Source organism: Cydia strobilella, chromosome 4 (assembly GCF_947568885.1).
Source record: "Cydia strobilella chromosome 4, ilCydStro3.1, whole genome shotgun sequence".
Lineage (NCBI taxonomy): Eukaryota > Metazoa > Arthropoda > Insecta > Lepidoptera > Tortricidae > Cydia > Cydia strobilella.
Genome location: NC_086044.1, coordinates 4,423,777 through 4,495,865, shown reverse-complemented (window position 1 = coordinate 4,495,865; position 72,089 = coordinate 4,423,777). Strand labels below are relative to the sequence as shown.

The window sequence follows — 72,089 nt, the reverse complement described above, 5'->3', positions numbered from 1 at the left end:
CGCGAACCACGTTCGACGTGTTGCCTCCCTGTCACACTTACGTATGAAATTACAAGTGCGACAGAGAGGCAAAACATCGAACTTAGTTCGCGGTAGGCCATCTGACACTTCTATAATTTTAAAAGTAACTATAGGTATAAATATAACCTAGGGACGTGCATGCCAAGTTTCACGCTTTCTTGCAAATGCTTTTTGCTACTCTTTGAGCAAAAAGTTGGACTATTATCTTAATAACAACACAACAACAAAAGAGTACCTAAGTTACACACACGCTAGCGAATATGTCAGTGTCAAACTGCTTTCTGCAAGAAAGCATGAAACTTGTCATGCACGTACCTAGGTTATACTTAAACTATGGATGGTATAGAAAGGATGCCAATCTCTTATGGCAGAATTGTTGCAAAAGTGACCGCTTTCAGCTTTAAATAATAGTTTCTAATCTCTCCGGTGGCGCTAGTTAGGCTCTGGGACATGAGTATAACATGAACCATATTAGGCAACAAATAACCCGACCAAATTACGTAGGTTGTTTTTGGTAGTATTTCGGTGTATGGTGGCGCCGCCTAATTACTGTTTTTTGATGGACACTTTTCGTACATAGAGATTTGGCTCCTTTATATAGTCTCCATGATTCGCAAAAATCGCCAGACTTTTTTGTACACACACGTGACGTTACAGACGTGGCAGCTCCGTTTGGTTATAATCCTTTTAGAGCACTAAAGGTATTTATGCCAAGTTTCACGCTTTCTTGCAGATGCATTTGCTATACTTTTTGAGCAAAAAAGTTGGACTATTATCATAATAATAATAAAAAAACACAACGAAGAATGGACCGCAAGAACAGCTCCTTAGTTATAGTTTTAATTAACTTCCCTGTAGTGCTAAACTTTTCCATCAAAGCGTAATTAAACTGTATTGGAACTTTGCTCATTCAAAACTAATTATTAAAGTGCCTGATAGGCGCTGTGATGATAAATCCTTTATACCAGAGAATACAGTCGCGAAGTATTAGCAAAGATAGATATAACTCCGTAATAGATGGATACAGTCTAACGAAAAAACGTGCCTCGAAAATCAAGAAAATTTGATTCTCGTTCAGAGGGCGCTACTAGCTTTGGCCTACTGTCGTATAGATGGCGTTGACGGTTTCGTTTGTTATTTAACAATTTTAACGCATATCAGTAAAAGAACATAGGTCAAAATCATATAAAATAATTAATGCAAATAAAAAAATACATTTATCCATATATAAATACATTTTATCGTATTTTTATAAATGTTCATTTTTAGTTTTAAAGTGTGTCGATAGATGGCAGTGAATTTACAGTGGTTACAAAATTTTATCCTCTTTGGTATTAACTGAAAGAAAAGTAATTTTAGCTGTGGAAATAGGGTGTATCACTGCAGACACTGCAATGTTCTGCCACCAGAGTGTAGTAATAGCCCCTTTAGTAAACCATAGAGCAACTTATACATACTGTGCCTTTAACAGTTTTTTGACAAGTTTTCAGAGACAATAAAATATGACATGATGCATCAAGGCGGTTTGTTTGCAGGGGACATACCGGGAAACGCGAATCCGAAATTTCGCAATCTGCTTCTTTATCGCTCGAATATGCAAGAGTGACAAAGATGTTAGATAACGAAATGAACACTAACACTAAATTAAATGAACACTAAATTCAATTTCTTGTTTCGCGATAGGCCTCAGATTGTGATAGCAACAGGCGGGTCGATGTACGAAAATCTATATGAAACAACAACAACAAAATAGTTATTTACGATACAAGTGCGGAAAAGAGGAAATTCGAAACGAGTGGCGATAAATTAAAACACGACCGCAGGGTGTTTTAAATCGACACGAGTTGCGAATTACCTATTCGCACGTGTATCGTACAACGTTTTACAGTAGATATGGCCCTTTAAACTTTCGACATATGCACGAAAAGTGCTCTTTACGCACTAGTGCGAGAAAGTATCACCATATGTACTGTAAAGTAAGTTATTCACGCTAGCGTTTATGTCATTGTCAGTGCCAAACTGGTGGTAGCCATGCAGAACGGGCACATATAAAGCGAGTACTCATTTGGAACTAAAGTAATTACTAATTAACCTCTCGCTGCTGACTGATTTAAATTATCTGCACATTAGCAAAATTCATCAAATTAAACGCATTAGTGAATTTCCATTTCCGTAGGTTCCGCATCCGTGATTTTTGTTGGATTGCTGAACCGATAACTACAAGGGCAAAAGGTTCAAAAACAGCTGCAACAGCCGGAACACTAGAGGATGATTTCGTAGACCGCGCGCAGAACCAAGCACCTCGCAAAAACTCAAACTAGAATAGAAATAAAGGGACCCACTCTGTTGTTCGGAACTGTCAAATTTTTGTTCTAACTGACAGGCCGATATCGTCCGGCGGACTAATAGTCAGTGGGCCCCTTAAGACTAAAATATTAAATAAAAAAACCGGCCAAGTGCGAGTCAGACTGGGGCACGAAGGGTTCCGTAATCACGTTTGTTGTATGGGAGCCCCACTTAAATATTTATTTTATCCTGTTTTTAGCATTTCTTGTTATAGCGGCAACCGAAATACATCATCTGTGAAAATATCAATTGTCTAGCTATCACGGTTCATGAGATACAGCCTGGTGACAGACGGAGAGAGACAGCGGATTAGTAATAGGGTCCCGTTTTTACCCTTTGGATACAGAACCCTAAAAACACAAACATACAAAAATCTAATATACATTTCATAAACTAAACACTATTTTGGCGACAAAACGGCGTGGCTCCGTTAAATAGTCTGGCCTTGTGTTGTGTCGGATTCAGCAGCTTGCCCCAGAACCTCCAAAACACGATACCTTTCGGCCAGAAGTTGGCGCACTCGATGATGGTCCCCTGCAGTCATAATATCTGCCGGTAATGCCGTCGACGGTAGAATGACTGAATATAACATTTAAAACCTTCGCGCTTTGAACACATATTAAATCACATTTATAATCGGGTCTATCGCGAATTTATTTTGTTACCTTTATTTACCGACGTTTCGACACAGGTTTCACTGGTCGTGATCGCGGCTAACTGTCGTCCCAACAAACGTCGGTAAATAAAGGTAACAAAATAAATTCGCGATAGACCCGATATTAAATGTGATTTAATAGAATGACAGAATGATCAAAATCGGTAGGGAACCGTTGCTAAGAATTTGCACAACATTCCAGCAGAATCTTTGTGTGATAAATTGCCTAGCCTACTCGTGTTTCCTCGAAAAAGTTAATGAGCACGCAGAAACATTCTCATATGAATTTAACCATACGTGTTCGCTTCAAAAGAACTTAATTTCAGGTCATTACGTGAAGATTATCTTTATCCGCGACGATTTAAGGGGAAGCAGTTCTATTTTAGTTGCTGTTTCGTACTAAATATTTAAACTAAGTAGACCCGTCATTGTATACAAGTAAATTATTCGTATACAATTATATGAAACTCCTGTTAGTCTGCGTTTGTTAATGTTTTTACGCCTGTAGGTGCCGCGTATTCTTACAATGAAAACCGATCAGAAATATAGATCGGTTCACTCTTCTCTAAATTTTGTTAATATGTGACGTTTTAACCAAAAGGTACCACATTGTCGCTTGTCGATAAGGTTGATTTCTACTTGAAGCTATATGGAAATAGCGCCTTACTGACAAGCGACAAAAAGTACCCTTTTGGTTGAAAATGGCACATATAAAAATGTGAAGGTTCAATTTTGAAGAACAAGTAAACAGTCAAGGACGGAACCTCAAAACCTTGTTATTATTACTATAGAAACGACATACCAAACAATAAAATTGTCTCAATCACAACCTGTACCACGCGACCAATACGTCGTAAGCGCCGTAAAATTCATGGCACTTACGCGTTTAGGTCGCGAGATTCACGCTCCGCTTCTATAGTTTGATGCCAAAACGACAGCAACTCATGGCGCAAAATACTGGTTCTCTGTGCCGGTTCTATACGTTAGTAATAATAGTTAAATGCCTAAGACTTGTTGTATTCCTCTTAAATAAAGTAAAGAGTAAAGCGCGAGTTGAAATAATAAATCTCTGGGGCTATTTTTCAGTTGGTTCATTCATAATTTAAATGCGCCACTTCTTTTATGTATGAGCTTTAAAGCAAACTTTTTTTGGCTTTTAACATAGCCCTTCCACAGAATAAATAATAGTACTAGGTACAGAAGATTCACTCTCTAACAAAACGCGTCTATTAAGACAGATATGACCGCTAGGTGGCGCAAGCGCGAACAGGCGTCCGTTCCGTAGCGGTGCGCGGTAACTCTATGGCTAGACACCAAAATTGGTGTGGACCGCCTGTACTTGCAGCGACGCTACGAAATAGCGGCGTGAGCCACGCCTGGCCGCGTAGCCAACATGCCAATAGCTTACGCTCCGTAGCGATCGAAACGCAACTGTCACTGTCGCACTAATATGGAAGCGTGATAGAGAGACACAAAGCGTTTCGTTGTCGAAGCGATAGCGATTGTCACCTTGGCTAGGCCGGCTGGCCCTTCTTAGATGTTTCAAGAACAAAACTAGGTAGGAAGTTTAGAGTGAAAAGTGAAGTCCCCAATCTGTAAGTCGATAAAACGATAATCTTGACTACAGCCCCTCTGAACTCATCTGGCGGGATCATACCCAAAGCCGTGATGAGTGGCAGAAGACAGGGACAGCCTTAAAAATGTAACGCGAGTCATCTTAAACAGGGTTTGTAATGTGTGGCTACGGAACCCTGTAAATGGAGAAAGTAATAACCCCGTGGGACATGTGGCGGGGCGGGCGTTATGAAAAAACTTACGCCGCCTCGTGTCCTTGTATAGTCGGACTCATTAATATCACTGAATGTCTCTTTGCTACTTTCAGCTTACAAAGAAAATTAAAGTTTTCTTAGCTGATTTAAACTTTTACGATTTTTACTCATTGTTATTTAGCAAAACGGGAATTGATCGCGTGTAATTAAATTTTTGAATTTACCTCCGACGTTTCGGGGACGGCGTTGTCGGAGAAGACTAGCTAAAGTTGACATCAACATCTAGCCGCGCGAATTTTTCGAACTACCCGCACGTGGTCTTGTGCGCTATTTTAACTGAAATACTAATACTAAGCCGTTGTTTTAAATACATTAAAATACAGTTGAGTAGGAAATATAGAATTTCTACTAATTAATTTGTGCCGGCTGATTGTTTTGCTGTTTACTACACAACAAATTATGGTCCATTTAAAAATTACAAATTGTACTTAGGAAATTTCAAAGACATCAAAGTAAATTGCTGCTAGACTAGTTATCCCGAATTAATGCCGATTTCTAGCGCTATAATCGCTTTACTATATCCGCACCATGTAGCGATTTTCAGTTCACTCAATTTAGCCAAAAAACGCTCTAAATTACATACATACATACATACATATAATCACGCCTATTTCCCGGAGGGGTAAGCAGAGACCACGCTAATAGGGTTCCTTTATTTCACACACGGGAAACTCTACTGCTGACTTCTTCCCCCGTTCGCCAAACACCTTACAAAAGTAAAGTAGGTAGGTATCCAATTTTGTCTGTATACAATACAAACAATTTACACAATAATTTATTACACTAACAAGCAGTCACCGAAAGGCAAGGTATCGCATTTATCCCACACATCGATCTTTTAAATAACTTGGGCAATAAATATAACGAGCGAGGGAAAGTTTGTTTGTCCCCTGATTTATGTGCGTGAATTCATAACTGATATATTTACGCGTTGTGTGCACGGACTATGTGAACATGCTGTCACTTGTACCGGGTAGTGATGTGCCTATTATTCCCTTACCGTAAAATTCCCGTAAATTTCTAAATTTTGTCACTCGATACAAATCTCGCAACCCCTCACTTAAAGGGGCCACCTGACTGTCAGTCCGCCGGACGATATCGGCCTGTCAGTTGTTCGGAACTGTACAATTTTTGTTCTAAAGGGGCCCACTGACTATCAGTCCGCCGGACGATTTTGGCCTGTCCGTTAGAACAAAAATTTGACAGTTCCGAACAATTGACAGGCCTCTTCGTCCGGCGGACTGATAGTCAGTGGGCGCCTTAACTGACAGACTGATATCTTCCGGCGGACTGATAGTCAGTGGGCCCCTTAAAATATTTCGTCTAAAGATCTACAAAAACAATACATCAATTTATAATAACAAGAATGTGTCGTATAACTTAACCGTTACCGAGAATCCGTCCGTAGATATACTTATTTGGATGCAGCTTACCCACATTCAAAAATAAAATCCGCAAAATTTTGCGTCCATAAGCTGCGTTGATGCGTTCACAATTATCTACTCACAAGATTTGCTTGACCAACTATACTACATACAACTAGTAAGTAGTCTCAATTTAGTTTTGGGCTAATACGTAACCGTGGGAATCGAATCAACTTGATTTGAATATCATAAAATTGAATGTGAATACAAAATATATTCCGTATATTTGCCGATGTGAATGATGTGATTGGTCCGTTCTGATTGGGGAATTTCCGACCGTGGGCCAAATTGGCGTAAAGTTGATTTACGTCATTGTTGGCAACCTCCTCGCCTAAATTAAGGCCGATTGCGAAAGGAATATAACTTATATTTTCTCGAAAATGCTCATGGAAGTATATTGCGGAAGAAATGAGCAGTGAATAATTTTATTTATGAATTCATTGAATTGTTAGTAAGCAAATAACGGTTCTTTTCTTCCTTTATTCAAAATGTAATATGGACAATATGGTTCCATGACAGCATTAATGGACTACCAAGCATGCTGCCAATGATGACTTATGGTCTTAGGGAACGTTTCACTGGACGTGGTCGCTCACAATGGGTCTCATAAAAAAGCTCAGTCACTCAAAGAGGATGCGAGCTATGTTCGGGGCGGAGTGAGACACGCCTGGACGCCTGGTACGGTACGAGTACGAGTACAAAGAATCGAAAGTTTTGTAAAGTCCGCTGCAGTCTCGTAAAAGCGAGTCGGGTTCCTCGACTCGAGTTTTTACCACAAATTTGACATCCACACAATGTCATAGATTGGTCACGTCCTTCATTGCAGCCACACCTGGTTTACCAAATCAGTAAAATCTGAAAAAATCCAGGGTGAGGGGGCACCCTGGCCAAGAAAATAAATGCTTAGGGCACCAAAATGTATTAATCCGGCACTGTATATAGATAGATACTGATAGATAGATGGCACGCTATACTAGAACGGTCCGAGTACGGGCCGAGGTGTTTGACACTTCGGTTTCTATAGAATAAATCACGTGATTACCGAGGCAGTCCATAGAAAATGTAATGCCGGACTAGGGATGAAAATTCCGGAAAAAAACAAATTTTTTTTCGGGAATTTTACAAAATTTTGTTTTTTTCGGTTTTTTTCCAGTTCTATTCAGACAAATTAAATACGTCACACACAATGCCAATGATGAGTGATGACAGTGTCAAATTGTCAATGCCATAAACAAACACTTAAACATGCAACCTTAACCTACTTGTTTAAATTCCTAATTAAGTATATTGAGAAATACATTGTTTTTTCGAAAGAAACTTGAAAAAAACGAGCCGTTTTGATATTTTCCCGCAATTTTCCCGGTTTTTTCAACGCTATGCCGGACGCCTCGGTCCGGACCCGGACCATTCTAACGCAAGTCACCCTTTAATCAGATACCAATAAGTGGTCGATAACTGGTTTGCAAATTATGAAGAAAAAATAAAAGCTTGTAAAGTTTACTGTCCCGTAATTTATGCGCTACTTCCACGTGCTGATTTATGCCACGTCTCGCTCTCGCTTGACATTCCCGCCGTGCGTGACAGAGACAAATTGCTTTATCTAAGCGTAAAGATCTATATGGATATACGGGAAATATTGTATTGTAGTTTATTTTTGCGACGGGGCTATCCTAAACTAAACTATTATTAGTTTTCTATAACGAACATGAAGATTATTAATTGTTTCCTTTCTCGTCTTGTTGAATGGCATTTAAAAGTAAATGCCATTCTGAAAAGGCAAAGATAGATGTAACTCCGTAATAGATGGATACAGTCTAAGGAAAAACGTGCCTCGAAAATCACGAAAATTTGATTCTCTATCAGATGACGACACTAGCTTTGGCCTACTCTCGTATAGAGGGCGTCAGTTTCGTTTGTTATTTATAATTTTAACGCATACCAGTGAAAGAACATGGATCAAAATCATATAAAAATAATTAATGCAAATAAAAAAATCATTTATCCATATTTAAATATATTTTAACGTATTTTTATAAATCTTCATTTTTAGTTTTAAAGTATGTCGATAGATGGCAGTAAATTTACAGTGGTTAGAAAATTTACTATGACAGTACCGCTCTATCTTATTATATCCTCTTTGGAAAAGTAAATGCCATTTTATCGAAAAGCAAGATCTGCCTGTAAAATGCGTTGCACGTAGTAACTTACTAACTATGTTATACCTCTCTGAGCTTGGTTTCTGTATTCAAGTTTGCCATGAATTTATACAAGGACAGGGTGTATGTGAGTGCGACGATAGTATAAGGTCAACGTATGTTTGGCATCTTGTTTGTCACAAATTCCTATAAATTAGAGATTAAATAGCCAAGAAATAAAGATGCTGAGCCCTGGGACATTTACCTCATTCTGTATAATCCGTATTTTTTAGGGTTCCGTACCCAAAGGGTAAAAACGGGACCCTATTACTAAGAGTCCGCTGTCCGTCTGTCCGTCTGTCTGTCACCAGGCTATATCTCATGAACCGTGATAGCTTAGACAGTTGAAATTTTCACAGATGATGTATTTCTGTTGCCGCTATAACAACAAATACTAAAAAGTACGTAACCCTCGGTGCGCGAGTCCGACTCGCACTTGGCCTGTTTTTTTTATCTACCCATGTACTAGATCACATTGTCTTGATAAAAGCGTTTTATTGAATATAAAAGTTTCTTGAATGTTCAAATTTATTTCAGTATACAATATAAAAGGTAAATTGGTAAGAGCACATTTTATTCCATTTGCCAAATATTTCAAAGGAAAATGTCGATAAAACAGTCCCACCTGAATTTACTTGGAGAACTATAATCCCCGAAGTCATTACAATAACACATTTATTTCTAAAGTGGTTTGTGAGAAAACATCTATGAATTTATAGTTCTATTGAATATTTTATTTACTACTAGGTACATACTTTAAATACTTTGTTTTTGCAGCGTCAAACTAAAGGTAGAGTAATTTTATCGTTTGGAAATAGTACATTTCGATGCTAGTGCGGAAAGTATGTCATTACTTCACAAGTACCGAAATATCTTGCCAAGGGCGAAGGATGACGAGTGAAGAATGACATTTCCGCACGTGTATCGAACGACGTTTTTTTTAATACAGTTGCGAAAAAACAAGAAAAGCAACAAGTAAGGAACGGAATTCGAAACTTTTATACTATTAATTCTGTGACATCATTGACATTGACATTATGAGAGGTGTTTTTCTAGCTTTTATTCGACTAGAATAGATTTTGTTATTATTATTTAACCCACGAATTAATAAACTAGTGGATGTGAAATGACTCCTATTTAGTATGAAAACCAGTGTCGCTAAACTCACACATTCATAGCCACGTTAAAATACGTCACACACTTACAAAATTGCTCTGATTCGTAGCAACTTTCCATACCAAAAAGTTATTACCGGTGGACATTTCTCGAACGAATATCAACTGTAGGCTACATGAGTGACGGTTTAAATTATAATGTCAAAGCTATATGACATACGACTCTTTCATTATCTCATTCATCTCACAAAAGCTCGCTCAACGTTCACCTAATACAACTACTCAACACCAGATGGCGTTATTTTATATAATTTTAAAATCACTTACTTATTACAGGCGAAAAGGGCTAAAAAACCAGTATAAGTAAGGTCTAATTACGCATGGTTTGTTACGGATCTCACGATCACGTTACACTGGTGTTTTCGAGACCTCTACACGCCTGCGAGTAGCTAACCGTTGGAACTTCTTTCCATTCGACGATATAGGGAGGGGACAGTGTAATCGGAGTGTTTTATCGATATTTGTGTGTTCAGTTAGGTATTGATATTTCATTACCGTATGTTTTAACACATTTAGATGATACTTTATTTATGATTATAATATAGGTAGTGATAATCGTGATTGTATGAAAAATAATATGTAGTACAGTACAACAAATATCTAACTAGAAATTTGTTTCTTATTAATTGACCAACTAGGTTGTTAATGTGAACATTAAATATATCTTAAAGTCAAACAGATAAAATCATAGTTCTTTAAAGGTCTATTAACTCGGTATTGCTGTTATTTTGTGATCACAAATCTGCAATTACTTACATAGGTAAGTATTCGTCTTTAACAATATATTTACTTGTAGCAGCATTTAAGGCCAATCTAGACGGGACAACCTGATTAAATTGTCAAATTAATTGTATGGTGTGAAAGCATACATGAAACTGGCTCATCGATCCCACTTGATTTGATTGTAAGATTGTGACCTATCAAATCAGGAAGGGGGGCGGCAAAATTCCAATATTTCACGCTAGTTTGCGTGGTACGGAAAACTTTTTATTAATTAAGTGAGCCCGAATGTCACTAATAATTACTAAATTAGTAACTAAGTTTTAGGCGTGTGGACGCTAGATGAGATGTATGGCAATTTTATCCCCAGAAATCTTTCTCTAAGAAATGCTCCTAGCAAATGGTGCTATATTTTTGCGGAAACTAATTTTCTTGCCCAGTAGCATTGACCCATTTATTTTTAATATCGGCATCTTGTGGTAACCTACAATAATTAATAATAAAGAAATAGAAAATAAAAATATAAAACGTTTATTCATGGCACATTGCATGCATTGTACGCATAAGTGCATTAAGTACCTAGTCTAATTATATTAACGATGAAAATATGATGGGTGTAAAAAACAAAAACGTATGTAAAGGAATACGAAGGTTTGAAAGGTTCCCATGAAATGATCCCGACTTAACTTAGTGCTTGATGACCAGAGCTGCCATATTTACTAAGACATTGATTATCCCAAATAATAATTAGAAACGTGTCTAAAATAATAATTTATTACCGAACTATAAACTGAAATAAAATATTTTCATAGAAAATAATTTAATTTGTTCTTAGAGTATTACCGAACTACCAAACATCAAACTTGAAATATCGTAACTTTAACTTTATCGATATAAATATCGACATTGCGCAGTATCTGAGTAGCGAAGTTATTTGACATTTAGGATAGCGAATATTCCAGATAAACGTAAAGAATAGTGACAAAGGATTGTGAACTCTAAGTTCTAACTGATAAAATATAGATTTACTTAACGAACATTCGTAAATAATGCAATAGAAACAGATTTTTCGTATTTATCGGATTATATTTAAATAAATAACCACCGGTGATAGGAAATACCTCCACGTGAAAGATTTTTTAAACCGCTGTGATTTCTGCAGCTTAATACTGCACAATACGGCATTTTAAATTTAATTATTAATTTTTGTTAGACGAGCGTACGTACGACGTGAATGTCATTCGAGCATGAAGTTTACACAACAACTGAGCATAGTCTGTGCATAAAGTGAGTCGGTCGCTACTAACTGTCGGATAGACGGGAACGCCCACTTGCCATCTCCATCCTACTCCGTGATTTAACCCACTTCAATAAAAGTTTTTTTTTTTTTTAAATGCATGTTCTATAAGACAGAAACAAACATTGTACTATTATTACCTAAATATCGTTATTTACGATTATTTGTGTATCGTATATTTATAAAAACAATATCGAATGTTGCCTTTGGAAACTTAAAACATTCTTGCAGTAAGAAAATACGCCTCTTCTTTGACAGGCGTTCCGTTCCATTCAGACAACTTATTAAGAACGGTTTTTCAACATTAAAAAATAAACGTGTTATAATACTTATAATGATGAAGAGGTAAGTAATAAAATATGAAATATGCATATTTTTCGTATTCTTACATTAACAGTAGGTTTTTATGTTGATTACGACGTTTAAAGGAAACTAATATAAACACTCATCATTCATCAATAAGTAGTCATGAATTGGAACAAGTATAAATTTAAAAAAATTGGAAAAGTAAAAAGCACTAGTTCGCGAAAACCAACTTTCCGCACGCTAAACAGCCACAAAAAGTAGCACTTTTTGAGCAACTGTATTAAAAATATATTTAAAGACAACCCTATTAAAAAAAATACTCAGTCTTTGTTTCAGTCAATTAATCAAAAACATAAGACGGATGAGAGTTTAATAGTAGATTGTGTCACAAGAGAGCAAAATGATGATGATGACGATGAGATGAGTGTTACTTTGATCCCTCCTAGCAGGGAAGAAAAGTGCCACTTTAATCCCTCCTAGCAGGGAAGACAAACCCCTTTTTCGAGTTGGTGATGTGAAAAAGCCTTTTTCCAAATAGGATGTGAAAATAATATCACAGCTAGAAACCAAACACATTTTTATTTACCCAAGAACATTAATCCAATATGTCACCCAACCTGTCATACCTATATAAACTTTCATCAAATCAACGGACCATATCATATACATTGCATTACCATTTATATCACCTACAGATATATTTACGGTATGAAATGATACCGCAAAACAAGACGTCGCTACAAATATTACGTCGTAATGTTTTTCAATAAGCCCTCCTGACATTTCCACTCAAATATGCTCTCTATTACATTACGTTAGAACATATTTTTCAAGCGCCCGTGTCTCTATTCCATCTAGAAAGATGTCTTGAATGTATCAAACTATCTACGATCAAATTGATACCTAAATATAAAGGACATAGAATCCATTTTTGTAGTACAGTTTTATGTGGTTCGGCTGAACGTCTTGATCCTAATATACGAGGTAAACATACAGTAGTTCAGCTTTAATAAAAATAAATAAAAATAAAAATCATTTAATTCGGACGATAGTACAATCCATATTTTGTTAGTTACAATTATACTTAAATTACTATGTTAGTACCTAAACTAAGATGTTGGGAGGTCCAGTGCCTAATAAGTGCACTGTCCCATTAATGTTATTGAGAAATTCATAGAAATCTTTTATATTTAGACTAAATGAGCAAGAGTATTTTTCCGTTTTACAAAATATCAGCACAAGGTATTTGAAATTTAAAACATAGTTCACATCAAATAAACCTCTCGCAGTGTAGCTGGGGCACAGTTGAACATGACACGTCCTTTTTATAAAACCAATCAACCCTTGACAAATATATTTGATTGATTGATACTTAAGCCTCCCTTTTCCCAAAGTCATGTCCTAATTGATCAGCGAAACAAAAGGACAGGATATTAAGCAAATATCGCGAGCTCAAAGCAAAGCATTGTTTTGTTACATCTCTCCACGCTCATACAATCCACTCAACGGCTATAATGAGTCAACCCTTACTGTTGTAATGTTTTCTCCGTGGATCGGACTATTCTTGGATCCCGGAATTCCCGGAAACAATTTTTTTTTTTTAGCCTGTCCCGTGGGTGGATCGTGCAAACGTGCCTTATTACCAGAGCCCGGAATTTTCGCGGGAAAACAAAAGACTGTCGCAATCTTGTGCTAGAGTTAGAAACAATTTTTTATCGATATCGATAGTTGGGTAATGGAAGATAAAAATGGTCCACTAATTAATAAAAAGTAAATTTATGTATACTAATTGTATCTGTTTCTATATAATTTTATAAAGACCATACGTAAATTTACTTATTTTTATTTTTATTGGTGGACCATTTTTATCTTTTATTACCCAACTATCGATATCGATAAAAAATGGTTTCTAACTCTAGCAAGATTGCGACAGTCTTTTGTTTAGCCGCGAAAATTCCGGGCTCTGCTTATTACATTAGGTACCTACTATACTAAAGCTTGTGTCCGCGACTTCGTCTGCGTGGAATTAGTTCCAGTAGTTAGAGTAAGTACAGCGCATAAGGTTGATTGCTTACATCAATTATCAGGCAATAATTCCACCCACCTGTTCACACTCTTTAGGGATGATTTCCGACATAAAAACTATCCTATGTCCTTTCCCGGGACTCAAACTATCTCTATGCCAAATAAACCGGTTCAGCGGTTTAAGCGTGAAGAGGTAACAGAAAGACAGACACACTTTCGCATTTATACTAATATTATTATGCAATGTAAGGATACATAGTATGTACAGTCGCCATCAGATATATCGGAGCAGCCGAGGTGCTCAAAAACATCTGAACGCACACTCTAACGCCTTGACAATAGAGGCGTGTTCAGATATTTGTGAGCTCCTTGGCCGCTCCTATGTATCTGATGGCGACTGTACTTACCATGCTTGCTAGCGGCAAAGATATAATATAACACCGTATAAGATAAATGAAGTCTAAGAAAAAAACCGGCCAAGTGCGAGTCGGACTCACACACGAAGGGTTCCGTACCATTAACTATAAAAACGGTCACCCATCCAAGTACTGACCCCGCCCGACGTTGCTTAACTTCGGTCAAAAATCACGTTTGTTGTATGGGAGCCCCACTTAAATCTCTATTTTATTCTGTTTTTAGTATTTGTTGTTATAGCGGTAACCGAAATACATCATCTGTGAAAATTTCAGCTATCTAGCTATCACAGATCACGAGATACAGCCTGGTGACAGACAGACAGACGGACAGACGGACAGACGGACGGACAGACGGACAGCGGAGTCTTAGTAATAGGGTCCCGTTTTTACCCCATTGGGTACGGAACCCTAAAAACGTGCCTTCGAAAATCAATAAAAAAATATGCTCGAAAAGATGGCTTTGGCCTACCTACTCGTGTTAACTCATAATGTAACGATCGCATTGTAAATATTGTAATGAATAATGAACATGAATAATAATCTATATGAATAAGTTTGATATATTGGTTTCCTATTGTACCTATTGTGACTATTTTGACTTGTAACTTCGGCGTTATAAATAAAGTTTTGTATTTGTATATGGCGACACCGTTTGATATTTAACAATTTTAACACATCAGTGAAAGAACAAGGATCAGACTCAAATGGCGTTATAATAGTTAAAATACTGTGTCGAAAGATGGCAGTAAAGTTACTGTGACTTACAAAATTTACTTTGACAATACGTCTCTTTCATGGAGACTATATAAAGGAGCCAAAACTCTATGTATGAAAAGTGTCCATCAAAAAACAGTAATTAGGCGGCGCCACCATACACCGAAATACTACCAAAAACAACCTACGTAATTTGGTCGGGTTATTTGTTGCCTTATATGGTTCATGTTATACTCAAGTCCCAGAGCCTAACTAGCGCCACCGGAGAGATTAAGAACTATTATTTAAAGCTGAAAGCGGTCACTTTTGCAACAATTCTGCCATAAGAGATTGGCATCCTTTCTATACCATCCATAGTCTCTTTACTAAATTCTCTTAGCTAGCGGTATCTATTAACGCGGGTCACGGCAATACAAGTGTTTTTTTTTTTAGAAAACCTCTATTACCTGTATGTGTAGCCTACAGAGAATATATTAAATCAAAACCCTTTGATTTGAAATTCACGTGTAAATTCTAGCTTAGGGCAAAAACAATGAAAGTTCAAAAGGCTGTTGACCCCAGGCCGACCAATTAATGAATTGCCAACTTTCGGGATGATTTGCCGACAGGTAGGGATGTGTGTGGGGGTAAACTATAGATTAATGTTTATTCTCCGTATTTCAGAGTGGGAGTTCGGAATAACTGATACTAATAATTGAATAACTTAAAATATGGCTTTATATATAATTATTATACATAGATGTAGATGTAGTGTAGGGACGCCCGGTCGGAGGCAGGCGGGCTGTCGATCACGTGTCGCGTTCATTCAGACCAGTTCCCTGAAGTTGGAGCTGCAGGTTACTGTCCCGGCGGCATTCCCACACTATTCTCCTCAAATCTTCTTGTTTTCCTGCAGAACAGAAGGACATCATTAAGTTCGACATCCTTTAGTTCATTCTCTTTCAGCGTATAATATATTATATCGCGATGCCGCATACATAATACACTCTGCTAGTACGTGAAAGATAGTCTCCTCCTTACCACAATGTGGACAGGAGGCGTCTCTGCTAATTTCCATTATCTTAAGGTGTCTGTTGAGAGTGTTATGACCTGTAATGATACCTGTCAATAGTCTTAGACTGCTCTTACCTAGTTTCAAAAGATACCTGGTTCTCCTGTGATCTATACCTTTAATCATCATCTTCGACTGTCTGCATCCAGCCTCTTCTTCCCATACTCTCTGTGCTTTTATCTCTTTTACCTTATTATTATACATAGAAAACACCCATGACTCAGGAATAAGTATTTGTGTTCAACGCACAAATAAATGCCCTTACCGTGATTCGAACCTAGGACCATGGGCTTCATAGCCAGGGTCACTACCCACAGTACCAACTAGGCCACACCGGTCGTCAAATTGGATGCAAGTTCAGACATATTATGTCGGGTACGTGACACAATTTTTTAAAAGATACTTCTGATAAAGCTAATGCCCGTGGGGTCCGAACGCGTCTTCATTATTTAAGGAATTGGCTAAAAGAATAAGTAATAGACGTCACCGGTGATCGTAGAGCTGGCAGCTTCTTCGCACAAAGAGTAAGCATTGCGATACAGCGAGGAAATGCTGCCAGCATCTACGGCACCATGCCGCAGGGGAATAGTTTTTAGTTATTTATTTTAAGATTAGTTTTATTTATTTTTAGTTTTAGTTTTTAAGTTTTATAAGTTAGTTATTCAATTCAGAGGTAAAAATGTATATTGAATGCTAGTAAAATTATACATGAGGCATAATAACATATATTTTTACAGTTTCTTAAGAAAGGTAACTGCCGGCGACATGAGTTGATCTTTGGTGAACTGTAGGATCCCATTGAAAATTTGAATTAGGAATTAGTTGTGCAATAGGAAAAACAAAAACTCTTTTGAAATTTTATGGCGGAATTCTTCGTCAAGGAAAACTTTGTGCCCTTTTCCTTGATCCTCTGTGCATCCTTTGGTGGTTACCGTGACAAAATGACTATGACGAAGGTTCACGTCTCGACAGAGGATATTTTAGGGTTATGTGACGTAGCGACATAATAACTGAAATTTAAGTTTTTTGATGCAAAGTGTATTGACGTTATTTCGTACACGGGTATTAGCAATATGTAAGTTGCAGAGCATTTTCAAATTTTCCCCAATTTTTGGAAATTTTCATGAGAAAATTCTTATGCAAGTTTCCACTTAGAAAGCTCCCGTTCATATATAAGTTACTCTATGCTCCCGTTCCCGTTCAGATTAGGTATTATTGATTAATGCTCTTAACTGTTGACGACTGTTTCATTTAACATTTACGCACAGACCACGTATTCTAAAGATATAGCATAGTCCCACTACCACCTCTGCCACGCATACGGTAGCTTTACTCGATACATTTTCGAATTTCGAATTACGCCACCAATCCTACTTCATTCGGCCGACCACATGCCTTTGAACGGACCAATCACGGCACGGGACTCGCTCACCTCGTCCCTCGCGCCCCTGTATTTTTGGCAGCATCGGTTTCATGAAATAATTGCTCTATACGGGTTCTTTAGAAATAGGTGTTCTGTGCATTTACGTCACAACTAATTGTCGTCTTTTTCATTGCAATAAAGGTGCAGAAAAATACCGAGATCATTTCATGGGAACATTGAAATTTTAACATTTAAAATTTCGTGGGAGAGTGTAGTTCGGCTATATTTCCTAAAGTTACAAAGATATACGAAAGGCAGTGGTATTAAAAGATGCAGGAGCTTGCGAAGCATCGTAGGATATAAAACTTTAGAAAATCGGTTGTTAACTTTTTCTGGAAAATTGAAAATGGTGGGAAATAAGACAAAATTTCTTGTTTTGTCAAAATATTTAAGTGACCTCTATTATTGTCTTCGGTTACCGCGATAGTTACTCATGAAATAAAACTATGAAAACGGATTATATCGCGTATATTGAATTTATAATACATCCCGACCCGTTGACCACGAACGCTGTAAAGAGTTCGAAACGTCGGGATGTATTATAAATTCAATATACGCGATATAATCCGTTTTCATAGTTTTATTTCATGACCTCTATTACTTAAGTTAAAGGTGATGGTTAAAAACAAATAATACTCTAACCAACTAACTTAATAAACAAACACCTATTTATTGTCCGTTGGTTTCCACGTAAGGAAACTCTAAATTTGGCTTCCTCTGAAAACGTTAAGTGGGTTAATTAAGTTATTGACAAAGCCTATTTAGGCAGCTTTGGCAAAATTTAATATGTATTGTTTACTTACGTACTTTCTGCGTTAGTTTGATAAACAGGTCAATTCGAGTTTTAATTATTCGATCTGTTTTCAACATGATACTGACATTTCTTCAACCAAAAACGTCACTTTAACACTGACTGATCAGTATCATATCGGAAACGGATCAAATAACTAAGAGCCACCACACACTAGCGTCTCCCGAGCGCCAGCGTCTAGTTAACTCTATGGCAGCTGCTCGACGCAACGTTGGCGCACCCTAGAACCTAAATGGTCGCGTACTGTGCGGTTTAAGAGGAATTTCCTCCCGCGGACGCTACGGCTGTGGAATGAGCTCCCTGCAAAGGTTTTCCCGAGGGGCTACAGTATGGAGTTCTTCAAAAAAGGAGTGTATAGGTTTTTAAAGGGTCGACAACGCGCGTGTAATATCTCTGGTGTTGCAGGCGTCCATAGGCTACGGTAACTGCTTACCATGGCGGGCCGTATGCTTGATTGCCACCGACGTGGTATAAAAAAAAAACTGCGCAGCGACGCCATTTTCCATAGCGCTGACTGGACGCCGACGCTCAAAAGACGCTAGTGTGGGGTGGCTCTAAAACTCGAGGACTACCGGTTCGAGCGCCATCTTGATAGTCACACGTGATTATTTCCTTTGTTTTTGTTCATTAATATTGTTTAAAGTGTAATATCGATAGCTTTATTATAATTAGAGTTTTGAATGATTCACGGTTAGTTTCACTAGACTTATATTGACCGGGATATAGACCGTGATTACCTTTTGTATTATTTGTGAGCTCCCGATATTTCGACGCAGTTACATGCATCATGTTCACGGGTGACGGGTATCGGGAGCTCACAAATAATACAAAAGGTAATCACGGTCTATATCCCGGTCAATATAAGTCTAGCTTTATTATACTCGTACAGTAAACAAGGGTAATGTGCAGTAAATGGAGAATTAATCCCGAAACGCGTTTAACCACCATTTTGGAGTCACGTCACACCAGGAGTATTGCCAAATGTGACCACTGACCAGGCCCCGTAGCCAACACGCCAATCGCTAACGCTCCGTAGCGATCGAAACGCAAATGTCACTGTCACACTAATATGGAAGAGTGATAGAGAGACACAAAGCGTTTCGTTGTCGAAGCGATAGCGATTGTCACCTTGGCTAGGCCGGCAGGTGTGACAGGGGGGAGGGGGGGAAGGGTCAAAATATCTTGAAATTCGTGTGTTGTAATTTATGGATGACCCTACCATAAGGGCAGCCTACGAATTTGTACCAATTAAACTAATAATACTAAAGGGGCCCACTGACTATCAGTCCGCCGGACGATATCGGCCTGTCAGTTGTTCGGAACTGTCAAATTTTTGTTCTAACTGACAGGCCGATATCGTCCGGCGGACTGATAGTCAGTGGGCCCCTTTAAGATGTGTTCCATAGGTACTTTTAATACCAACGACGCAATGCTGTATTTTAGAAGGAAACCTACAAGTAAGTATATGTATAACTTTTTTACAAATCAGATAATTTCCCAGACAGAATAGGTATATACCTCTATTGCATACAGAGCTAAACCCCTGTTAACCGGAGTACCCCTATGGTAGTTCAATTGCATGCACCCTGCGGCTTTGTAGCGATGCATTAAGGAGATTGGAGCCTGCCTCCCGGGCCGTACCTGCGTCAAATTTAATTAAAACCCGCCGTAAGCCGAGCGTCCATTGCCGGTGGGATATTTAAAAATATGGAATTTATGGCTTAATTTCGATGCCATAAAGCTTAGAAATACATAAAAACCGGCCAAGTGGGTGGTTCCGGGTTCCGTACCGTTACGCAAAAAACGACAAAAAATCACGTTTGTTGTATGGGAGCACCACTTAAATAATTTATTTTATTGTTTTTAGTATTTGTTGTTATAGCGGCAACAGAAATACATCATCTGTGAAAATTTCAACTGTCTAGCTATCACGCTTCATGAGATACAGCCTGGTGACAGACAGACAGACGGACAGACAGACGGACAGAGGAGTCTTAGTAATAGGGTCCTGTTTTTACCCTTTGTTTCGTATGACTGAATGTATTTAAGAAATTAAATTTTATCAGTTCTATATAGGTTTGTAGAGTTGGACCAAGCTATGCAATGACAAAGTGTGAAAATGTCAAATTTATAATGATACACCCTCACTTAGTTACCTTGAAGTCGGTGCAAAGTTATCTTAGTAGACTGACTAATTTTATTCGGTCTATAATACGAATGTATCCAACTACGCGCGCTGGAAAGTTGGAAACGCAAAGTTCTACTAAAGGGGCCCACTGACTATCAGTCCGCCGGACGATATCGGCCTGTCGGTTAGAACAAAAATTTGACAGTTCCGAACAACTGACAGGCCGATATCGTCCGGCGGACTGATAGTCAGTGGGCCCCTTTATGCAAACATTTGCTCTTCACAGTCCGGTAACTATATTATCTACACGTGAAAAGGCACGTATACTGAACATTCAGCTTTCCACAAAAAAATGTTGTGATTCTTGTGTTGCATTATCTAAGAATGTAAATGCATAGACGTAGGTAAGAAGGAAGAACTCTCTAGGTTATTCAATGAAAATTACGTAGATTTCCGATTGAACTTCAATATGGCGAAGGCGTTAAAAGATTTTATTTTGTTTTTAAATTAAATTAAAATTAAATTAAATTGTCATTTATTTCAGGCCTAATACACCCGTATGTGTTAGTAACTTACATAGCTAATAAAAATAATGTTAGTGCTATTACAAAACAACTTAACATGCAAATTAACTAATGACTAGGAGCTAACTTAGGGCTAGGACACACCGGATGAGCCTTATAAATCTAACATATCACCACAAATTTTAGGGGTCCGTACCCAAAGGGTAAAAACGGGACCCTATTACTAAGACTCCGCTGTCCGTCTGTCCGTCTGTCTGTCTGTCACCAGGCTGTATCTCGTGATCTGTGATAGCTGGAAAGCTGAAATTTTCACAGATGATGTATTTCGGTTGCCGCTATAACAACAAATACTAAAAACAGAATAAAATAGAGATTTAAGTGGGGCTCCCATACAACAGTGATTTTTGACCGAAGTTAAGCAACGTCGGGCGGGGTCAGTACTTGGATGGGTGACCGTTTTTATAGATAATGGTACGGAACCCTTCGTGTGCGAGTCCTTCTCGCACTTGGCCGGTTTTTATTTGCACATTCATGTGGTCGAAAGCGTAATATTGATAGCGTATTATACAGTAAACTAACGTGGAAATATGCAGCTTATGAAGAATCAATCTTGAAACGGGTTTAACTATTCTTTAGCTAAAACCCGGCAATCAATCTTAGCTATTTGTAAAGTCCAGCTATCACTTTACTAAAAGAAAATACCGAACAAGTTCGTATTCTACTCCGAGCACACTTTTGATATTGGCGAAATAATCATATTATAAACTTGATGGAAGCAATTTGTAAAAAAACTGAACTAAACTGAAAATCTCTTAGCATGTAAATTGTTATACTCGTAAAGAAGGCACATAGGTAGCTCTGAAAGTTTTTTGGATTTCACTGTAAGGCAAACTAACAACTATCTAACTACCCTGAAAAAAATATGTGTGACATATCTAGTAAATATGACTCTCGATAAATGACCGATGCTATAAGGATTTTTATTTTTTTCGTTGATTGTAATAGGTAAGTAAATCAATAAATAAATAATAAATATAAATAAATACAATGATGATGATGTACATTAAATACAAGACTTTATAAAAGTTAAAGTCTTATATGTAATATAAATAAATAAATATTATAGGAATTCTTACACAGATTGACTAAGTCCCACGGTAAGCCCAAGGAGACAACGATATATGTAATATATAAATACTTAAATACATAGAAAACACCCATCACTGGAACAAATATCTGTGCTCATCAGCTCATCACACAAATAAATGCCCTTACCGGGATTCGAACCCAGGACCATCGGCTTTACAGGCAGGGTCACTAGTGTCACTATCCACTAGGCCAGACTAGGGACCTGGCGTCGTAGCACGGTACGCTTATCACCATGCCTGTCACGTTCTAACAAGTATGTGAGTGCGAAAGTGACGGGCTTAGTGATAGGGGAAACCATGCTGCGCGGGCTGCCCGCTATCCCTTATCGGGGTTTTATAAGGGTATTGCATAAGGCTCAACTCATCATACCCTTTGCCAGACGAAACCCTTTGTTTTGGTTTTAAAAACCCTTATATAAAGCTACCACATTTGAGCAATCGGTAGCCCAAATACCCTTACAAAACCCTTATCATCCGCTCACCAACACCTTGCATATTGCTTATAAGGGTTAGCCTTATAAAGGGCTTCCCTTTTAGCATATAAGCGTGCTAATTTAAGTCGTCTACCTTGTTCATAAAGCACACATTACTTCGAATCCGAGCGATCGTCGGCGGCGACGGCGGCGTACTTTGACTAGGCACGTATTTTCTTTCCTTTTCATACACTACCGATATATATACTAATCCTGTCTCTTTCACACAAAGGGAAACCTTTATAAAAAGCGCTTAAAGATAAGGGTAACCCTTATTAAGAGCTAGCCTTATTTTTGGTTAGCTTTTCGGTAAGGGTTAGTCAAAGGTAAGGGTATGAATGGGCTTGCAGTACAAAAGGGAAAGTCTTTCAATGTGTTAGCCGTGTTTAAGTGTCGCCCATTGAAAGGGTTTTATCGCGGAAAGGGTTGTCCGGTCCCTGGGCCAGACTGCGGGCTAAGCACGGTAGCATTTTTATCACCTATCACCATGCCTGTCACGTTCTAACAAGTACGTAAGTGCGAAAGTGACAGGCTATAAAAATGCAACCATGCTGACAACGCTGGTCGTCATAGGTATTAATGCGACTATTTTAATTAAATAATCCGTACAATGCCTAGGGTAACACTTGCTACTGCTTTTCGAGTAATTTTATGTCAGAATAAATAATAAATAAACTAGGTATAAATTGTTGATGAACGAATAAACAAACTGGAACAATATCGTAGAGGGCAAGCTAGAATATTTAGTGGATGGCGAGCCTTAGCATACGCATATTGTATATGTTGCAGATTTAATTATTTTTTTGATTAATGTCTCGTCGGCTTACACGTGCATTTAAAGTAAAGCTTCGACTTTTCAATCAAAGCCTTCGTTTACGTTCTGGAGCTTTGGAAAGTTGGGATTCGTGTTTCAGCCGGCGGCGGTAATAGACCGCGGGCCAGGAACAGATTTCCATGACCAATCGCCTCCCGGGTGAAATCTCGTATGGTGGTTAACGGCTATGTATGATAAACCCTCGTGAACGTCAGCTGCCGCTCCGTTGGTGGGTTGGGGAATGGCAGCAAATAGTCTATAAAAAAAAATTGTCATCGCCTTCCGCTTGATACTTTGTCAGATGATAGTTTAGATGCTATTGTGAATAAACAAAATCGTCAGCCGATTGTATCGCTGTGGAAAGACCGTCAGCTGGTCAGATGAACATGTAAAAAAGAATAGTAGATTGTGTCACAAGGGAGCAAAATGACATATTTACGGCGAGGGCGTACAATTGAATCCTAAACGAAGCGAAGGATTCTATAATAGAATCCTGAGCGTAGCGATGGATTCTAACATAGAATCCTGAGCGTAGTAATCAAAATCAGAATCCAAATATTCGGTGTTCACCTTTTTTTATTGTCGGTTCTTCTTTTTACCGTATAAAAATCATGCATTTTCTTACGCAATGGCGCATCACATTATAGGTCAAAATTACCTTACATAGGTTCTGGTACATATAGTCAATGAACAAGATTGATCGTCTCCAAAACCCATAGTAAATATTTTTCAAACTCACTCATTATTTCCTCACTTGTATAACATAACACTACAATAACCAAGTCGTAATAACCAGACTATAATGACATTTTGATTTGTTTACCTGTCAGCTCTGATGTTAATTTGGAAATGTTTCGTAGTGAAATAGTTTAATTTCCCGAACTGTTCTTTTCCAGCAGTTTACTATTTACATTATTTACAATGTTCCGCTCTTGACTATGTATAGTTTAGAACATTTTTTGTCATTTATTATTTAATGTTCAACACTTGAGTATGATTCAAGTAACCCGCCACTATGACACTGACAACAGTGACAACCTATCATTAAAATCATTGCCAGTGTAAGAATTTAGTTCCAATGAAATTCCGCAACATGGCGCATGATCATATATTCCTGGTCAGGCTTTAAACTTGTGCGATTAACCACTGCAGTCACTGGTCACCTTTACAGGTATAACCCGGCCGTTAGGTTTTTAAAGAAAATTTAATAACAATTCAAATAGCTCAATCATCATCATCTTTCTAACGTTTACGACTTTGCAACCGAACCCGAAAATTGGCGCATGCACTAGTTTTTAGTGCATGCGCCAATTTAAAAAAAAACAAGTGCACGAGCCATCTGGGATCTTCTAAAGGGGAGCTCGTCCTTATTGGGTTGTTCAAAATTGAAAAAATAATCGAATGCGATTCTAATCCGACATGCTATATTGAAAAGTCAAGATTCTATAAGAAATACATTAGAAACCGGTTAATAAGATCTGATTAATACGATTTCCCGTGTTTTGCGCCATTTCATAATACGCTTTCCTGATTAATCCCGTTTTTGTTGTGGTCAGATTCTTCTTACGCGGGTAGATAGGTATGAATTTCCTCTAATATTCACGAGACTATATTTACCTACAGATATTTGTTCACTATCCGCAGCTGTCAATTAGATGAAAAAGAAAGTTTCACTGGAAGACAGACGATGGTGCGGCGAGAAATTGAATCAACTGTCCCATAGATCAATCTTCTAGTTATCTGCTTGACACTTCCCAGCTCCGCCATCTTGCGAATGTTTGTAAACAAAGTTAAAGGAACTGCGGCCAACTGCCATTAAACGCATAGATAAGATATTTAATAAAAAATCTGATCTCTTGCGCAATATAGCAAAGTAATGGTAAAAATTAACATACGCGTTAACTTCATCGTAAGAAGTATGTAGGACCTGTAGGGGCTGTAGGTACTTACCTACATCACTTTACCTCATCCTCCGAGTTTTGTCCTGGCATTTTGCCACGGATCACTTGGTATTAGTATGGGCATTATTTTTTTGTGAAACAAACTGTAATCTGACCTATTTATGTTACTACCCTACCCTATTTTGTTTATTGGAACTATATAGTCGGGTTTCCTCACGATGTTTTCTCTTCACCGAAAAGCGATTGGTAAGGTGCATATACGAGTAAATATTATTACAAATAGACTTGGAAAACATTATACCACCTTCTTCAGTAGGATAAAAAGCATATCACTCTTGGTTTAATCATTCCCGCATATCTTACGAATGCTTGTAATCGTAGCTAAACTTTTTGCCCGTCAGATAGGGGAAGTACGGACAAAATTATAGGGTATTTTGTTTTTGAATCATATCTCTTTATTTAAAGTAATTATAATCGGTTTTAGTTATTAATACTCATAATTGGTTCATTGACTAATATTAACACAGTATTTTAATTAAATGGAAACCATATTAAAATATGTATTCTGAAAAAGATACAGGCATGACAAAAACCATTTTCTCCATATAGTACCTATGGGTAAAATGACACACCAAGTAAGGACATAATAGCATACTAAAATTCTAAGAACATACTTCACATAATTTGGTATTTTTTAAAACATTAGCACATGAAGCATGAGCCCAACGAAACCGAGTAACCAACATTCAGCAGACTTAATTAGAACAGAATTAAAAGTCATTGAAATTAATATATGGACATGTGTCATCATCAGTATGAAATAGCCTATGTCGTTTTGTCCAGCGTATATGTACCTATGTCATTTGGGGTCATCCATTAATGACATCACACGTTAAGGGGGGGGGGGGTCAAAAAATGTGACATGTTGTGACATGGGGGAGGGGAGAGTCACAAACTTTGTGACGTCACTTTAACTTATTTAAATTACCTATTTTACGCTGTACAGTTAAATAACATGTTTTGGAATGATAATCGTTTAATCTTCTTTCCTAATCTGTTTTTGACTTTTTGGTTATAAAATTACTTTGTCAAAAATATTTTGATAAAATATTAATAATACTTATTTAATTCGATTTGCCGATATCATTGAAAAAATGTGACGTCACACCAGGCGTCGACGCAAGCTCCTGATGACGCTCCTCGGTACGGAGTGAAACGTCGAGCGTTTTCGACTTAAAATACGTGAGGACCCGTTATTAATATATTTAATATATAAAATAAACTTTTGGGGGCACCAAAAACGTTCACTTCAATGTGACTGGGCTAATGGCGCTGGGTGTCTCATGTCATTTTGTCCGTATTTCCCCTACTTTCAACCCGTCCCGTCTAATTAGGCAGTAATTACCTAAAGTAACACATGTTTAATTTGCGCTAATTTACTTTTTTACGCTTAGCTAGCTTGCCTTTCATTTAATGTAGGAGGCCTACCTTTGATGCTTTCGTGCAAAGAGTAAAGTAAGTATATAGTTTCGTGGTACGGTCGGCAGCAAAAGTTTTAGACAGATGTACATATATTAAATATATTAATAACGGGTCACTCACGTGTTTTAAGTCGAAAACGCTCGACATGTTTCACTCCGTACCGAGGAGCGTCATTAGGAGCTTGCGTCAAATATTAAAACACGTATTACGTATTATATTGTTAAAACACGTGAGTGACCCGTTATTAATATATTTAATATGTCTGTGCCTCACGGAAGTTTTGTTATTAAGATGTACATATGTCGAAATATTCCAATTTGTACAGACGATGTAAGGAGGGACACAGCATATGCTCAGGTCAAATATATAAACCTTAGAGATGTCCTAACTAGTCGGGAAAGCAGACTATCGGCGATTGTTATCGGCGATTAGTCACCGACTAGTCGGCAATAAAGTCCGATTAATCGGCCTTTTTTAAGTTACAGAAAAACAGCTTAAAACTCACTAGCAAGCTCGGCCGAATTGCACCTTCCCATACAAACGTAGTTCCGCTCTCATTTTAAAACTACCTGTTGGATTGTAATGAAAGTCTGCACATACAATGATATAAGGTATATGTAGGTAGGTCTGGAATTAGTTTAAGTATATATAGTTCCAGTTTATAAAACAAACGAAATAGAGCAAAGTTTTGTATGAAAATCTAAAATTCGCAGTATTTATTTAACTAAGGTATCTGAAGCTACATAAACCAATTATACAGACATAGATATAAGTATTATCCTATTGTAAGTACAAAGTTTCAGAGCAATCTAGCTAGTCGTTTTAAAATGAGAGCGTAACTACGTTTGTATGGAAACTTCCGTGAGACTTAAAATACGTGAGTGACCCGTTATTAATATATTTAATATATTTGCCGGAGATCCTTAATTTACCTTTTTTTAGGGTTTTTAACCCTTAATTTACCTACTCTTACAAACAAAAAAAACCAAATCTGTTATCATTCTAGATTAAAGATACAAAACCCGTAAAATCCTTCTCCTTAGGTATTTAAGTGTGTAAAAAATACTTAGTCAGACCATGTTATTTTAAACGTCAAACTTCTATGAAATTATGACGTTTAAAATAACACTTGCACAGTCTATGCTATCAAAATCGCTGCCGAGTTAGCTTGGTCTGATCATAACTTTCAAAGCGTTTTAGGTAGCCTAATATAAATAAAAGGTTTCAGCAAAAAAGCCTTTACGCAGCGTACTACGTAGGCGAACAACACGCGAACGCGATGCGAAGCGATGCAGCGCGGGGTGAATCAATACTTTGATACCTATAGAAGTGTCCTACGTGGGCGATCTCGTTGCGAACGCGAACGACGTGGGCCCGCCGCGCCGCGCCGCTTCGCTTCGCGTTCGCGAGTTGTTCGCTTACGGAAGACTGCGTAATAGTGTTTTGTGGCCACTCAAATGAAAGAATATTTAATAATGAAACAAAAAAACTTACAAGGATGCTCGGAAACTTTACAAATACATTGTTTCCATTTATTTCCTCTCTTATTTCAGCTTTTTAATAAACAAGTATTACATTCCTAGTTACGAGTAGGTATGCTTTCATATAATGTAAGACAATAATGGTAATCATTTCGTTTTGGAAAATACTAACATTTCAAAAGAAACGGTAGTATTTTCCGTACGAATAGATAGAACAAAGCACTTATATATTTATTTTTTACTAGCTTCTGTCCGCGACTTCGTCTGCGTGGAATGATAATGATTGGTAAAAACTATCTGATCTCCGTACCAAATTGCATCTTAAATCGGTTCATCGGATTAATCGTGAAGAGATAACAGACAGGCAGACAGTTACTTTTGCATTTATAATATTTATATTAGTAGGGATCTTCCCTACTTATACCTTGTTTAGTCGTATTAGTGCCTAAACTATTGGTGTTCACATTTTGATTCATTTTGAACTTAGGATATCAATTAAATAAAACCGGCCAAGTGCGAGTCGGACTCGCGCACGAAGGGTTCCGGACCATTACGGAAAAAAACAGCAAAAAAATCACGTTTGTTGTATGGGAGCCCCATTTAAATATTTATATTATTCTGTTTTTAGTATGGCTTATTATTTTCGCGGCGACAGAAAAATTAAAGAGCAGCAAACTATTTGCAACTAAAATAATAACTTGTCAGCGATTAAATATTTTGGCAATCATTTATATTAAATGAGCTTTAAACTAAGGATATTTTAAAATTCAAATAATGGCAGCTACTTTAAGGTAGCAGAAATAATAAACAAGATTACTGAAATCATAGGCGAGGTACTATAAATAATGACTTGGCGACTAATATTAGCAGAAGGATAACAAACTTTATATTAGTGGCAATATATATATATATATATATTATATTCTTTTTGGTCTCCATCTAAAAAAGCATTTTGGGCTTTGATTTGCTGGCAGCTTAAATATTAAAATGGGTGCTATATAAAAGTAATGGGGAGTTATTTTTTTAGTTTTCGAAACCATAATGTAATGAAAACGGCGACAAGCGCGTTCGTTTGAAGTGGAGCCACGGTTGGCAAATGTTTTGTAACTGTCTACAAAATGGGAATCTAAAATTACACTAAATCAGTAGGTAGGTTAGGTTCGTTAGGTAGCTTTAAATGCCCGAAGGGCAAACCGCCCAGAAATAGGAGCCCCGCGAAGCGGGGCTCCGTCTAGTTAGCTGGCCACTAAATAAAACTATAGACCAAAATTATTATTTATACATGCAATTTTCAGCTTTGATTAAAGCTCTTAAAGTGTCGCACAAAGTATTTTTTATGACCTTGATTTATTTTATATGCAATCTCCATTGAACAATTAGAGTAGGCCATTTTCAACTTTTTATCCGCTGTCATGTTTCCGCTTAATTAGTTAATTCAGTCGCCAAAACAATAACTCGATGCTAGTTTATATTGAAACAAATCCGAAAATTGATTACTTAGCTGCTACTTTTTACTTTATACTAGTCTCCGCAATTAGTCGCCAACTTATTATTTTTGCTACCCCCTTTAATTTTTTATAAATCCCTAAATCAGATTAATTTGTCGCCGCGTTAAATACATGCCTATTTATATTAGTAGGGATCTTCCCTACTTATACCTTGTTTAGTCGTATTAGTGCCTAAACTATTGGTGTTCACATTTTGAACTTAGGATATCAATTAAATAAAACCGGCCAAGTGCGAGTCGGACTCGCGCACGAAGGGTTCCGTACCATTACGGAAAAAAACGGCAAAAAAATCACGTTTGTTGTATGGGAGCCCCATTTAAATATATTATTCTGTTTTTAGTATTTGTTGTTATAGCGGCAACAGAAATACATCATCTGTGAAAATTTCAACTGTCTAGCTATCACGGTTCATGAGATACGGCCTGGTGACAGACAGACCGACAGACGGACAGCGGAGTCTTAGTAATAGGGTCCCGTTTTTTTACCCTTTGGGTACGGAACCCTAAAAACAAATTATTATCGCAAACACTGCACCGCTCCCCCGCAGCGCCATGACAGCTGACCAGTGTTGCTAGCGCATCTGCCCATTTATTATTCGGACATCACAGGTACTATACAGGGTGGCTAATAAATAAGTGCATTTCCGTTGCAAGGGAGGTTTTGGGATTATACTGAGCAACTTTTACAATGGGACCAACCACGAAATCGCGAAAAAAATTTACCCTCCCATAGAAAATGGACCAGCCAAAATGTATGAATCAGCCAAATGTTTTTTTCGCGATTTCGGCGTAGGTCCCATAGTAAAAGTTGCTCAGTATAATCCCAAAACCTCCCTGACATTGGGAATGCCCTTATTTTTTAGCCACCATGTATACTAGGGTGGTTTTATCTAGACTAAGAAATTAATGATTGTCTTGAAATACAGTACCTATGAACACATATGCTGCTACACGTGCTACACTAACATCAACGCAAGGAAATAAGTAACAATGAATTATACATTAAAATAAAAAATATAAGGCGAGAAACTCAATGCTGGCGTAGGTAACGAGACGAGACGAAGAAGCATGAAGATCAAAGGCCCACTGATACCATAAATTCATGTAATCAACACACTACATCGCTTCAAGCTTCATTCAACGATGTATAAAAAAAATAACAATATAAAAGATCGTCGCGCGCTTAGGCCCGTGCCTACTCACACACTTACTTGTTAGTAGACGTCATTCGCTAACATTGACAATATTGACATGAAATTGGTATCATATTCTTTATAAAACACGTTTACACCCGATTTACGCCTCCTGTATCAAATAGGCGACTCGTGAGCTTTTGCCAAATAATCAGTTTCATTTCAAATAGTTTCCCGTATCAAAACAAAGCACTCCCACCATCGCGCAAATACGGCTCGATGCTTCCATTCACAACGCTCATCGGCTTGTAGTTCTAGTTACTGGCTAAACCATAATGTTTGACCTGCGAATACAAGCAGCTGTTGGGAATGATAAGATCAAGGTATACTAGGGACGAGCTCACAGACATGTTAAATGTAAGGTGGAACTAGTGATGTGTCGTTACCGGGATTTTTTCCAAGATGAATTAATTCTCAGTAGTGTAAGATTCTCTGTTTAAGGAAGGGGTAGGTAATATTGATTTTGTACACCCAGATCTCAGATGCAACAGTGCATGATGGCCAGTGGCCACTTCATGAAAGAATTCCATTCAAAATGTCTCCAAGCAATTTTGCAGCTCGCTGTACCTACGCTCGTTGTATATATTTCAATTCAAGTTACGTAGATCACTTCGGTAAAAGTATGTTACCGGAAAATTTCCCGATGTTAACGAAGTTGCTACACGGAACGTTAGCTTATTTACTATACAGAATACTGGAAATTCCATATATCTGTTCTTCTTCTTCTTCTTTTAAAATTATGGCTTCAGCCCAGTGGGACTATTTCGCCAGTATCAAGGTATTGAGAGGTTTACAAACGACAAAAATTGTACGGTTGTACAAGACAGTGTACGGTGATTTTTTAGCTCTTGTAAATCGATAGCTAGTCTTTACAAGAAGCACGTGGACTACCGGCCGTTGACTCCAAGATGGTGGTTAAACGCGCTTCAAAATTAATTCTCCATTCACTGCACACTACCACATTAGTTTACTGTATAATAAGCTATCGATATTACACTTTAAACAATATTAATAAGCAAAAAACAAAGTAATTAATCACGATGCTAACTATCAAGATGGCGCTCGAACCGGAAGTCCCATATATCTGTTATCGTGTTTAACGTTTAACGTAGTGTTTGTACAAACCTGTCAACAATTTCATGTCACTTATCTAGCCTGTTTCTGTCCACTACAAAATATTTCCGTGAAGGGGAAATTTCCATTGGCACATCACTAGGTATAACACGGATCACGAGCTCAAGTAGGTATCCAATGAACCTAATACATTTGCCTAAACATTCAATCTGCTTTGTTCGGCGCTCAGAAATCTCAGAATAGGCACCTTACGAACGGTATGGTTGAATACCATAGAGATTAGGGGGTCATGGCGTTTTGGGCTGGATTATGTTAATAGAGCCAAAGATAGATATAACTCCGTAATAGATGGATACAGTCTAAGGAAAAAACGTGCCTCCAAAATCAAGAAAATTTGATTCTCGTTCAGAGGGCGCTACTAGTTTTGGCCTACAGTCGTATAGATGGCGTTGACGGTTTCGTTTGTTATTTAACAATTTTAACGCATATCAGTGAAAGAACATGGGTCAAAATCATAAAAATAATTAATGCAAATAAAAAAATCATTTATCTATATTTAAATACATTCTATTGTATTTTTATAAATCTTCATTTTTAGTTTTAAAGTGTGTCGACAGATGGCAGTGAATTTACTGGGGTTACAAAATTTACTATGACAGTACCGCTCTAGTATAAGTTACTCTATGATAGAGCAAATTATAAAGCTAGTTAATAAATAAGGTTTATTTTTTCAGCGTTTTCTTAGTATTGTCGAAGACAAACCAATTACTTACCTAGGTGGTTTTCTGTGTCTGTATAAAATATCTGTAAAATCTTATAAATTAACGTCTCTTTTTCTTTCTAAGTATTAGTGAAGGCTTGTCTGGTCTCGTTTCTGAAAGTTATATTACTTTAGACAAACATATCAAATCAAAATAACAATTTGATTCCTGAATTAGATGGTTTTTCTTATTACTAGCCATGGAGACTGTATAAAGGAGCCAAATCTCTATGTATGAAAAGTGTCCATCAAAAAACAGTAATTAGGCGGCGCCACCATACACCGAAATACTACCAAAAACAACCTACGTAATTTGGTCGGGTTATTTGTTGCCTTATATGGTTCATGTTATACTCATGTCCCAGAGCCTAACTAGCGCCACCGGAGAGATTAGGAACTATTATTTAAAGCTTAACGCGGTCACTTTGACAACAATTCTGCCATAAGAGATTGCGATCCTTTCTATACCATCCATATTACTAGCTATTCTAAAAGTGTTGCCAGCCCTAGACGCGCTAGCTCGATGTAATCCAGTGTTATATTATACCTACAAAGAATAATGCCTGATATAATTATTTCTGTTGCAACCTTCATGCTGGAAGTCGCCAGCAGCATGCTGAGATGGGGCCATTTCGATACACTTTATTTTCACTATGTTCTTTTAAAGTATGTATATTGTCTGTGCATGTGTTTACAAATAAAAACTATTCTTTTCTATTCTATAGGTAAAATATAGGTAAAATGTTTACTTTGAACATTTTCATCCAATTTTGCAAATCAAATAACGTTAGGTTCTGGCATAAACCACTCGGCAACAAACAAGCCATCTTTTATTCATACCCATACCCCAATATACCGGGATGTTTTCCAAAACAAAGCTAGCACGGAGCTAAAATATAGGAATTTGAGTCCTACATTTTACAACAGTGTGATTGATTAGATACAGGCATAGACATAGTATATACAAGTAGTTATAGACGCGCCACCGAGCGACCGCGGGGGTAAGAGAAAGAATATTCCGTCGGCCTAAATCGCAAACCTCGTAACTCAATTTGACCAAATTTTACAGGAGGCACAAAAAACTTCATTACCAAAAATTTTGCATGAAGACTTAGTTAGTATTTTTTTTAGATAATGTTAAATTAAATTTAGCCATCAGATTGTTAAAACCTATTTTTTTTAAATCACCTGAACCTGGAAAATTTGGAGTTACTAGTTTTTCTTCAAAACTTCTAGAAAGCTAATCGGGAGTTAAGAGTTTTGCTATAAAAATCCGTAAAAATAGAGGATAATCTTTTGATCTCAACAAGGTAATTGTGGATTAAAAAAAAATAACTTGCAAATTAAGAATATTTATTAAACTTAAAAACAGAAAAGCCTCCTCTGGCTTCCCACGTTAAAGTGGGAGTACAGAATTGCAGCGAGTCGGTAGTAGGATCCCATGGTAGCCAGAATCATAGGGGGCAAATGCTTGTCAACTTCCTCGAGAGAGGGGCTTTTCTTGATGAATTCGTTCTTCAACCATTCTAGGGCATTTATTTGTGTGATAAGCACAGAATAGATAGTAAATTTGTTCCTGAGTCATGGGTGTTTTCTATGTATTTAAGTATTTATATATTATATATATCGTTGTCTGAGTACCCATAACACAAGCCTCCTTGGGCTTACCGTGGGACTTTGTCAATCTGTGTAAGATTGTCCTATAATATTTATTTATTTATTCAAGAAATAGCCCCAAAGGAACATGGAAGTGGACGTGATGGAGCCCAGATACTATGACAAAAAATGAGATCACAAAAAGCATATATATTCAGAGACGTCTCAGTGATCAACAGGTTCAACACCGGTAGTGATCACCGACTTGTTAGAGGCTCTCTGAATACAACCATAAGCTCGAACGTGTCCGTTTGATAAGTCCAGGCTCCGACTTCCGACCTAGGCTACTCCAAACCATGGTAGGATCTAAAGCATTTCAGTCGAACCTGGAGAACCGATTCGCTGCCGTGGAAAGCACAAATGCCGTTGACATAAACCAGACCCTCAAAAATGTGGTTGGAATCCTCAGGAAAGAAGGTATGAGATCTTGCGAAGTACAGCGTAAAGCCGGGAGGTCGAAGCTTTCAGAGGAAACCCTCAGGCTCATAATGGAACGATGGGAAAGACCACCTGCCAAGTTGCAGAAGAAGAAGGAAGGGAGGGAAGGTGGAAGAAGTCTTCACAGCGACGGGCTCTAAACAAGAAGATCGGCAACTAGTACGACGTGACTTCCGGTGCTCCAATACACGCTTCATTGAGCAAGCAATCGGGGGTCAAAAGTTTTTGTCCAGTCCCTTGGAAGAAGCCACCTGACGAAGCTGACCACAACTGATGGGGCTGTTGTATCCTCCCGGTCGGGGATTCTCTCTGAAATCAAATCCTTCTATAGCCTACGCTTCGCACGCATCTCAGTCAGATCCCGAAATGAGGATTCTAGAGCCACATTGATCCACACACATTTTATGCGGCAAAGCTTCTGGTTTATGATGAGCGGTTCTCATCACGATGAGCCGATTTCGTGGCTTGAAAAGCGATTTTTTTGTGTCCACAAGGTGCCTCCAGAGGCAAGCTCTTGAAACTAGTTACCAGCAGAAAACCACGTAACTAATCTTCATGAGTAAAGATCCAGGCGAAGCAAACCTCGTATGTCCATGGCACGCAACCAAAGGACATTTTCAATAGTCTAATGTGTTTAAATATGATAAATATCTATCAAGAATAAACAATCCGTAAAATCGTAGAACCTTATACACATACCTGTTATTCAGCACCCGTTTTCTTCTTAAATATTTACGCAAAACTGACGAGCAGTCACAACGCCATCGCAAACTGTACTGATGGGAGTGGCGGCGGGGGGAGATACGAGGTATTTCTTTTACAAAAATGGCGGTCGGGAGTTGCGAGTTTTTCTATTTTGCTTTTTAAACGTAAACGGTTTATTTTTGGTATTTAAGAGTTTTGCCGTTAGATGCGTTCAGAATAGTACTATCTAAAAGTGTCAAAACACGATTTTCAAAAAAAATGGAGTTACGAGGTATGCGATTTAGGCCGACGAATTTCATATAAAATGTATACTACGCAATTTATCTGGTTTGCATGTCCAATGTCTTCACTTATAAATTTCGGTATTTCGCCATAGCCTCCTTTCCAAACTCCTTGCCCACATGATGTCATAACCCGACCATGAAAAAATGCCCGGTCGGTGATAAAGACAAAGCATGGCACTATTTTCTCTTTCCTCTTATAGGAATCGCAATAAGACTATCTTTCTCTATCAAAGAGTGTCAGGCCCTTGAAACCATCATGAAACATACGGCCTGATTCGAACTTTTAAGATGTACGTCAAACAAAAACGTCACTTTTGACACTGTATTGATGACTAAAATTTTGCTAAATAACAGCGTCATCTAGTGCAGAATGGCTGCAGCCCTATGTTGCAGTGAAGTTACACGCGGTGGCTATCTAGCGTTGTTTTATCGCACTGTTAACAGCGTCATCTAACGAGTTTTATGCGCATTACTTGAAATCGCTTTGCACATCGCTGTTAGTACTAGTTTTGTTATTAACAGTTAAAAGAGAACTCGCTAGATGGCGTTTAAATCATGTTTTATTAACAATGTTTTACAAAACCATCTGCTTATCTTATTAATAAGTTTTAAAAACTAAAAGTATTTCTCCAGCGGCTCCCCGAGTATGGTCTCCAGTTTCCGAATGGCATCTTTCGTGGTTGCCTCGATCTTGGGGTCTCCATCTTCTAGAAGTTCGGCGAGGAACGGCACGCTCTCGGCCAGGAGCGGCAACCAACTGCTGCCGAGCTGCGTTGCCATGGCAACCAGGCAGTCAAGGGCCAGCAACCTGGAAGAATAATTTAAAGTTTATTAGTATAAATGCTCTGCCCTTTGCCAAAAGGCAGACTGACAATGAAAACGTCCTGGATGTCAGAAACACAAATTAGAATAAGTGAAATATATATAAGGATGTTTTTTTATTATAAAAAATAAGTCAGTAATAAAGGCTTTATTTATTTATTTAGTATAAATGCTCGTGGATCAATTGAAAAAACCGGACAAGTGCGAATCTGACTCGCCCACCGAGGGTTCCGTACTTTTTGGTATTTGTTGTTGTAGTGACCATTTTTAACTAGGTCACAATAATTATGTTCAGCAATTTTTATTTTTAATTATATAGGAGGCAAACGAGCAGACGGATCACCTGATGGTAAGCGATTACCGCCGCCCATGGACACCCGCAACACCTGTCTACTTCTCCGGGAAATAGGCGTGATTATATGTATGTATTTATTTCAGTTAATAAAAAAAATACCGGCCAAGTGCGAGTCGGACTCGCGGACGAAGGGTTCCGTACCATGTACCATTACGCAAAAAAACGGCATAAAAATCGCGTTTGTTGTATGGGAGCCCCCCTTAAATATTTATTTTATTCTGTTTTTAGTATTTGTTGTTATAGCGGCAACAGAAATACATCATCTGTGAAAATTTCAACAGCTATCATGGTTCATGAGATACAGCCTGGTGACAGACGGACAGACAGTAGACGTAGTACCACTGTATATATCTTGTATGTAAATAAATGAAAAAAATATGTCTCACCTTATCTCACCATCATTATGTCTCGTCTTCAACAACACCTGATAATTCAACAGCTTCCACAGGGAATCGTCCGCGGTGGCCACCGCAAACTGAGCCACACAAGGCACTAGAGACTCACCGGCCCTTTCCTTAAGGCCCACAATCCCACCGAGCTGATTCTCCAACTGATCAACCACCGGCTGCATTAATGTTTCAAATCTTTCCTTATTCAGAAAGTTCTGGCTGTCGTATAAGAATACTATATGTAAAGTTTTAATAATGTAGTTGACGAGTGTAATGCATTTTTCTTCGGAGTCAAAGTATAGGTCTTCGGTTTTGATTTTGTTGCAGTAATCGAGGAGGTCTGCTGCGTTTTTGATGAAGTGGCCCGCGAATAAGACGAAAAGGCCTTTCAGTTTGTCTGCGATTGCGCTGCTTACCCTGAAATTAGTAAAAAAAAAATTAAAAATTGCAAACAAAAGTAAAGAATAAAAAACCCGGCCAAGTGCGACTCGGACTCGCGCACGAATGGTTTCGTACCATTACCCAAAAAACGGCAAAATAAACACGTTTATTGTATGGGATTTACTTAAATATTTCTTTTATTCTGTTTTTAAATTAAAATTAAAATTAAATTAAATTAAATTGTCATTTATTTCAGGCCTAATACACCCATATGTGTTAGTAACTTACATAGCTAATAAAAATAATGTTAGTGCTATTACAAAACAAATTAACATGCAAATTAACTAATGACTAGGAGCTAACTTAGGGCTAGGACACACCGGATGAGCCTTATAAATCTAACATATCACCACAAATAATTAAAACTCAACACAATACAATTCAAATTAAATAATTTAAATTAAAAGTTCAATAAATAAAATTCAATAATAATTAAAATTACAATTATTACAATTAAAATTACAAGTATTCACATTTGTCAAATTTTATAAATTAAAAACACAAAAAATATTCAAAAGATAATAAATGCTAATTAAGACAACGCAATCCGGAGTGTGTTACCAGTTATAATTTACAAAGCTGGAGTGCATATTAATCCAGCTTTGGAGCATCGGTGAATCCCATCTCTCAGCAAACACTCTTAGGATGCTATTTGGACTCTCCTTCAGCCTACCGAGCAATGAGGCACAGCGCTTCCTCATGATCGCATGGAAGCCATCCACGCCTGCCTCCGCAAACATGCCCGACGCACTGCACCTCCGTCCAAGTCCAATTAACACCCTAAAAGCGTTATTGTACTGCACACGCAGAGCGCTGTACGTTCTCTGCGTATATTTGACCCATAGATTGCAGGTATAGAAGCACTGGCAGTACGCCTTAAATAAAGTTATTTTAGCCTCCTTTGTACACCCTGCAAATCTACGTGCCAACATGTTACAACGAACGGACAGCGCCCTGCGCTCCCTCTCGATATCCATGTTATCACAAAGATCTTCGGTGACCCAGTGACCCAGATATTTAAAATGATTGACTCTCTTCAGTTCGGTGCCACACAAAGTAATTGGTGGCAGAGTCTCATAGGTTTTCGCACCAGCCTTGAAGAGTAGGAGTTCGCTCTTTGTGGCATTATATCTGAGTCCGTGGGCCCCCGCATATCCCTCACAGATACCGAGAAGCTTTTGTAAGGCACCAAGAGACGGAGCCAACAGCACCATGTCGTCCGCATAGCTGATATTGTTCATACAAACTCCATCAACCGAGCAACCGACGTTGGCGCTGCTCAGCTCCTGGATCAGCCCGTTTACGTATAAGTTGAAAAGCCGGGGAGACGTAAGTCCCCCTTGTCTCACCCCGCATTCCAACCCATACTCATCAGAGCACACGCCGGCCCATCTCACACAGTTCTTCTGATTAAGGTACCAGTGCTTGAGAAGAGAGGTAACCTCACAGGGAAGACCAGCAACGCTCTGCATCTTACGCCAAAGAACTTTATATGACACTAAATCGAAAGCCTTGGATAAATCTAGAAAACAGGCGAATACCGGCGTTTTCCTAGAGGTATAATACTGAACGGTTTGCTTGAGACAGAGGACAGCGCTTTCAGTTGAGAGGCCCGGCCTAAAGCCAAATTGCGCATCGTGTAGGTGAACGTGCTTATCCAACTGTCGGTCAAGCAAAGCGTCCAGCACCTTGGCTATGATGGGTGCCAATGAGATGGGTCTATAGTTGGCAATATCTGATGCATCTCCCGTCTTATTCTTTATTATTGGGACCACAACAGTAAACATCAGCTCATCCGGTAGGAAACTATGGCTAATACAGAGGCTGTACAACATAGCCAACGCTCTTGGCAAATGGCTGCCCGCGTATTTAAGGTGTTCTATACTGAGGCTGTCATAGCCAGGAGACTTACCTCTCACCATTTTCTTCAGTACAGCGGATACTTCTTCGGCGGAGAAATTGACGGAAACCTCCTCGCTATGACAGTCCGACTCAGGCGATTGTAAAGTAGGGCCAAGAGGCGACTCCACCCTAAAATGCCTTTTAAAAGCATTGGCTATGCGAATGGGGTCGTGCTGACCATCGACGCTCACAGGTTGACTGGTCTTCGGATTTAATTTATTTGTAGTTTTCCAAAATTTACAAAAATCTTTCCTTGAATGATGTTCTGCGATTATATCTAATTTAATTTGATTTTGATTTGCTTGGCAGAATTTTAATTTTGTTTTAAAAATTCTGCGCGACTCACACATTTTATTATAAATGGGACCCGCAGTGGGTTTACCACATGCCATCCAATTTAAAAAATGAACCCTCGCCGTCCTGTGAGCGTCCCCCACATGCTTATTCCAACCCGTCACATATTTATGCTTTCTACGTCTTGGTTCAACATAACTTAACACAGCACCGGCACTGAGTGTATCCACAATCGATTTATACATTTTTGTTAAAGCTAATTTATGACCCTCATCACAACAGCGCCTATGGGCACAACTATCAAATTCAGGCGGAAAAACGATTTTATTTAACTCAGTATTACAAAAATCACGATATGTATCTATTTGAGACTCGTCCCTTTCACCCCACTTCACTCTGTCAGTAATAACAGTAGGCGTTGACAACGTAGGTTTTATAAGGTTGAAATTGCACTCTATTAACAGCGGAAAGTGGTCCGACCAGTAGGTGTTATGTAATATCGATACGTCAACAATAGATTGCCTGGCGGCTTGTGTGACCACGCAATGGTCTAACCAGCGCTTGCAGCCATGTGCATCACTAATGAAAGTAAATGAGTCACTCGGGAGTAAATTCATGTCCACACATGTCCAGTCTTGGTCCAAACAAAAGTCTAATAACTCATTCGCAAACAGCTCGCCTGGGTGAGCGTTGAAGTCGCCCAGCACAAAGACCGATTCCACATTACTATTCTCAACTATAGCCGCCACTTCGCTTAAGCATTCTGTAAATTCAATTACGTTATCTGCTGAGTTCGTAGGCATATATATCGAAAACACCAACATCGAGCGGTCACTGTTTACTATTTTGATCGCGCACAGACGCACACTACTGCATTTTATAACCGACACACACGGGAACACTGCCTTCCGCCACAAAATCGCCACTCCTCCATGTGGTCTGCCCCTTAAAATACCATTCGTTGTGTCAACTGCTGATTGACCCGTGAATGAGAAACCATCATTTATTGATCCAAAGAAGCCCAAGTCGTGCGGCATAATCCACGATTCTTGAATGGCAATAATATCCGCCGAGCGGCAAATGCTTCTCACACATTCAATAGATCTCATTGTTTTTAGGGTTCCGTACCCAAAGGGTAAAAACGGGACTCTAAAAAGAATTACTAAGACTTCGCTGTCCGTCCGTCCGTCTGTCCGTCTGTCACCAGGCTGTATTTTATGAACCGTGATAGCTAGACAGTTGAAATTTTCACAGATGATGTATTTCTGCTGCCGCTATAACAACAAATACTGAAACATACAACGTGATTTTTTTGCCGTTTTTTGCGTAATGGTACGGAACCCTTCGTGGGCGAGTCTGACTCGCACTTGGCCGGTTTTTATTAGTATTTGTTATTATAGCGGTAATAGAAATACATCATAGTTCATATTATGAGATACAGCCTGGTGACAGACAGACGGACAGTGAAGTCTTAGTAAAAGGGTCCATTTTTACCGTCGTACCCTTTGGAACGGAACCCTTAAAAATGACTGTAAGTCACATAAGTGGTTAAAGTAGGAAATGCCAGAGGGACTACCGCGAACCACGTTCGAAGTGTTGCCTTCTTGTCGTTCTTACGTACGAATTTACAAGTGCGACAGAGAGGCAACACGTCAAACGTGGTTCGCGGTAGGCACGAACAATTTCGTACATAGACCCGCCATTTCCTATCTGATATAAGTGTCCCGCTCGCACAGTGATGGCATTGGTCGCCAGCATCATCGACGGGTCAGCAGTGTGCGCGTGCGATAGAGATAGAAACAGGCGGGTCGATGTACGAAATGTTACGTTCTTAGCATTCTTACTTTAGTCAAGTTAAGATTCTTTGTAATAATGTTATCAAATACTAATCTAATTACTCTCAAAAAGTTCATATTAAGATTTAAAAGAAATATATAAATTAGAGATGGGCCGAATATTCGGTAATTATTCGGTATTCGGCATATTTTTCAATGTTCATATTCGGCCGAATAGTTCGGTTCGAACTGCCGTATATTTACGGACGCGGATGCGTTTCTGTTTCTTTTCATAAACATGGTATTCCCAGTTGGTCAGAGAAAGGGTCAAAAACACGTTACGAGTGCAGACCGCGGACCTGTATCATAGAGTAACTTATACTAGAGCGGGACTGTCATAGTAAATTTTGTAACCCCAGTAAATTCACTGCCATCTGTCAACACACTTTAAAACTAAAAATGAAGATTTATAAAAATACGATAAAATGTATTTAAATATGGATGGTTTTTTTTATTTGCATTAATTATTTTTATGATTTTGACCCATGTTCTTTCACTGATATGCGTTAATATTGTTAAATAACAAACGAAACCGTCAACGCCATCTATACGACAGTAGGCCAAAGCTAGTAGCGCCCTCTGAACGAGAATCAAATTTTCTTGATTTTGGAGGCACGTTTTTCCTTAGACTGTATCCATCTATTACGGAGTTATATCTATCTTTGCCTGTATGAACTTGTTTTCGCTGAAAACAAGTTCATTTTAGGCAGTTGTAGCCAAACCGAATATTCGGTTCGGCATGAGCTGAACCGAATATTTATATTCGGCAAAGTCCGTATTCGGCCCATCTCTTATATAAATAAACAAATAACGAATTGTCTTACCTATAGAAAGTAATCGCTCGGTCCCTCTGCCCTTCAACATTAGTCCTTATCGCCCAGTCATAGATCTTGAAATAGAACGGCCTGAAGCTCGTCTCCGACAATTTCAGCACCAGACTCACTAAAGCATTCACCACTTCGTCCTCCGCCGAATCTATAGTCGCATCATCTGCTTTATCCACCGAGTCACTTCTTAACTGCAGAGCGGCCAAGAAGAAACCCGTCAAATCTTGCTGCAATGCTGTGAAATCATTTGAAGTTATATTCGCAAAGCTTTCGGCTAATACTGCCATCACTGGACCAACGGCATTATATTTCTCCTTGTCCAAAAGTAATTGATAAGTAGCGTTAGCGACAGGGATTAACACTCTAGGAGGAATCGAGCTAGCGATTTTCTTTTTAACAGCCATTAATTTTGTAACTATTGCGGTCACTTTCGTGCACTCCTGATCAAAAGATTGCCATTTCGCTAGCAATATTGCGTATTCGTATAAAATCTTATGTAAATACGGACTCAAAAACAGTGGTAGGCTTTCGATAATCTTTGCTAGCGATGTCACAGTACTTAATAAGACTAATTCTGGTGTAGCAGCTTTACGCTGCAATTTTAATACTTTGATTAACGCCGGCATGAATTTATGAAGGTATTGTAAAGCGTATGCTTTCATGTTTCCGCATAACTCTGCCAATGTTAAGACCACTGAAGCCATTACATTGCTGGAAATGTTTGGTTTGCATGTGTATTCTGTGACAATTTCAAGTACTGGTCCAAATTCTTCGGGTTCCTTTTCTGCAAGCATTTTGGCTAATAACTTCAAAGATAGTAGAGCAGTTTGTTGATTCAGCTCCATATCTTGAGCGACCAATTTATTTGATTCTCCGTTAGTAACATCGATAGTTTTGACAATGTCAAGCAAAGCGGGCAGCAAAGAATAGATCAAAGTTTTGTCAACACCGTTGAACATTTCTGGGTTATGTTGTATTTTATTATTTAGCAGTTCCATCGACTTTCTTCTGACTGTCTGTAGGGTATGTTTTAGTAAGCCTCTGACAACAGACAAGAACATCGGTGCGGATAGTAAGTTATTTGTATGGTCCAACAAATCATAGCTGTGGTGCAGCATAACTCTGTAGTACTTAACGGTTTTCTCATCGGTGATTTTGGAAATGCTTTGGATGAATGTCAAGATATTTATGATGTAAGTTTTGTAGTGGCCCTCCATTGTCTCGATGTCAGATGCCTGTCTGCTGTGATGGATGAATCTCGACGAAGCCAGGAAGCTATTCATGAAGGTAATAATGATGTATTTGTAATGTCTGAGCTGATTTGGCCGATGTCCGCTCACGCTGAATATCTCAGTAGGGTCGACATTCGTATCCATGGCATTTTCATCTTTCTGTAAAGGCAGCTTTTTAACGTATGCCATCAATTTAATGAATGTCTCCATGCAGATTTCTGGTGGGAACTCTAAAAGGAGATTTTGTCCAAAATCGAGTCTGTTCATTGGAGATTCTCTGTCAGCCAAAGATTTTGGATGCTTATCTTCTTTCTCCTTTCCTTCATTGAAGTGTGCCACGTGTGTCTCTAGTAAGAGAGCGAGGAATGTCCATAGGAACTGATTAGGTCCAATAGTCTCCATCAGTTTCTTGTAAAGTGGCAACCTCCTGTGTTCCGGTACATGCAGTACGACATCAGCAAATATACGCAGAACGGGCACAACGCGCTTTTGCAATTTCTGCAATTCTTTCTCACTGTACTCTTCTACAGGTCTGTCGAGTTTGACCAAAATTGGTATCAGGGTTTCAATAATTCTGATGATAATTTGGAAGCTGTAAGCATCATCATGTCTTAAGACAGAAGAGCCCATGAATGTGAATATTTCCATAGTGTGGTGCAGGACTTGCTCTGGGAGCATGTATGCAGCGTGAGACAAAAGTATCAAGGCATGATGATGAGTTTGAGGGTTCTGAGTGCCTCGAATACATTGGACAACTAATTCAATATCAAACATGGATTTAAGGTTTTTCAATTGGTCTTTGTCTTGGTCATCAACAAACTTCTTGCAGTAATAAAACAGAGATGACAACACCAGTTGCTTTGGGTACTCGACATAAGACTGTTCTTCGAATCTCAAGCATTTGTTTAGGACTTGGAACAAGGTTGAGACAAAAGAGTTGTCCACGGTCATTTTTTTCTTGCTCTGTACGTATTCAAGCATAGTGACGCCTAAACGCCATTCGTCTGTCTCTGTCAGTTGATAAGAAATCATGGAGACGGAAACAGTTTTCTTCTTCTGACTGAGAGCACCAGGATCAGCCGCATTTAGCATTTTCTCGAGTATTGGTTGGAAATCGGTAAAATTCAAGTGGATCTTTCGCATTACTTTAGAAGCGGCGCTTGAAATGAGCGGATTATTACTAAAAGCACCAGCAGCCGCGATCAGATGGACCAAATCCTTGGTTTTCTCTTCTGGAACTTTCTTAAACACTTCCTCGTCAAATTGTTTCATTATCCAAACAGATGGGCTCCTGAACGTCTGATCCTCCTCCATAATGCATTCCCTATACTCTGTCAAAGCAAATGCTATAGGATCCCAGATAGTTTGCTTAGTCAATGTCGAAATCGTCACAGAATTGATTCGACTGCAGATGTTCCTGAAGATCTTAGATTCATAGACATCGAACGTGAATTTTAGATTGTCCTTATTCAATTTGAGAATTAGTTCAAACATGTTGAAGGATGGAATGATTATAGAGAAAGCTTGGATATTGTTGATATTTGCCATGATCTTGAGAAGTTCGCTGGATACATGAGCGGGCGTGTCTTTAACTACAATGCCTAGGAGTTTTTCCACACACTTCTTCCTGAAAATTTTATCTGCAGAGTGAGTTAGGAGTGTATCGAGAACTTGTGATATTTGTTCAGGGTCCATTACTAGTTCTTCTCTATGGTCAAATAATCCTTTCATAAGCTGGACATATATTTGGTTTTTATTGGACTTATTCTTTATTAACAGCTCGATCATGTCAACAGTGTAAGATCTAATCACAGAAATGGGGTTGTTCAAATTAAAAATAATCATGAGCATGATGACATCAGAATCATACAGCCATTTCTCGTTTTGCTGCATTTCTATGAAGGTGTAAAGCAATTTGAGACTTTTCAGCTGAAGTTCAGCGTTGATCACATCATTAGGATCATTTGCATACAGAATATGCCCACAACCGAAGTTTACGATGAATTCGAATTTTTCTTTTGCATCAGAAAAGGATTTATCAAGCAGCTTTTGAAGCAATTTTGAGTAATTCTGGCTGTAACCTTCGAGAGAACATCCGGTGATAAAAATCTCGTATAACCTTCTAATAAGGATTGTGTCTGCGTCTTTGCAAAGATCACACCAGGGCTTGGACAGTATTTTGATCTGCATGCCTTCAATCATTCTGCTGAAAATGTACTCCATAACTTCAAAGACAATTTTGTCCTCATGTGACGTTTTTATAAAACTTGGCATCATCTCAACTGAAAAAGATTCGCCTTTAGTGACTGGAACTATTTCTCTACCCTGAATAGGTTCTAAAATTAAGCCTAGGACATCTGTAAACTCTTGGACACGCATTGTCTCAAAGGAGCAAGATTTTAGCAGCAGATACATAGAAATGTCAAGTATGTTTCTTTTCTTCAGTTGCAATGGATCCAGGAAGTCAAATTTCATTGATCTCTTTACAAACAACTCATTGTACACCATCTGTATTAAGACTCCATAATTGTCGCTGTATGATTCTTTCATGTCAAGATTTTTCGTCAATTCGAACCTCTTTCCCCAACTTGAAGTCAATATATTCCAGGTTACTTTGGCCGATGTTTCGTCAAATGGAAACAAGTATGGCGTCAGGGCAAGAATGGTAGCCTGATTTACAGGTAATGCATCTAATTTGCACAATTTATTAATAGCTTCACATATAACAGGTTCCCAATCATAACGCTTTTGTTTTTGTTCCAGAATTGATATAAATACGTCAGTAAGTTCTGCGTTATCAAATACTTCATTCAAATTGGCAGTTGAGATGTTCAGAACAGCGGCAACTACTCTAGCATTTTCGTCGTGAAGTCTATCCAACAGAGCATCTTTGACAAACTCTTTGCTTTCTGTTTTCAATCGCTTAAATTCCTTATTTATATATTCTACAGCTTCGACTCTTAATTGTGGGTTGACATTAGTAAGGTTTTCGAAAAGATACCCTCCTCCAATTTGGTGAGCTACAGCAGGATTAAATCCTAGAGCTTTTATAAGACCCCTATTCACTTTTTTATTAAACCTATTGTCGGTCAAACTTAGTTGTTTTTTCACCACTTTATCAAAGTGTTCTGGATATTTCCTTTCAATGCTTTTCAGGAAATGTGAATACCAGTTGAGTAATTTAAATGAAAAGGAGCTTTCATCAACCATGGTGATGTCATTATTAACTATAATTTTTTCTTGTTTTGGTTCCTTGTAAGATGTGATTACAACTCTGTAAGACAAAAAAAACTAGTAAGAAAATGTACACAATTAAACTAAACTATTAATGAAGAATTTAAAGCCTATTACATAACAAATATCAAATTTAAAAAACAACTGCGTTTTATTTGTTGGTTAAAAACCATAGCTTGCATGCAGGCAGCAAAAATAAACCAACTTACTTCTCATACCAAGCTCAAATTAGCTCAGTAGTTTTGAAGCTATTGTGGAACACATAAAAATCCAACCAGTAAATAAAGTCCTTTTGGTAACAAAACATAATTTTATGTGCAACAGTTTTACCAAAATAAAAAATAAAATTATTCACTTACTCGATTATTTTTGAGGGACTCTGGTTCGTCAGATCAATGCTGTCAAATAATATCAGTGGCATGTCACTATATAGCATAAACTCCTCCGAGTTCTTCAGCAAATGTTCCAGGATGGTCCTCAGGAACGCACAAACAAATTTGTGTACTTTAATCTTGCTCTCAATTAGCTTCTTCAAATGTGTGCAGAGTGTGCTCATAATATCGTTTGAGATATTGTACAGTATAGGATCTAACAATTTTAACAAACCCTGCTGATTGTTATAAATCAAGTTTATAAGCAGAACCACATCATACGTCAAATCCGAGTTTAATAATTTATCCACAATATTTATCAGTATGTTTGATTTGAAAGTAATTTTGGTAGAAATGTAGCCAAGAATCACCAATGACGAGGCTTTAAAATCAGGTATAGGAGAATCTAAACCCACAATCACAGTTTTCATAATAGGGCCGATAACTTCTTCTTTAACTGATTTAGAGGAGTTAAGGGTGCCGATGATGGTTGAACACCAAAAAGCGTAGACAGTATTTAGTTGTGTCGCTCTGTCGCCAAATTCCTTAACGGCTCTCAAGGTGTTCATAGATATGAAGTCTAGCACTGCACGGTTAGAAATACACTGGTTGTGTAAATCCTGTTTTGAGAGGGGTGATCCAGTCTTCTGCACGCATGAGAGCCATTTGACTATAGGTGATCTCAAATGCAAAATCTGGACAATACGGACAAATATTAATGTCTCATGATAAGGCAGAATCAAAGCTACTAAAGCGGCTGGATTATAGTAATGTATACTGTATCTATTCACCAGCCACTCTAGAGCTTTATGAGCTGACTGCAGTTGAACATATGGCGACAATTCTATGAGAAACTTTTCAATATTAACATTCAAGTTGTTGTTAACTTCTTGAGTCTCTACAGCTCTTTCAAAATCAATTGATGACTTATTGAATAGTGTCTCCTCGAAGGTTTCAAATTTTGAGTCCAATGTTATGAGTTCCTGCAGACCACTGCGCCCGAGTTCGTAGAAAGTATTACGGTCCTTCAACGCGGCTTCTCTCGGGTCGAATAATAAGGATGCCTTCTTTTTATCCTCTTTGTAAATGTCAGTTTGAGGAGCAGCTAATTTCTGCAGCTGTTCAGCTAGCGAGGTTGTTGCCATTGTGTTATTATTCTGTTGACAACATAAATTAATCACTACATAGTATAAAACAAAGTCGCTTTCCGCTGTCTGTATGTCTGTCCCTATGTATGCTTAGATCTTTAAAACTACGCAACGGATTTTGATGCGGTTTTTTTTAATAGATAGAGTGATTCAAGAGGAAGGTTTATATATATAATTTGTAAAGTTTTTGTGTAAATTAGTTGAACTACCCGTGCGCTAGTACTTAAAAAAGTGTCGTCGGCGTTTCATAAACCTTGAGTTTCACGTAAATATTTTTTCGCAGCGTTGTAACAGAAGTTCTCAAATTCAACTTACCACGGATTCATTGGTTATAAAAACTAGTGTAAAGCAACACACGCCACAGTTCGGCTTCTAAAATAGAAAAACTAGTAAAACACCAACACGTGTATTGCATGAAACGCATGTGAAACGCATGTCAGAGTTGTCAATGTCAGTTTTGACAAACAGATTACAGAAGTAAAAGGTATGTTCCAAAATGATACTGATCTCTATGAGCTAAAGCCCCACCAAAGAATATAATACTCACTAGGAGCCCCACACAGTGTAGACGCAAACGCCAATTTGGCTCGCCGATTTCAACAGCCGATTATGATCGATATTACCGATAAAAAGGATGTGCGGACGTAAGAATACCAATTTATGACGCTAGTATTCGCATCTAGGGGCATTTTTTCAATTTAGAACCCTCAAATATCACCATAAAGCTGGTGATTATACTGGAGATTGACGCCAATTCCTTTTCTGATCAAATCGATTGATTTTGATCATCCCGCCTGGACTGGCCTTAAACTTGTTCCAAAATATCAGAATTCCAATATTGTTGTTTCTTGTTGCATAAATCTGATCAAATATCTGTCATTAGTGTCAACACTGTCAACTGTCATTCATTTCGTCATGGTCATTCGCCTTTGAACAGTTTGAACTCTAAATTTCTATTCCTATTTGCGTAATAATCGTCCTTCCTCGCTATCAGCAAAACATAACAAACAGCAGCTGACGAACGTAAACCACAAGTCATACGATACACGATACCATACTACAAATACTCAGTCAGTCTCAGTCATAACTTTGCTTGCGTTGCGTCGTGTTCTTTGTTCTCTTATAAACTACAACTGAGCAATGGCTTTGTGGATATACGGTGTGTTTTTGTTCATAAGCCCATGCTTAAGTTATAAGCCGGTGGTTTTAATACATGGAGTGATGACGGGCGGCGGCAGCATGGAAATGATTGCGCACAGAATCCAAGAGGTAAACAAGCAAATGTTTACGTATTCTGCTACCAGAAGCGTTCGATACATGATGACTAGAGGTATAAAGTGGTAATAACCCATCATAATTGATTTGATAAATAATAAGGTGCATTACGTTACTTGGCTAATTTTAAAAGTGGCAATAGCAAATATCTATCCTCCTGAGACTCAGACACCGTTGTTTTCTTTTTTGAATTTGGAACCCTTAAAGCAATGCTTACCAAGGCATCTTGCTTAACATTGCTACAGTTGAGACAGTGTTCCTAGTTATGTAGTAATTTGCCATTTTCAAAATTAGCCCACTTTCCAAGTCATCCAAATGCATCTTATTACTTTTTTTCAAATTCAGAGATTTTCATAATTTTATATACTTAATAGTTGATATAAAAATGTACCTGTGTTAAAGTACAAATATGTATGTGAAGAGTCTAATCTACCCAAGGACTATCCCTCTCATGCATAAGACCTGTGTCTATACCTCTCATATTGAATGATGGTCCCAATGACCATTACCCCTATACCTTTACCTCATAAGAGGGTTCTGGCGTGATTTTTACTCTACAAATTAGGTTCATATCCTAGACTAAGTTTGCAAATCATTTTATATTCATATTTTAACCCAGAAATAAGGCTTTTCTTTTGTTATTTTTTTTATGACCATTCCTAGAAGTCCCATTTGCTTGGACGTCATTCAAAAAATAATTGAAACAATATGTAAAAATATGCTTGAGAAAGGAGACCTAGGCTCTCCGAAACATGTCGCGCGAGTGACTAAAACAAGTGAGTCTAAACCGTGAATTTTTTTATGAAAAAATATGTATTGGATGGATATGTGCTACTCCAAAAATATTTACAAACATTTTATGTGACTGGCTGACAGCTACCCCATTTAAAAATAAGCTATCGTCACCATCATTTGATGCTGGAGGAATAGTAGTGAAAGGTCTACCAAAATTATCTCACATTTGAAAGTTGGGGAAAAGCGTACATACAGTAAAGTAAAACTATGCCCTATTTTTCTATAGATATTTAAGTTTTCTTTCTCAGTTGTAGGGTTCCGTACCCAAAGGGTAAAAATGGGACCCTATTACTAAGACTCCTCTGTCCGTTTGTCTGTCACCAGGCTGTATCTCATCAACCATGATAGCTAGACAGTTGAAATTTTCACAGATGATGATGATGTATTTCTGCTTCCCCTATAACAACAAATACTAAAAAGTACGGAACCCTCGGTGGGCGAGTCCGACTCGCACTTGTCCGGTTTACATAAATATGTATATGCCTTACCTTACTTTCAGCTTACTTTTAAAGGAGCACTTGAATGGAATTTTATTAGCGAATGGCATTTATCCTCTATGTCAATTAAATCAATGACTCCCTTTTGGCAGAAGGTTAAAAAATTTATGGACAGAATTTGGGGAATAGGATCCTTTTCCCTAAATTTCATTCACTTTCATTCACTTAGCTCTTGCAAATTGGTTAAATTCATTTTACTCTGAGACAGTTTAACATAGATACCTATTTTTGCAGAAACATCCAAACACAACCGTGTACAACTGCAACAGGTTTGAGAGCTGGTCTAGCCTGGAGAACATGTGGCACCAAGTGCTGGAAATTGGTCAGGATGTCGCCAACATCTCGGCGAGGCATCCGGAGGGCATTAACCTTATAGGTCAGTTACTTATCAAGTTCATTCTATTATGCGGTTTTTAGATGTAGTGTAGGGACGCCTGCAGAAAACGGGATGTTCAGTGGGATAGGGCTCTAAGGCTTGCACAGTCGCCATCAGATATATCGGAGCGGCCAAGGCGCTCACAAATATCTGAACACGCCTCTATTGTCAACGCGTTAGGGTGTGTGTTCAGATATTTTTGAGCACCTCGGCCGTTCCGATATATCTGATGGCGACTGTACGCCAACGCCATTATTTTTCCATGAGTGGACCAAGTTTTATTTCATCAAATCAGTAAGCATGTGTAACATTTCTGTCCTTATTTGATAGGGTATTCTCAAGGTGGCCTGATAGCCCGAGGCATCGTCCAGACATTCCCCAATGTCTCCGTCAGCACCTTCATCTCTCTCAGCTCACCACAGGCTGGACAATATGGAGGTAAACTAAATTATACAAGGCGCTCTTTGATAGAGAAATTTATATACTATTTAGTGATAATAATACCTCGTTTTACTACCCGTTCACTTCGAGTTGGCCGTTGCGTAATGATGTCACAGCCATTATCACAGTACTAAGCGGACCTGGGTTGCGGTGTGGTGCGAGGGAAGGTAACAGCCAACTTGAAGCGACTGGCTAGCAGTGTTGGCCGAAACGTTAATGCAATTAACCATTAACCAGTTCAAATTGAACCGTAAACTGTAACCGTTACGGTTTACGGTTCAATTTGTACTTATTCTTCCTCGGTCCCTCATTGCTGAGGATCGCGACCATGTATGCTCCGTCTCCATAGTGTGCGGTCATAAGCCATATGGGTCACGCACTGCATGTTGCCGCCAACCACCCTCTTCACAGCATCAGACCAACTAGTGGGTGCTTTTCCTCGCGCACGGTTGCCATCTATTTGACCCAAGATAATCTGCCTTTCTAGGTCATGCTTCTTAGACCGCATGATATGTCCAAAACAGCTGAGTACGCGTTCAATTTGTACTGGTTAATGGTTAATTGCAATTAACGTTCGGCCAACACTGCCGGCTAGTACATGTACCTATCTTTATTTCCAGCCGGTTTCCTTCACCTAGTATTCCCCGGACTATTAAAGGAGAGTGCATATGAGTTGTTCTACTCCCGAGTGGGCCAGCACACGTCAGTGGGAAACTATTGGAACGATCCCTACCATCAGACCTTGTATGAGACATACAGCGTGTACCTGCCTTACATCAACAACCATATTGCGTGAGTTTTCTTTTTTAATTTAAAAGAATGTAAATCGCGTTAATGAGTTATTCGGGTTCAGTGACGTACTTGTCCTATAAACAAATTAATGATGCATATTGGCTATGTGCACAACTGTGGCGCTCGCCTGGCGGCTTTATGGCTTATTAGTTCTATTTATGGTTACTACAAAAAATTGGGTCAACAAATTATCACATTTTGCCACGATTTGCGATGTTGCGCTACCACAAATATTTAGCCAATATGACGTAAAAGTCGTAAAATTACAATAATATTTGTATTTTGTAGATGGAAAATCGGTAACGTTATGTAGTAAGAGCTTGTCAATCATGTGATGAGTAAATTCGTCGACTAGCTCAGCCGGTTCCATGGTGTAATGGTTAGCACTCTGGACTCTGAATCCAGCGATCCGAGTTCAAATCTCGGTGGAACCTGACTTTTTGTATTTTTTTCTTTTTATATTTTCTGTTATTTAGATTTTAGAATATTTATATTTACATATATATTTTTATAAATTTAAATTAAGAAGATTTAAATTTTATTTATCTCTTATTCACATTACTATTACCAACTATTACGTAGTTACAAGCTTATCAATTCAATGTTTTGCGTAATTACGTTTTTAGGTCAATGTTATTAATTGTTTACAATGATTCTAGGTCAGCGAAGACGACTGATTTCAAGAGCAATTTGCTTAGGCTAAAACGTTTTGTTTTGGTCGGAGGACCTGATGATAACGTTATTACTCCTTGGCAAAGCAGGTAACTTTCTCAATATTTTTTTTAATTAAAATATTCATAGCGTATCTAAAATAAAACAAAATAAATTCGCTATACACATTCCTGCACACCTATTATTTAAAAAAAAAAAAAAACTTTTTTTTAAAACACTTTTTTGTCTTAGTGTTTTTAGTCAGTAGGTACAGATAATATGTCTATAGTTGGTCAAGCAAATCCTGTCAGTAGAAAAAAGGCACGAAATTCAAATTTTCGGATATCGTCCCATGGAAAATTCCCAGGGAAAAGGGCGCCTAAATTTTTTAATTTGCCGCCTTTTTCTACAAACAAAATTTGTGTTGTTTATAAATTTTACTATGTTTCTTATAAATTTTCATACTTTTCCAGTCAATTCGGGTACTACGACGCCAACGAAACTGTAATCGAAATGAGAGACCAGCCGATTTACAAAGAAGACAAAATTGGACTTCAAGAACTGGACAAGAATGGAAAACTCCACATCGTCACTGTACCCGGAATCAACCATTTCAACTGGCACATGAATGTTAGTATAGTTGACGACTATTTATTGCCATATTTAGATTAATTTATTTAGGTTTTCATTTTATTACGCCGTAAACTGGGCAATTTTGTTTAGTTCCATGTTTGTCCGTGGCGCTACTAATAGTTCCGCAGTATGTCAGTAGATGGCGCTTAAATCAATCTTACATACTTTAGTTAGTCATTTCCCGTAGAAATGTAGTAGCGCCACTTATTAGTATCACATTATATCAATAGATGTCTCTGTGATAAATTCTTATGAATAGCTTGTAAATTGCAGTCTAAACTATATTTTTGTAAAATGTAGATCTGAACTGTACAAGCTTTTATTATCGTACAAAAAAATCAGCCATATTTTTTCACGATTTACATATATCTTTGATTTGGATTCGGCTGTAATTTAGAATTAGATAGTAGAATTGTATATCTAAGAGGGATTTAATATTTTGAATACTCTCACCCAAGTATTTTGGCTATTTACCAAATAATAGCTCAATTTTAGGATATAAGCTTGCATTCTGACTTTAATAATGGAGGTTTTTCTTATAATCAACTCTTAAATAATTAATTTACTCAATACTTATTCTTATTAATTTATACATCTGCAATACTAATTTTATATGTAGTGCCGTTCATTTTTATAAAAATCATGATTTGAATATGCGCGTGTGTGTGTGTGTTTATGAGAACAATTTATTTTATCTACGCACATATCATAAACCAACATTAAGATAAACTGTTTTGTTACAGCAAATTTCTTATTTGTGTAAATGTTTTAATAGCTTCATTATTATATCAAAATCGATTTCCTAATGACAATCCAATTTCGAACATCTCTGAAAAAACAGCAATTTGATTAGACCCCTATTCTAATATCAGTCGAGATGACGTTTTCTTCGAAATGAAATTTTTCTGTGTAGGTAGCTCTTTCTGCCACAGACAGTCCGCTGTTTCAATCTTTTATCTTAATTTTCAATATTTTAATACCGGTGCTGTGACAAGTGCCAGGTCTGATTTTAGACATATTCATATCGTAGATAAGGCTATGCATTTTGTAATAAATTTGTTTATAATTGTCAACACGTGTCACCAGCGACGTCGAGTGAAGTGGCGCGACGTTGCCGGACTTCGTTCGACATGTCTGGCAACATCGCGCGTCACATGTCGCCAGTGTGTGTCATAAGTCGTGCTATGTCGCCATTATGTCGGGCGAAGTTTCGTCAAGTCGCACGTCTTTGCCTGACGTCGAACATATAGTTGGTCAAGCAAATGTTGATGTTGTCAGTACAAAAAGGCGCGAAATTCAAATTATCTATGGGACGATATCCCTTCGCGCCTAATTTTTTTTAAATTTGCCGCCTTTTTCTACTGATAAGGTTTGCTTGGTCAGCTATAAGTCGCTCGATATCGCCAGATATGTCAAGCAAAATCGCTCGACTTCGCTTGACATGTCGCGGACACGTGTCGCGGGACATTTGTCCCCTAGCCCTGTCTTTAAATGTGCCATTTTCAACCAAAAGGGTACTTATTGTCGGTTGTCAGTAAGGCGCTATTTTCATATAGCTTCAATTAGCAATCAACCTTATCGACAAGCGACAGTGTGGTACCTTTTGGTTGAAAACGTCACAAATTGTGTCATTATAACTATTATACTCTGTAGGTATTTGTAAATCCGGATTATTGCAATCTAGTCAGATATCCGATTGAGTGAAATATATTTTTTATCGCACACCTACATATCTTATTATTTAGATTTTCCTTATTATGGATTATGAAGTAAAATCCCTTATCATTTAGTTTTTGGAAATGTACGTGATATTACAAGAAATATGATTTTTAATAGATAGATTATAGTTGTTCTGAAATTATAAGAAGCGGACTTAATAGGGCCGATATGTACAACAGTATAAAGGCCCTGTAAAATAATAATAAAAAATAATAAAAAATTTTTTTTTTTACACATTTGCTAAATAATTATTTTAAGTTTAATCGGTTTGATAATAATATGGTGAAATTGATGATGACGTAGCGCTGGTGGCCTAGTGGTAAGAGCGTGCGACTTGCAATCCGGAGGTCGCGGGTTCAAACCCCGGCTCGTACAAATGAGGTTTTCGGTGAAGGAAAACATCGTGAGGAAACCGGACTAATCCCAATAAGGCCTAGTATACCCTCTGGGTTGGAAGTTCAGATGGCAGTCGCTTTCGTAAAAACCAATTCTTGGGATTAATTGCCAAGCGGACCCCAGGCTCCCATGAACCGTGGCAAAATGCCTGGACAACGCGAGGAAGATGAATGATTGATGATGATGATTCAGGCAACTAAGGCCCATAGATATATACCTTACAAACTAACATACATACAGTAATAAAAATCTAAAAACCATTTTCGCGACGCAGTTTTCTGTTCCGTCAGCCGTTCCGGTGCAGGATTCCACAGAACCGCCGAAATAACACGCCCTTCGGCCAGAAGTCGGCGAATTTAGTGCCTACATTGTTTTTAAAACAAAAAGAATTAGACGAAGTAATGATTTTGATAGATAAATTTTAAAGGGAGGAGGTAATTTACTACTCCGGCTGCTATTATTTGGCCGATTAAGGTCTTTTCTGGAAAATCAGAACAAAGGTAAGGTCGAAATTTTGTAATCGCACCTGTAATATTTCTTGTTACATTTGATTTCAAACAAGAGGATTTTGTTATTGTTCTCATATTAGTGGAGTCAATATAAAGTTTAAGTTACATTAAATGCACACTCAAATTTTTCTACATGGGTGAATTCTATATCATATTGAATACCCGTCTGTAAAGTAACAACTTCATATCAGTTCCCGTTTTTGAGAAATAAAACTTTTTTTTAAATCTTTTATACTACTTAAACAATAATTCCCACATAAGATATTTTTCGTAGAATGGGTTATGAAGCTTATACGACTACACGGTCAGAATATCTGTCGACAATAATGTAAATTATAGATTTATTGAAACAAATTATTATTTTGTAAGTTTTTCATGACCGAGGAACTCCCACACCGAGAGAAAAGTTTACTATGGTGGTTATGAAGTAGTTGTATCGATCATGTTTAAAAATCTCCCGAGTCACTACTATATTTGTAGAATAGCAGCAAGATTTTGGAAACAAACAGCAAATAATGTTCTGCACAATTAATGGACATTTCTAGTTTTTTGCCAGTAACTGCACAAGTTATGGAAGAATAACATATTCATTTTTCTCTCGATAATTAAATCAATTTCCAGCATAAAAAAATAAAAAGTATGCGGTATTTCCAGGCATTCACAGAGGCCAATTCTAACTTTATTTAAGATGTCAATAATATATCATTTTGTTATCATTCGCCCGACGGTCTCGCTCGCACCAAAACATATTTTAACTAGTACGAGCGAAACGCACACGCAAATTAAAAAAAATGACATCTTTAATAACAAAGTTCGAATTAGCCTCAAGGTATATTAGGAAAGTATACCTTATGGCTTATGGCATTGCGTTAAGGTTCAATAGTTCAATGCATTAAGTGTCTGTCTTTATATGAAAAACGATAGCTGTCAAATTTTTATATCTATTCACAAAACGTTTAGAATACTGGATGCTGTGTCAGATATAAATAGACCCTTGAAGTCTTACAACTATCTATTATGCTTGATCTGAATCTTACTGGTTAGTAAGGACCGTCCACTTAGTTATACTTCGAATAGCCGCCCGGACAAATTATAAAGCTAATTTCGAATTTTAAATTTTGACAATTCACGAGAAGAGTAACGTAACGTCAAACGATATGTTTGTCCCTTTTCAACGATCCTGTCATCCGATGCTTTTAGTAGCGGGAGCTGTGAGAGTGAAAAGACGCAAATGTCAGCAATTCTTACCGCTTGGTATTTGTCAGCGAGCGCATCGCGACATTAAACCAGTATGAACCTGGCCCTCGATTACGTATAATTATAAGGAAACTTGGGATCAAGTTATATTAGTCTAAGGTCTAACAGTTGAGAATAAGACGTGCTCTGAATATACAGTGTGGAATTTTTTTATGGGCCCTGAAGGGAAAGTGCCTTAAAACCTTAAGTTAGCTCATTTTATTTTTAAAAAGAAACAAAACTGCATTCAAAGGTTTTTTGAAATTCGCTTGTCTCGCCTGGGAATCGAACCGACTAAAAATTCCAAACAATAAACACTCCCTATTTTATTCTACTAGTCGATACAGTTAATGTTAATGATAACATTTCTTCAAGAAACATTAGGTCTTTCACTCGTCTGTCGTACAAAATTTCCATAAAATCGAATATTTAATACTCAAGAATATTTTTAGACAAGCAAAATTGAAAAAAAAATTAAAAACCTTTGAATGCAGTTTAGTTTCTTTTTAAAAATAAAAGAATGTCTCCTTTAAGTAAAATGAGCTAACTTAAGGTTTTCAGAGAATTTCCCTCCAGGGTCCATTAATTTGATTATTAAATTATAGTGGTAAGTAAGCGCATTGAGTATGCACTTTTGTCTCAGGCGATGCCGCTTGGCACGATTGATTGTTCCTTAGGGCAAACAAAACTGATTCAGCCCGGTAGCCACGAGATCGTAACGCCACCCAAAAGGGGGGTGAAAGGGTCGGCTCCCCAAATCCAATCTATGCTATATTTCTTCCTGTTCTTAGCAACTAGGGCAACTTATATATCATTTTCGTATAATTTAGGAACGAGGAATTCATTTTTGAAATAATTATTAGACCTTTCTATACAAAAAAATGAGTTGTTTACAAAAAATTTAAATGTTATGTAATTTTTTGTGACACTTTCCCTGTTACAATTACAGTGTGGCGATTTGCACTAAATAAAAAAATGGACAATGTAGCCCATTTATTGTTCATTCTGGAAAATATCACTTTAAAGGAATAGCTGCCGAAACGCCTGTCAAAAAAGAGGCGTTTTTTTTCTTACTAAGCGGCGTTTTAAGTTTCCAAAGTTTTTATTCCTTACTTGTTGTTTTTATTCCTCACTTGTTGTTTTTATTATTTTTTCGCAACTGTGTTAAAAAACGTCGTTCGATACACGTGCGGAAATGTCATTCTTCACTCGTCCCGAGTCTTGCCAAGATACCTATCTCGGTACTCGTGAAGTAATGACATACTTTCCGCACTAGCATCGAAATGTACTATTTATTCCATTTGGGCACCAAAAAGTATGTTGGTAGTAAAGCTTTTAGTGCGAGTAAAATAGTATGTAATAATGATTTAATATAATATTGTTAATTTACTAAAGTTTCATTATTGCGTCATTTCATCTCATAACCCTACTACCCATTGAATTGAATGACCTTTTTCACGTTTTCTGCAGCAATGCATTCGACTGCAGCAATATTGAAGCGCGATATTGCTGTCGACTGCTACGGCAGTAGCCGTAAATGTCAAAATCAAATTTCCTGTCTGGATTTTGACGTTCATTTAAAATAAATAATCAAAGGGGATCATCGATTTTGGGCCCGGAGGACAAACCATCGCGTATATTATGGTACACTACACAGACGGTTACAGTAATTATAAACGCATTTGATTACGGAAAAAGATATAATATTGGGTGTAAATGAAACGGGAATGTATTATACAATAAAATAAATTATATCTATTATTAATTTCCGTAAATCACACCATCATCTTTATAAGCATAGCTTAGCTTAACGCTCAATTTCGCACAAACCGTGAGGTTTTCACTAAGGAGTTTAAAATTCTCTTTGCACTAAACTTTATGGTTGGTAGAAAAGTCTGTATTCTAATTTGGCACTAACTGCCACTGTCTGTCATTGCTATGTCATAGCCTCATAGCTGACATACGTGAGATATATGCCGCAATGTATGCATTGCGCGTTTTATCGGAGCTTTGCCTGAGGTGTGTTAAGTAAGCGCGCAATCAAAATTAAACATGCGTAAACAATCGTTACGCGTACCGATGAAACTGGGTAATTAGTCATGGGAGAATTAACGGTCGACCGCATCCCGAACTCTCGGCAGTTCAAGCGGACCGATCGTCTACCGCGAACATTGAAGTGAGACGGAGATATGGAAGTTGATCAAACGTTCTCTACAGTGAATCAGTACCCGTCAGTTAGTGTCTGCGTGGGTAATTTAAATAGCTTGGACGTCGTAATAATTATGGTTGTATTCCATACAATATTACATATACGTGAGAAATTTTTTGTAATTACACTAACATGAGTAAGAGATTTATGAAGGTGAAACAAAAGTCGTGTGTCCATTTTCTATAAGCAACAAAAAAAAATTCGAAACAAAAATGGTTAATAATAATTAAACGGATTCATTTACGTTAGAGATTTTTTTGTAGAATATAGTAAATATAAAGAGCTTAATTAACATGTAATTTTTATGTACACATTAGTTGTTATTTTTATGTAAAAAAAATTTTTAATAAAGAAAGTTATTGGGGGCAGGTTTCTGTGTCAAGCTGGAAGAAAATATAAATACTTAATGAGTATATGCTTGAGAACAGCATATTAGAAAATCTCTAGTGTGGGGATTGATGTTTTGGTTTATTTTTCTATTTTAGTAATAATTTGGATTTATAAAAAAAAAATGACATATTTTGTGGAGATTTTTTTCAAAATATATTATTTGTAACATAGGTAATCACATCTCAAAAAATCTCTAATGTGAGAATTAATGTAGATTTCTCATACATTTTGAACTGTGCTGACCGGCCTATATGACCAATTCTTAGAAACGATAAAATTATGTTCTCAGAAGCAATTTTGTTTCAAAAATGACAATGAGTGACTTATCTATATTCAAACTAAGCGTATAATAAGTTCATTGTATGAAAATGAAATGAGACTTTATATTTTAGTGAGTAAGGTCTATTTTTGATAGAGGCCAAATGCATATGTTTTTGTGCTTATCACGATTTAAGAGCATAGAAGATTAGATACAATTTCAGTTTCAGCTACGTGTCTCTGATAAGATAGATTTACTGGAAGTTTCTTAAAAACATCGGTCGAAAAATATTACTAAGGTAATGTAGGGAAGACCGTCTAGTCTGTGCGGAAAGGGAAGACTCGTGAAATGTATAGGATCCAATACATTCTACGACTCTTCTCTTTTCGCACAGACTATCAGGTAAGACAGTCTAGCTCTTTCGTACCTTTTAACTCTTGCGTTTGTATCAAGGTCCTGATACTCTTTGATAGAGAAAGATAGTCTTCTTGCGATTCCTATAAGAGGAAAGAGAAAATAGTGCCATGCTTTGTCCTTATCACCGACCGGGTGGCATCATAGGTAGGAGGCGATGGCGATATACCGAAATTTATAAGAGTGAAAGAGAAAAAATCTTATGCAGCCCAAATTTTATATGAATATTCTTTCTCTTACCCCCGGTCGCTCGGTGGCGCGTCTATAACTACTTGTATATACCTAGTCGGCTCATAAGTTCTGTCATATACATAGTATCAAATAAAATCAAAAGTTTAAGTTTATTCCGTATAATTTGTACAGTGTTTGAAAGCTTATAAACTAGAGAATCTAAATGTATAACATTTATTCAAAATGACCGCCATAATTATCTACACAGGCTTGAAGTCTTCGTGGCCAGCCGTCAATGGATTCACGCACCACTTTCATGTCGATATTGGCCACTGCCGTGGCAAGAGATTTTTTCAGCGAGTCTAGATTTGCATGAGGTTTTGAGCACACCTTTTCCTCTAAATACTGCCATATTTTATAGTCTAAAGGATTAAGATCTGGGCTAGAGGAGGGCCAATCTTCATGCCGTATAAAGTCGATTTTATTGGAGGCGAGCCAGGCTTGTGTAGACTTTGCCTTATGGGCTGGAGCAGAGTCCTGCTGGAAAACCCAATGCTGGTTTAGAAACATCGTATGGGATAGTGGTTTCACAATATTAGTCAACACCGTGTCTTGGTACACTTTGGCACTAGTTTTTACTCCTTTCTCACAAAAATGCATACTAGTGACGCCCGCATAAGAAACTCCCAGCCAAACCATCACAGATGAAGGGTGATGACCTCTTTGAATACGGGGAATGCTATTAGACGCTTCTTTACTATTGCGAGCGTACACTCTATCATTTTGTTTATTACAGTTTTCTTCTATGTCAAAAATTTTCTCGTCCGAAAACAGTATACAACGGTGCTTATTTTTAGCGTACTTCTTCAATAAAGCTTTAGATCTTTTAAGCCTTAAAGCTTTAAGCCGACCATTGAGAAGATGGCCAGTTTTTCGTTTATAAGCACGAAGTCTCAGGTCTTGATTAAGCACTCTTTTCACCGTGTTTTTGCTCAAACCCATCTGGAGGGCCATACTTTTTGTTTCCTAGCGGGATTTCTGGCAATGCGTGCCCTAATTGCTTGTACAACCGCTGGAGTCCTAGCTGTACGCGGACGACCGCTTCTTTTCTTGTCATTTAAACTAGAGACCTCACTGTATCTTTCTATGGTACGATGCACAAATCTTAGAGAGAATTTTAAATTTTCAAGTAGCTTAAAAATTTTAGTCGGCGAGTGACCACAACGATATAGTGCAATTATTGCGGTACGGCTATCTTTAAGCGTCCACTCCATGTTGAAGAAAACAGAAAATTGCAAAATTATACTACTCAAATATTTAATAAAGATTCGAAATTCAAATGCAGAACGGTTTTTGTTTTAGGAGTTCCAAATTTAAATTTTAAAGGCCAGTGACAGAACTTATGAGCCGATTAGGTACTATGTCTATGGTTTGCATTTTGTGTACATACTCCACAGAAGGTCGGTAGAACAGAAAGAGCAAAGCTCTCTTTCTGACTGCTGCACCTATACCTACGTAAGAATACAAATACGAGAATTCTTGCCCTACGACGGTTTTCCCAACCAAAAAATGTAGTATGCCGGTTCTCTCCACACTGACCTTATAGCCGCGTGCCGCCCAAGAAAAAAAAAACGCGAGACCAGCTAAACGCCCAATGTGCAATCTATGAGACAATTAAAAACTGCCGTTATTGTGTGCGGAATAAACATCGTATTGTACACTGGGCGTCTAAGAACTAAATTTAGTTTTTGAAGTCTGGGTGTTTATTGGTGTTTATGCTGAGTGTTACTTTGTACAATATATTGCACATTGGGCGGCACGAAATTAGGGACCGGTGTGCAGGTCAATCACGTCATAAAATGAGTTCAGCTCAAAATAATCATAAATAAATAAACCCGTTGGGCAAGCCGCAGCTAACTTGTAATTCAGAATTTAAACTCGATTAGATGTACAACAAATACGAGTATGTACACAACATTATACCAACATTCCCCTTTACGGAGTCGGCTAAAACAGCGGCATTAGCAACAGGAATGCAGGCACAAAAACTGGCACCCAGTGCCCTTAGGGCTCGCGGATCTGCAATTTGATGACTCACATCAGTGTCGGGTATCTTATCGAGACCAAAGATAGATATAACTCCGTAATAGATGGATACAGTCTAAGGAAAAAACGTGCCTCGAAAATCAAGAAAATTTGATTCTCGTTCAGAGGGCGCTACTAGCTTTGGCTTACTGTCGTATATATGGCGTTGACGGTTTCGTTTGTTATTTAACAATTTTAACGCATATCATTGAAAGAACATGGGTCAAAATCTTAAAAATAATTAATGCAAATAAAAAAAATCATTTATCCATATTTAAATACATTTTATCGTATTTTTATAAATATTTATTTTTAGTTTTAAAGTGTGTCGACAGATGGCAGTGAATTTACTGGAGTTACAAAATTTACTATGACAGTACCGCTCTAGTATAAGTTACTCTATGTCGAGACACATGCGGTGATTCATGCAGGTGACATGTTGGTGGTTAGATATTTGCATAAATATTACTGAAGAACCAGTGGGACCTAAGTGTAACTTCAAACGAACGGTCGTAGATTTTACAATCTAGGAACTTGAGAGTCCCCGGCAAGCTCAGCCGAATTTCACCTTCCCATACAAACGGAGTTCCGTTCTCATTTTAAAACTACGTGTTGGATTGTAATAAAACTTTGCATACACAATGATATGAGGTATGTCTAGGTCTGAAATTAGTTTATAGAGCTCTAGTATATAAAACAATCGAAATAGAGCAAAAACAAGTTTTGTATGAAAAACTTAAATTCGCTGTATTTTTTTTTACTTTGGTATCGGCAGAAGTGAGTTTAGTGGACCTTTTTAGGAAATTCTTTTTTTGAGTTTGACCTATTATTTAGGTTCCGGCAATCCTGAAGAAATCGAGGAAAGTTTTCACATATTATAGGCACGTTACCTATAGTAATATGGGTATTTTTTTATAATAGATGCTGTCGTGCCTTCGCTATCGGTAAGCACCGGTTGGTGAAGTTAAATTGCTGATGTATCTTAGGCGAGAGAGCAGAGAGAACGTTAACAAAGTAATGTATCCTAACCGTTTGTGCTAATTGTAATTGTTATGAAATGGTTACATTATGGCTATAAATTATTTTTTATTTAAGAGTTTTTTAGACTATCCAACAATGACTACGACGGGGGACGCAACCAATCAACCAACTCTATTTAGCTCCAATTTTCAAAGCGGCGCCAATGTTGACACCGCTAACAACATGACAGGATTTTTAGGGCAACGTCCCGAATTCAGAAATGACGCGTCCGATGACCTGTTTTGTTGACAAACGCGTTGGCATGCTGCCGGTGATGGCTAGCGCCGCAGGCGCCGCTGTGCGTCGCCGTCTTCTTGTGCCTACAGTCAGCGTCAAAAAATTAATAACAACGAAAGTGGCAAACTATATCGCAAGTATTAAGTCTTCCTGTCCAGCTAAAATGTGGAATGAATTAATTTTCGTCCACGGTATTTCCGGACCGATTCGACCTTCAAGATAAGCTCCCATCTTAATCCCGGCAATACACTTGCAACCCTTCTGGTGTTGCAGGGGCACAATCTATTTAATGCTGAGCTGCTGACTGTACATGGCAATTGGCAACGAACACGATTGCGTGTACATTTTTGGCGATTCACAAAAAAAATCCGTATTTGATACGTAAAATGGTGTAAATGTGATTATAAATATCGTTATATTAACATTAAACAGATTAAGTAGATTATTTATATTTAAATATCAACATTAGTATAGTTTACGTAGTATTACGAATTTATTAAAAATGCTATTTATTACATTATTAAAAAAAAACATTCCAGAAAATATTAGTGTATATACCTACCTGAATAAACGTGAGATTTCAATATAATATGTATGTATGTAATATGTATGTATTTATTTTAATATTTGTAACCTGTCTTGTGTCACGCACTAGTATGGTTTTACTGAGAATGTACTTTCATGGCTATATTTTTTGCACAATTCATCAAAAACTGAAATCGCAAGAAAAAAGTCATAACCCTCTGATTCACAGGCCAAATAAAAATATCATTCCATATTATAAATGCCGCGAAACATCGTAAGTTTTAATTAATAGTCATTACAGAAAGCCATCTATTTCACTGTTAATATGGTTCAATTTTGAATGCGTTTTTTTGTCTAGGTATACCTGACTCATGAGTCAGCTAAACCTTGGAGACGAGTTCAAATAAAAGTCAAAATGTAAGCGATTTTCTATAAACTCATGATTGTTTCTTAACAATATAAGCGTGATTCCGTTAAAACGTATGTGATGTATCGATTGTATAATCTCACGATTTTTCAGCACTGCCGTATAATATTGACTTAAGGTTGACCTGTCGTTGACTAATTTGTTTACAAACAATAATATGGCTATATGATCGATTTGTTATTTTCGTAGTATTTTTATTATTAGGAAACATGTGTGTGTGATATATGATTCAACAAATTAATTCAAGGAATAGTTAGAATAAAATTGAATTAAATGAGAGATCTTTATATAGGCCTCTGGGCGGCCAGAGGATTAATAATCATCATATTATATCACAATCATACAATAATAATATCAACAGTATATTTATCTTTACATAAGAGTCATGATTCAACCATGTTACAGTAAGCTATCAGGTTTTTCATATGACATAACCCGTCCTGGCCTCACTCCCGACCATGACAACTAGACCCGCCGCAGAAGAAAGCCCATACATTCCCTGGGTCTAGTTATCTCGGTCATTGACTCAGCTCAATGACCAAGACAACTGGACCTGCCTCAGAAGCAAGCCCATAGATTCCCTAGGTCTATTTATCTTGGTCGTTGAGTCATCTCACCGAATTGGTGCGTGAGAGCCCGATGGCGATGGCGGTGAGTCATGCGCCCGCGTTGGTATGCGGCGAGTTTGCTGGGGTCCAGAGGTTAGGAATACATACAGGATACTCCGACAAGTATTTTGGGGGCTGCCATAGTTTTAAGAAGTATATGTGATAAGGCCACCTCTTTGTTTCATATTCGTCTATTGCAAAACTTATTTAGTGACCTATGACTAGAGGTCGGCGCGGCGTCTTATAACAGAAACAATATATCTAACAATATTTGAACCCCGAAAATCCATTCAGCTCCTCCGCCAAGCACTTCGCACATATATACCTACTTACTCCATTTTTCGCACTTAACGGGCTCATTAACTTGTCAATTACGATTATGATTATGACGTAGGTATCAATATGAGTATGAGAGCAAATATTGACGTATATGGCACCGTGATATACCGTTACGAGTACACTGTGGTTGTGAGCAAGGGAAATACCGGTAATCCTGCTCAGATGCCGGTCAAGGTTGAGGGTGTGACAAGTGCGGTGGAAGTTTGTATGGGGAATCAATAACCGCTGAACCGAGGCGGCGGAACTTAAGGCGGTTCCCTGAGCCAGAAGGCGAAAAGTCTCCTTATATGATCCTGTTTTCCTAAGAGGCGTTGATATTCGTAGACGTGGAAAAAATATATGTAGTTCTTGACCATATTATCTTTAATATCATAGCTTCCGATACACGAATTATGACACTTCGCTCGATACAATTAATTCCCAAAGTAACCTCTAACTCGGACTTTTAATCCAACTTTACTTGGTTATTTATTATGTGATATTATAAACAAAAAAAGAAGAAAAAACAATCTTAACTTAAATAATAATTTCATAGCTTTCTAATTTCGATATTGTAGGATAACGTTTTTAAAATAAATAAAAATCGACAAAATTCGATCAAAATTGACACTTGGCGCGTATGATCTTTCCCGTTCTTTCTTGCGAAATGTGACAGAGACAGCGGCAAACCGATGGAACGGCCTTAAGATGAAATTTGGTTACTACATCTTTGATTAAGTTGAAAATTATACCAAACATGACTTCAAAACTAAACATAAAAAGTTTCAGGAATATCGTTTCGGCGAAGAAGCTGAATTCCCCCACACCCCATTTCACATCTTTAAAGGATGATTTTTGAGATAAAATTATGTCCTGTTTCGGGACTCAAAATACTATCTGTATACCAAAAAGGAATTTGTTTTAAGTTTATATGTTTTTACTTCGGAATGGTGTCAATGTGATACCAGAAATAAATTTGGCATTTCCAATTTATACGAAAACGATACCAAACATGGCCTAGTAGCTTCAATAATGTAGGAGTCAAGATAACATTGAGAGCCCACCGCCACCAAGATTGTGTATCACCGTCAATTTAGATTTATGGAAGAGTTTGTAATGTTATGTTATCCTATGGATCAGCGATTTCCGGTCACATATATAATTCAGGAGGCCCGCTTGACTAAATCTTTGTTTTTGTTTTCCAGATACTAAAATGACAGTTTGATTGCTCCAATTTGTCCGACCGATCTGTCATTTGATTATTAAATTGGTACAAAAACAGGACGATTGGTTAGTAAATAAATTGGCTAATCAAACTAACCTGTCATTTTAATATATGAAATATAAAATCAGGTACAATTAGGCTTTGTCAAGTTAGTATTAGGTCACCTCACTTATTGACTATTACCTACAAGATATCGAATGACAGCTGGACAACAACAGCATGGATTGAGGTCTTAACTTGTCTTCAAAAGTAACGTAAAACTCAGTCAGTGTACGGAATACGGTCATTAGTACGAATCAACCCAAACTTAAGGAATTTCCAACATGGACTGTTTTATCTACGGCGGAACGATTCTCATAAAAACGTTAGTTGGAATGTCATTTTTGCTCATTGAGGGCGAGATATACCTGGCAGGTACTTAAAGAAAGGGATTGTTTAAACATTAGCTAATGCGGAGCAGCTACACTGTGCCATGGTCGTATTTAAAAGTTTACTCGTGTTTCTATTAGTGTTTTGTATTAGGGGAATTTATTGCAAGGCAGCTTACGGTAAGTTATACTTTTCACGTTTTTATAAGGGATATTTATTGTATCTAACAATTATTATGATTTGTGTACATCGACTACACTGCCGCCTAATGTTAACGTATAATTTTAAACCTTATGACAAAGATATAAGGTCCACCAATCGTTGTTGACATGTTGTTTGTACATATTTTCATTTTTGATTTCCTGTAGATCTAAGAGCATGTTTATGTACCTATGAGTTCTACAGATATATAAATAAGATCTAAGTATGAAAAGCTATGATGAATAAGAATAAGATTTTGTGGAGACATGTAGGTAGTTGTCGACATTTTTTTTCTTAGTTAATATTTCAAATGTAAACTTTTATCGCTTTTAGATGAGCAAGCTGTGGCTCCTGGTATTTGGTCAAGGCTCTGGGGATGGGTCACGTACCTCAACCCTTGGGGTTCGGCTGTCAATACAAGTGCGACTTTGTCCATGCCCAAACACGATGTCAATGCAACTCAAATAAAAAACTCACCGTTTGTTGAAGCACGGCAGTTCACTGCCACGACTATACTTGGTACTGGCAACTCAACAGCATTAGTAAAATTCTCATCAGATGAGTCTGTAGAAAACGAAGAGACAACTACACCTATCATATTAGTTCAAAATGTTCAGATCTCGACAACAACAGAACAACACTCGTTGGAAGTTAAGGCGTCAACCACAGTTATAACGTCAGGCCAAAACAATACATCTTTATTGGAAAAATCCGCGACAGACTCGCGGGAACCAAAAACGTTAACAACACCCGTAGACTCAGTCCAGTATAAACATCATACAGAACCAAACCTATCAACAGTATCAACAGTTTCGCTAACAGCTGAAGAACCTGCCATGGATGAACCTGAAGAACCAAAAGCGTCTACCACACCTATCGTGTTGGATCTAATCAACCCCATAACAGCAGGAGAGCTCGTTACAGAAGAACCTTTAGAACTAGAAGTATTACCGATGGACCAAAATAAACCTTTGAAATCAGAAGTCACAAATATATCCTTCATTCCGGGTACAGACAACCAGACAATAGTAAAAGAACCATTAGAATCGGTAACCTCGATCTATGTATCAACATTTGACACCCCGACAGTATCAGAATTCCCATCCCTCGCGACAGATTACCCATCGGAACCAGAAGCGTCAACCACAACCATAGATATAGACCAAAATATATTGACATCAAGAGAAGAACCCGTGACAGAACAAACTTTGGAATCAGAAGTAACAACCATATCCATCGTGCCGGATACGGACACCCCGACAACAGCAGTAGAATTACTAGAATTGGAAACATCGACCTATGTATCAGCTCTGGACACCCCCACCGAAACAAAAGAATCCGTAACAAAGCACCTATCGCAGCCAAAACTGTCGACCACGCCCATCGCGATGGACCTGGATTTTCCGACATCGACCAATGAGCCCGCAATGGAACAACTATTTGGATTTGAGTCGCTAACTACCGCTTCGGCGCTGAACAACCCAACAACTGCGGCAGATGACTCCTTGGTACCAGAAACGACAACCAGAGACCAGAGAGACCACAATAATACGACAATTGCTACTGATAAGATACAATCCATCCGCTATGACGATCAAAAGTCTATAAAAAGAAGTGAAGCAATGTCAGGTAAATACGAAGCCACAGAAAGAAGCGAAGGATCGATACTAACTGAATTGGTGACAAATCCGTACCCAGATGTAGCCGTTGCGGTGTCAGAGAGACAAGAAGAGCCTACATATAGAGGTGAAGCGTGGATAATGTCTGATTCTGTCACTGGCCAGTATTCAGGAGTAGCTACTGCGGTAACAGTAAGAGAAGAAGAGTCTATGGACAAAAGCAAAACGTTAATATTCTCTGAAACTGCTGTTGAATCAAATGTCGCTATTACGTTGCCAGGTAAAGACGACGAGTCCATAGAAAGAACCGAAACGTCGACACTGACTGAAACTGCCACTGGTCAGTATCCAAAAGTATTCGTACCAGTGTTAGGAAGAGACGGAGAGTCCACAGAAAGAAGCGAAGTGTCTGCGACAGATTCCTACTCAGGAGTAGACGTTGCAGTGTCAGGGAAAGACGAAGTATCCACAGAAGAAAGTAAAGCATCAATACTAGCTGAAACTGATAATCCATACAAAGAACTACAAGAAGTGTCAGTTTCGACGGTGACAAACCCCAATCAGTTTTTAGAAGTAGAAAAGGCGTTATCCACTCGTGTGATCGAAGTGTCCACAAACGTAAATGCCGCATTTACAGCTGTTTATGAAGTTCAAGCAATGTTCTCAGAACAAGATGAACTTGCCGCAACACGAGTGTCGAGATCACACAGTGCAGGATATCGGCTCAGTTTTGATCCTTTAATGTTTTTATTCTACGCTGTATATTTTTTGAAAGCTTAGTATGACCTTAAATTTAAACTAATAGGGTAGTTGACACTATGTTGAATTTTATAACTAAATCTAGTTAAATAGATAGAAAATGAGCAATTTATCACAATAAATTGGAAACTTGAAAAATATATGGGAATAATAAAAAATACCTTAGTTTCGAAAAAAAAAACTTTTTTTTAAACTTACAAATAGGAAAAAAAAACCGGCCAAGTGCGAGTCGAACTCGCGCACCGAGGATTCCGTACTTTATAGTATTTTTTTGTTATAGCGGCAACAGAAATACATCATCTGTGAAAATTTCAACTGTCTAGCTATCACGGTTCATGAGATACAGCCTGGTGACAGACGGACAGACGGACAGACGGACAGCGGAGTCTTAGTAATAGGGTCCCGTTTTTACCCTTTGGGTACGGAACCCCAAAAATAACGGTACTCGATCGATCGGTCGATTCCTTACATTTTATTTAAAAAAATATTGTATAGCAATAATATACAAAAACGCAACATTTCACCGACAAAATCGCAATTTCCTTGTTTTCCATACATCGGAACGGCTTCTAAGCAAAGCGGCTTGTAAGCAAAGTGACACAGTGACGTCACGATGTGTTGCCATTTGTGTTAGAGCGTTGGCTCAGTAAAGTGGCGATGCCAGGCTTTGAACATCATTTGTGACTTGTATTGCTTTAAGACAATGGATCCCATACAGACATTTGATCCTCCAAAGAAACCTGCTCGACTGATACCATAAAAAAATGTCAACTTCCCTATTGGTCGATTCCCCAAGAACAAATTAAGTTACTTTCTATGAAAATATTTTATTTTTAATTATTTCAAGTAGACATATTTCTATTTAAACTCTAGGGGGCGCCACAAGCCTTCAGGAAATTGTCATATACTTGGAAATTTCGACCCATGCCACCGTGACCGGATCGCCGAGCGGTTCAGGCGTACGGGTCCGGTAAACAGAGGACGCTGGTTCGATTCCAGCTCTGGACACTGGAGGACTCTGTCATTTTTTTCTTCGTATATGATATTTATTATGGTTTCTAATTGGTTGATAGTAAATTATAAGCGGTTGAAATTTTATGGAAGCCT

The 72,089-nt window shown here is 37.9% G+C and overlaps 2 protein-coding genes and 1 non-coding gene across 4 annotated transcripts; 2 read left to right on the top strand and 1 right to left on the bottom strand.

Annotated features, from left to right (window-relative positions):
- Positions 1–36,518: 36,518 nt before the first annotated feature.
- Positions 36,519–49,257, bottom strand: LOC134740944 (HEAT repeat-containing protein 1). Its single transcript, XM_063673605.1, has 5 exons — positions 49,142–49,257; positions 47,667–48,835; positions 42,839–47,347; positions 37,540–37,959; positions 36,519–36,784 (listed from the first exon to the last, which is right to left on the bottom strand). Exons 2-5 carry the CDS (start codon positions 48,821–48,823, stop codon positions 36,592–36,594), a joined length of 6,279 nt encoding a protein of 2,092 aa, XP_063529675.1. The 5' UTR covers positions 48,824–48,835; positions 49,142–49,257; the 3' UTR covers positions 36,519–36,591.
- A 507-nt stretch (positions 49,258–49,764) lies between these two features.
- On the top strand, positions 49,765–55,963 carry LOC134740518 (lysosomal thioesterase PPT2 homolog). 2 transcript variants are annotated; one of them, XM_063673023.1, is made up of 6 exons: positions 49,765–50,095; positions 51,628–51,769; positions 52,100–52,207; positions 52,831–53,002; positions 53,662–53,763; positions 54,127–55,958. In XM_063673023.1, exons 1-6 carry the CDS (start codon positions 49,967–49,969, stop codon positions 54,323–54,325), a joined length of 852 nt encoding a protein of 283 aa, XP_063529093.1. In that variant the 5' UTR covers positions 49,765–49,966; the 3' UTR covers positions 54,326–55,958. The 2 variants fall into 2 exon arrangements, with proteins under 2 accessions (XP_063529093.1, XP_063529094.1); XM_063673024.1 differs by having other exon boundaries at positions 50,021–50,156; positions 54,127–55,963.
- On the top strand, positions 53,365–53,436 carry Trnaq-cug (transfer RNA glutamine (anticodon CUG)). Its single transcript has one exon. It is a non-coding gene; the product is annotated as a tRNA-Gln (tRNA).
- Positions 55,964–72,089: the final 16,126 nt, after the last annotated feature.

Coding starts and splice junctions, on each gene's coding strand:
- LOC134740944 (XM_063673605.1), bottom strand. CDS start 48,823: ATGGCAACAACCTCGCTAGCTGAACAGCTGCAGAAATTAGCTGCTCCT. Junction 47,348..47,666: donor AGTCCCTCAAAAATAATCGA/GTAAGTGAATAA, acceptor TTTGTCTTACAG/AGTTGTAATCACATCTTACA. Junction 36,785..37,539: donor CATAATGATGGTGAGATAAG/GTGAGACATATT, acceptor TTATTCTTCCAG/GTTGCTGGCCCTTGACTGCC.
- LOC134740518 (XM_063673023.1), top strand. CDS start 49,967: ATGGCTTTGTGGATATACGGTGTGTTTTTGTTCATAAGCCCATGCTTA. Junction 50,096..51,627: donor TTGCGCACAGAATCCAAGAG/GTAAACAAGCAA, acceptor CTATTTTTGCAG/AAACATCCAAACACAACCGT. Junction 51,770..52,099: donor GGAGGGCATTAACCTTATAG/GTCAGTTACTTA, acceptor CTTATTTGATAG/GGTATTCTCAAGGTGGCCTG.